The 72089-nt window shown below is 39.9% G+C and overlaps 2 protein-coding genes and 1 non-coding gene across 3 annotated transcripts; all 3 read left to right on the top strand.

Moving 5' to 3' along the window:
• Positions 1-26194: 26194 nt before the first annotated feature.
• On the top strand, positions 26195-27097 carry LOC113243576 (vomeronasal type-1 receptor 1-like). Its single transcript, XM_026482309.4, has one exon. The coding sequence runs from the start codon at positions 26195-26197 to the stop codon at positions 27095-27097; it is 903 nt and encodes a 300-aa protein (XP_026338094.3).
• A 9457-nt stretch (positions 27098-36554) lies between these two features.
• On the top strand, positions 36555-57263 carry LOC113243575 (zinc finger protein 780A-like). Its single transcript, XM_048223828.2, is given in 7 exon segments — positions 36555-36709; positions 37326-37392; positions 41696-41750; positions 42016-42142; positions 43401-43496; positions 53602-56306; positions 56308-57263. Coding segments are annotated over 5 exon segments (3060 nt in total). The 5' UTR covers positions 36555-36709; positions 37326-37392; positions 41696-41705; the 3' UTR covers positions 56395-57263.
• Positions 57264-66617: 9354 nt separating this feature from the next.
• LOC113243653 (U6 spliceosomal RNA) lies at positions 66618-66724 on the top strand. Its single transcript, XR_003312191.3, has one exon. It is a non-coding gene; the product is annotated as a U6 spliceosomal RNA (small nuclear RNA).
• The last annotated feature ends 5365 nt before the right edge of the window (positions 66725-72089 follow it).

Genomic DNA, 72089 nt, shown 5'->3' with positions numbered 1-72089 from the left:
TATCAGTCAGATACCCGCAAACGATCCACCCACAAATTCAGTGGCTTCAGCAAACATTTGGTGGCCCTGCATCAGGCCCCACAGTGACTGGGCTGTTCAGGCTATAAATAGTGGTGCCTGCCCTTTATATGGCCTGTTTATAAGTGGGAGAACCAAATAAACCCCTTATTGTTTAAACCATCTGATTCGGGTTATTCCTCTTGTTTGCACCCTAATTGATATTCTATAAAGAAGCCCTAACAACTCTAACAGGCAAGCACTATGATCATTTTCTACAAAAGGACGCTGGTGTTGAGAGATGGAAAGTCACTGTCTAGGGACACCAGGTAGCAGATACACAAGATTCTTTTCTTGCCCCAAATCATCTGCAGCTGGGAAAGGGTCAGAAACAAAAGAAAAGCGAAGCCTCCTAGACAAACACCTCCCTTCGCCTGGGCTCTGAGTTTGAGAGGGGTAAGCCCAAGCTTAAGGTCACTAGCAAGGAATGCTCACACTCAGGGCTGCCGCTTTCCAATCTGGGGCTCTGGTCTTGGGGAGAATCCCCCATGTGGGGTGTCTCTCCCCATCCTTCTACCAGGCTGGAATTACGCAGTTAGTGTTCCGCTGCCATGCTGGGGGGCCCAACGTACCTTGCTCAGCCCCAGGCTCCTCACGGGGACTGAGGTGGCAGTGGAGGAATGCCTGGTCTGGGTCTGGACCTCTCCGAACAACGTGTGTCTAGAGGCCACTTCCATCCTGTTTAACAGAGGAAACCATCATGCTGTAGGGCATGGACTTGCCCAAGATCATTGAGGTAATTTTTTGGAGCCAAGGTTGGAACCTATATCCTCCTGCTATCAAGTCCTTGGTTTTCTACACTCAATTGACTTTATTTATTTTATTTTTAAAAAAGATTTATTTATTGGGGCGCCTGGGTGGCTCAGTCGTTAAGCGTCTGCCTTCGGCTCAGGGCGTGATCCCGGCGTTCTGGGATCGAGCCCCACATCAGGCTCCTCCACTGGGAGCCTGCTTCTTCCTCTCTCACTCCCCCTGCTTGTGTTCCCTCTCTCACTGGCTGTCTCTCTCTATGTCAAATAAATAAATAAAATCTTTAAAAAAAAAAGATTTATTTATTTATTTTAGAGAGAGAGAGGGAGGGAGGGGGAGAGGCAGAGGGAGAGAGAATCTTCAAGAAGACTCCCTCCTGAGCACAGAGCCCAACTTGGGGCTCGAGCCCACGACCCTGATATCATGACCCATTCAGTTGACTTTATTTTTTTTTTAATTTTTATTTTTTTAAAGATTTTATTTATTTATTTGACAGAGATAGAGACAGCCAGCGAGAGAGGGAACACAAGCAGGGGGAGTGGGAGAGGAAGAAGCAGGCTCATAGTGGAGGAGCCTGACGTGGGGCTCGATCCCGTAACGCTGGGATCACACCCTGAGCCGAAGGCAGACGCCCAACCGCTGTGCCACCCAGGCGCCCCCATTCAGTTGACTTTAAAGACAGAGGACAAGTAGCCTTTTCTTTCTCTCATCTCCTAAAGGGCTGTGGGTGTGCATGGTACAAAAGAACAGAGAGAGAGAAGTGCTAATAATAGCAACATTTATATAGGACTTACTGAGTGCCAGGCACTGCTTTAAGCACCTTACCTTCTCTGCATTAACTAGTTCAACCCTAGTGAGGTGGTGGTTGTTATTACCCTCATCCCCATTTGACAGATGAGAAAACCGAGGCACAGAGAGATTATGTCATTTGCCTAGTGCCACCAAACTAGTGAGGGGTTGGGCTAGGATTTGAGTCCAAGATGTCTGATTTCAAATTCCATGAGTCAAACCCCGTTCTCAGGAAATACTAGTAACTTGGCAGTTTGTAGACCCTGACTTCCACAGTACTGTTTCTTATCTCCTCCATTAAACCAGAGATCGGCAACTTCTGCTGTCATCACCATGCTACCTCTGGAATGCTTGTGGCTGCTGTCCGTCATTGAAGTCCTACTATGTGTTGGTGCTTTCTGTATAGTCTTTCTATCTTTTTAAAGATTTTTTATTTTTAAGTAATCCCTACACCTGACTGGGGCTCAAACTCACAACCCCAAGATCAAGAGTCACACACTCCACCGACCAAGCCAGCCAGATGCCCCTAATCTTTCCATTTTTATAAACACTTGAAAAGAAGGCATTTTAGGGGTGCCTGGGTGGCTCAGTCAGTCGAGCGTCCAACTCTTGATTTCAGCTCAGGTCGTGATCTCAGGGTCGTGAGATGGAGCCCCAAGTCAGGCTCCATGCACAATGGGGAGTCTGTTAGAGGTTTTCTCTCTCTTTCTCTCCCTCTGCCCCTCCCACTCTCTCAAATAAATAAATTAATTAATTTAAAAAAAAAGAAAAGAAGGCATTTTATCCCCCATTTTATTTTATTTTATTTTTTTACAGATTTTATTTATTTGACAGAGACAGCCAGCAAGAGAGGGAACACAAGCAGGGGGAGTGGGAGAGGAAGAAGCAGGCTCCCAGCAGAGGAGCCTGGTGTGGGGCTCGATTCCAGAATGCTGGGATCATGCCCCGAGCCGAAGGCAGACGCTTAACTTAACGACTGCGCCAAACCCAGGCGCCCCTTATCCCCCATTTTAAGATGAACAGACTGTGGATCAAAGATGTAGTGTAATTTGCCCAGATCAAACATTTAATTAGGAAAGGGAGTTCTTTTCCATGGCTAGGTGGACTCTGGATGCAAATGAAATTTCAAATCAAGGAAAGGTAGACAGCAGAGTAGCAACACTTAAACTGATTGCTAACAACAAATGCTGCTGAGTGTGTGTAGAAGATGATGGGCTCATAAACAATGTTGGTGGGAATGTAAATCGATGTACTTTTTTGGAGAAAAATCTGAGAGTTGTCGGTGTAGTATAAAAACACACGTACCCCATGACTCAGCCATTCTGTGTATAGAAGTCAATACCACACTGGGGCGCCTGGGTGGCACAGCGGTTAGGCGCCTACCTTCGGCTCAGGGCGTGATCCCGGCGTTATGGGATCGAGCCCCACATCAGGCTCCTCCACTATGAGCCTGCTTCTTCCTCTCCCATTCCCCCTGCTTGTGTTCCCTCTCTCGCTGGCTGTCTCTATCTCTGTCAAATAAATAAATGAAATCTTTAAAAAAAAAAAAGGTCAATCCCACAAAATCATTTGAGTCTACAAAGACATAGGCCCAAGGATGTTCACTGCAGTCCGTTTTATAATAGCGAAAATACTGGAAACAGCTTAAGTACCTCTCAATATAGGTCTGGCTAAGTAACTGTACTTCCAAAAAAAAAAAAAGGAGTACCATGCAACCGTTAAAAAGAACATGGTAGAATTGAACACGCTGATCTGGGAAGAAGCCCAGAGCATATTGTGATGCCAAAAATAAACATTTAGTTAAATTTTCTTAGCATGATTACATATTTGATAAAAATGCATGCATATGGTTTTCTCTCTACATATATACACATACACGTACAGAGATTGCTCATGGAAAAAAATTTGGAGAAACAAGTACTAAAGAGCTAACAGGTCTTATTTCTTGGAGTTGGGATAGGAAAACTTTCCTGTTTATGTAAATTTCAACAAGTGATGGGACTGTGGGTGATTTATGCTTTCTTGATTCTGTTTCTGTTTTTGATATTAAAAAATACAGAAACTCTCTGACACACATATCCCAGATATATGGGCTCACACTCTGGGGGCCTGTGGTAGAATACAGCCTGCAGATGTATTAACTTGGCCCACATTGTAATATTTTTCCTAATCAAATAATGATTGATATAGTTATCAATATTTTACGTAGTGGGACATTTCACATAAAAGTTCAGATATCTGGGTGCTTTTGGAAAACAAGCAGGAGCTCTGACAATACTAGGCTTGCCTCCATGGCACAGTGAGCTGGAGCTGAGTGATGGGCAGGTACCCTCCAGGTAATAAAAAATTCCAGCCTTCTTATTGTCTTCTCTATCCAAGATTCAATGTGAGTTGCTATTTATCATTATACCTGCATTATAATTATTTTTCTTAAAAAAAATTGACATGGGTAATCGTTCTTTCTGATGGCTGAGTAATATTCCATTGTATATACGGACCATGTCTTCTCAATCCAGTCATCTGTTGAAGGGTATCTCAGCTCCTTCCACGATTTAGCTATTGTGGACAATGCTGCTATGAACATTGGGGTGCATATGGCCCTTCTCTTCAGTACGTCTGTATCTTTGGGGTAAATACCCAGTAGCGCAATTGCTGGATCATAGGGTAGCTCTATTTTTAACTTTTTAAGGGACCTCCACACTGTTTTCCAAAGTGGCTGTACCAACTTGCATTCCCACCAACAGTGTAAGAGGGATCCCCTTTCTCCACATCCTCTCCAACATTTGTTGTTTCTTGTCTTGTCAATTTTTGCCATTCCAACATTTGCAGCAACATGGACGGGACTGGAGGAGATTATGCTAAGTGAAATAAGTCAAGCAGAGAAAGACAATTATCATATGGTTTCACTCATTTATGGAACATAAGAAATAGCAGGAACTTCGGTAGGAGAAAGAAGGGAAGAATGAAGCGGGGGTAAACAGATGGACTCTGGGAAACAAACTGAGGGCTTCAGAGGGGAGGGGGTGGTGGGGAATTGGGATAGGCCGGTGATGGGTATTAAGGAGGGCACATATTGCATGGAGCACTGGGTGTTATATGCAAATAATGAATCATGGAACACTACATCAAAAACTAAGGATGCACTGTATGGTGATATTTTTATCATATTTTATCATAATAAAAAATTATTACTAAAAAAAATTGACATGGGGCGCCTGGGTGGCTCAGTCAGTTAAGCGTCCAACTCTTGGTTTCGGCTCAGGTCATGATCTCGCCATCGTGGGATCAAGCCCCACGTCAGGCTTTATGCTCAGTGTGAAGTCTGCTTCAGATTCTCTCTCCCTCTCTCTCCCATTCTCTCTCTTTCTCTCTCTCTCAAATATTTAAACATTTTTTTAAAAATTGACATATAATTCACTTGCTATAAAATTCACCATTTTAAAGTGTGCAGTTCAGTGGTTTTTAGAATGTTCACAGAACTGGGCAACCACCACCACTATATGGTTCTAGAACACTTGCACCACCTCTGAAAGAAATCCCAGATTCATTTGCAGTCACTTCCCATTGCCTTCTCTCCCAGCCCCTGGCACCACTCATCTACTTTCTGTCTCTATTGATTTGCCTGTTCTGGACATTTCGTACAAGTGGAATCATTTGTGTCTGGCTTCTCTCACGTAGCATAATGTGTTCAAGGTTCATCGACGTGGCAGTGTTTATCAGTACTTCATTCCTTCCTACCACTGAATAATATCCCATTGTATGGATACGGTACAATTTGTTTATCAATTATCCCTTGATGGACATTTGAGTTGCTGCCGCCTTTTGGTTATTGTGAATAATATAAATGCTCTTATGAACGTTTGTGTGGGAATTTTTGCACAAACGTGTGTTTTCAGTTCTCTTGGATATATACTGAGGAGTTGAATTGCTGGGTCATATGGTCACTCTACGTTTGACTTTTTGAGTAACTAACAAACTTTCCAAAGTGGTTGTGCCACTTTACATTCCAGCAATGTATATCGGTTCCAGTTTCTCTACATCCTTGCCAACACCTGCTATTTTTTGTTGACCATAGCCTCCCGAGTGGGTGTGAGGTGGGTATATCACTGTGGTTTTGATTTGCATTTCCCTGAAGGCTAATGATATTGAGCAGCTTACATGTGCTCATGGCCCACTTCCATACTGGAGAAATGTCTAATTGAATCCTCTGCTGGTTTTAAATTGGGTTATCTTTTTGTCATTAGTCTGTGAGGGCTCTGTATTGGGGATACTAGACCCTCATCAGATATGTGATTTGCAAATATCTTTCCTATTCTGTGGGTTATCTCTTCAGTATCTTGATTGTGTCCTTTGAAGCACAGAAGTTTTTAAAGACTTTATGTATTTATTTTAGAGAGAGAGAGAGCGTGAGAGTGGGGGGAAGAGCAGAAGGTCAGGGAGAGGGAGGGGGAAAGAAGCTCAAGCAGACTCCATGCTGAACACAGAGCCTGACGGTGGGCTCGACCCCATGACCCTGAGATCATGACCTGAGGCAAAGGCAGATGCTTAACTGACTGAGCCACCCAGGCGCCCCTAAAACATAAAAGTTTTTAAACTTTGATGAAGTCCAACGAGTCTGTTTCTCTTTGGTTGCTTATGATTTAGGTGAAACTTTTGCCTAACCCAGGCTCATGAAGATTGTGCCTGTGTTTTATTTTAAGTTTAATAGTTTGGCCCTTACATTTAGGTCTATGATCCATTTTGAGTTAGTATTTATATGGTGTGAGATAGGGATCCATTTTCATTCTTTTTTGTATGGAGACCCAGTTGTCCCAGAACTTTTTTTTTTTTTTTAAGATTTGTATTTATTCACTTGAAAGACACAGAGAGAGATAGCATGGGGGGGGGAGAGGCAGAGAGAGAGAGAAACAAACTCCCTGCTGATCAGGGAGCCTGATGCAGGGCTCGATCCCAGGACCCTGGGATCATGACCTGAGCCGAAGGCAGATGCCCAATCGACTGAGCCACCCAGGCACTTCCCCCCACCAGAACTATTTGTTGAAAAAGATTTATCCTTTCCTCATTGAGTTGTTTTGCATCCTTGTCAAAAATAAACTGACCATAGATGTATGGGTTTATTTCTGGACTCTAATTCTATTGCATTTATCTGTGTCTATCCTTATGCCAAAATCACCCAGTCTTAGTTATTATAGCTTCATAGTCAAGTGGAATTATAAAGTGTAAGCTCCCCAGTATTGTTCTTCTTTTTCAAGGTTATTTTAGCTATTCTGGATCCCTTGCATTCCTTATGAATTTTTGGATAAGCCAGAATTTGGGTAGTATCGATAGATTTGGGTTGTATTGCCATTAAACAATAATAAGAGTCCTGATTCATGAACATGGGATGCCTATCCATTTATTTAATTCCCTTCAATGATGTTTTGTAGTTTTCAGTATAAAAGTCGTACACTTGTTAAATCTACACCTATCTATTTGTATCTTTTCGATACTATTATAAGTGGGATTGTTTTCTTAATTTCCTTTTTGGATTGTTCGTTGCAAGTGTATAGAAATAAACTGATTTTTGCATATTGATCTTGTATCCTATACCTTTGCTGCACTGAGTTATTAGTTCTAATAGGTTTTTGTGGATTCCTTAAGATTTTCCTTTTTTAAAAAAATATTTTATTTATTTATTTGACAGAGAGAGAGACAGCCAGCGAGAGAGGAATACAAGTGGGGGTGGGGGTGGGAGAGGAAGAAGCAGGCTCCCAGAGGAGGAGCCTAATGTGGGGCTCAATCCCAGAACACTGGGATCATACCCTTAGCCAAAGGCAGACATTTAACGACTGAGCCACCCAGGCACCCCTCTTAAGATTTTCCATATATAAGATCATGTTATCTGCAAATAGAAAGTTTTACTTCTTTCTTTTCAATCTGATGCCTTTTATTTCTCTTTATTACCTAATTTCACTTGCTTGAACCTCCACTACAGTGTTGACTAGAAGTGGTGAGATAAAATATTTTTATTTTGGTCCTTGTCCTGATCTTAGTGAGAGAGCTTTTTAGTCTTTTACTGTCAAGTATGATATTATTGTGGTTTTTAAAAAAATCTTTTTCTGTATCTATTGAGATGATCATGTGGTTTTAATTTCCTTGTTTCTTTTCATATGTATTTTTTAATATTTTCCTAGCATTTGCCTCAGGCCATACTTTCTTATTTCTTTGCATGTTTCATAATATTTTTTTTTTGTTGGAAACTGGACATTTTGGCTTTTATAATGGGCAACTCTGGAAATCATATGCTCCCCTCTTCCCAAGGTTTGTTTTTGTTGCTGTTTGTTCTAGTGATTATTTTAGTGATTTTCTAACTTTTCCAAACTAATTCTGCAAATTCTTTCTTGTGTGTGGATACTGAAATCTCTGCTCAGTTATCTTATGGATCAGTTAGTGATTGGACAGAGATTTCTTGAGATACCTGGAGACAGTTTCCCAGTTTTTGCTGAGGGACCTGTGTGTACGTTGAGACATGCTTTCAACACTTAGCCTGGCAGTTTAAAACTCTGCCTTTGCCCTCACTTTCTGCTTGTGCAGAGCCTCAAGGTCAGCACAGTGTGCAAACATGGACTTTCTCAGGTCTTTCCCTGGCATGCACACAACCTTGGGCATATTCATAGCCCTATGCATGTGTACAGCTTTCTAGATTCTCAGCCTATATCATAGATTTTCAAAGCCCTTATAGACATCTCATTCTCCAGCTCATTCTTTTAAGCCTTTTGGTTAGTATATTGTTTGTCTGTACTGTTATCCCCCACTTCAGGCAGCCATGGGGTTGAACAACTGCCTGTACCTTTTCTGACAGATGCTACCATCTGTGAGAAGGCTTTTTATACTGGGAAAAGCTCTAAGGTCAAATACAGACAGACTTGCAAATGGGGTCTTCCAAAGATCCACAGGTCAAATAATGACAACTCTTTGTGAATGTGGCTTTGAGAGAGCTCCGCCCTGTTGTACTCCATCTGGTGACTGCAAGGCTGCTGATTTTCATCTTGAATGAGGGCTGTTATCTTTCAAGGCTACTGTGGGGCTGGAGGGCAGGAGAACTGGACAAGGGTAAATTAAAATGTCTCAAATCTCACTGTTCTTATTGAGGTTCTGCCATTTTTCTTGAATGAATGCGCCTCACATTGCTGCAAGCCCTGATTAATTTCCAGAATCCTGAAAAAATTATATTCTGGACTCTTTTTTGGCAAGTTTTCTCATTCATGTTATGGAGGAGAAAAAAATTTTGGTGGTCCTTACTCCACCATTCATGCTGATGCCACATAATTTTTCTTATGACATAGAAATACTCCTGTGCACCTTGTTCCTATCCAATGTGATGAAAGTAGGTTGAGAGCATTGCATGCTTCCAGAAAAAACACTGTGGTAGTCACCTGGACTGTTTGTAACTGGTTTCTCCTCCTTTGCACTCTGTTAAGCATAGCCATACAACATGCATTAGTAGATGAAATATGAGAAGTGACATTTAATTTGTTCCTTCTCTTTCCCATTGCTGTAGTGATCATGGAAACACATTTTGAGCTTAATCTCTATCAGACCAGCTCCTTTAATGACTGGAATGAGTATAGCCTTTCTGTTGATCCATACTGGACATGTAGTATGAGCAATAAATGTACTTGTATTATGTTAAAGCATCATGATTTGGGGGGCCTTCTGTTACTGCAGCATACCTGAGGCTATCCTGAGTAGTATAAATGATGAGAGCATACTTTTTTGTGAAGAGTATTTCTATGTTCTGTGTGCCTGGTGAGCCCATGTTAAAAGAATACAAAATAAGATATGATTATGAAATAAACCATAGTAAAAAATGATGGCCAGCAAAATACTTTAAATTCAATATGTTAAACAAGGAAGCTATAGAACCTAAATGAAATTAACTCTATGAAATCATTTCAGAGGAGATAAAACAAGGTCTGAACAAATGGAAAGCCAAACACGGGGCATTAGAAATAGAGCCCAGAAAAGATGTGATTTTTATTACATGTAAAGGTAGTATTTGAGTTTGGCAGGAGGAGAATGGTTTATTTAAAAACTGGTGTTGGCATAACTGGAAGAAAATGAAGTATGATCCCCCTATCATGCCAAAAAGAAAACAAATTCCAAATGGATAAAATACTTAAGGATAAAAAATCTACAAAAATCTTAGAAGAAAATCGAACAGACTTTATTTATTTTTTTTTTAAAGATTTTATTTATTTATTTGACAGAGATAGAGACAGCCAGCGAGAGAGGGAACACAAGCAGGGGGAGTGGGAGAGGAAGAAGCAGGCTCATAGCGGAGGAGCCTGATGTGGGGCTCGATCCCGTAATGCCGGGATCACGCCCTGAGCTGAAGGCAGACGCTTAACCGCTGTGCCACCCAGGAGCCCCTCGAACAGACTTTATGTACAATTTGGTAATGGGCAGGATCCTTTAATGAAGATAAGGAATCTCAAGTCCATGTAATAAAATATTAATATGTTTAGCAATATAAAAATCATGTGGCAGGGGAGCCTAGGTGGTTCAATTAGGTGTCTGGCTCTTGATTTTGGCTCTGGTCATGATCTTGGGGTTGTGAGATCCAGCTCCGCCTCAGGCTCCATGCTAGGCATCTCTCCCTCAGCCCCTCCCTTCAACTTGCTCTTGCTCTCTCTTTCTCTCTCTCTCTAAAAAAAAGAAAAAAACAGGGGCGCCTGGGTGGCTCAGTCGTTAAGCGTCTGCCTTCGGCCCAGGGCGTGATCCTGGCATTCTGGGATTGAGCCCCACGTCAGGCTCCTCCGCTGGGAGCCTGCTTCTTCCTCTCCCACTTCCCCTGCTTGTGTTCCCTCTCTCGCTGGCTGTCTCTCTCTCTCTGTCAAATGAATAAATAAAATCTTTTAAAAAAAATAAAAAAATAAAAATAAATTTAAAAAATCATATGGCAAATGATGTCATAAACAAGGCAATGGGCAAAATTATAGCACACAAGGCAGATGAAAGATAGTGAGGCAAATAAAAGAATGATAATCAAATAGAAGATTAGGCAAAGGATATAAACAGACAAATTAAAGAATTGAAAATCCAAGAAGCCAATAAACATGAAAAGATGTTTTGCCTTTAGTATCCAGGGAAATGGAACTTAAAGCAACAATGAGACATCATTGTATGACCACTCACTAGCAAAAGCAAAAATGACAAAGCGAATGCTGATGGGAATGCTGGGGAAAAGATCCTTTTACATCTTGCTGGTGGCAATGTGATCCGTTACAGAAATTTTGGAAATCAATCTGGCATTATATATTGAAATAAAAAATACACATACCCGGGGCACCTGGCTGGCTCAGTCAAAGCATGTGACTTTTGATCTTGGGTTCGTGAGTTCAAAACTCATGTTGGGTGTAGAGATTACTTAAAAATAAAATCTTAAAGAGAAATATGCCGAGGCCCAGGGGTGGCACAGTCGGTTGAGCGTCCAGCTCTTGATTTTGGCTCAGGTCATGATCTCAGGGTCATAAGATCAAGCCCCCCATTGGGCACCATGCTCCGTGTGGAGTCGGCTTGGGATCGTCTCTCTTCCTTTCCGCCTCCCCCCACTCGTGCTCTCTCTCTCAAATAAATAAATAGATAAATAAATAAATAAATAAAAATTTAAAAATACTCATACACTTCAATCCGGAAATATTCTTCAAGTCTACTCTATGGAAATAAAAGTATCACTACATAATGATGTACATGTGAGGTTTTCCTTATATTGGAGTTGGTAAAAGGAGGAAACTTACATCAATCATAATTCCCACTAGGGAGTGGTTGGATAAATTGTGGTACATAAAGTTTAGATAGATAAAAGAATGAGTTAAAGACAAGCCAAACTTGAGATATAACCACTAGGTAGAGTTGTGAAGATATCAACATCAAGAGATGGATATATGTGGCACATAAAACAAGGACAAAATGTGTGTGGGGGTGTGTGTGTGTGGCAGGTGTGTATAGAGATATCGAAGCACATGGTGGTAGAAAAATCCCAGCATAAGATATAAAGAAGAGGACCTAGAATTATGCCTCTTATTTACACTTGTCACAGGTTACCACAAGTCTCTGAGGTGGAGTTAGGTCTGATATTAGAAGCTATGGGGGCATCTGGGTGGCTCAGCCGGTTAAGAATCTGACTCTTGGTTTCAGCTCAGGTCGTGATCTCAGGGTTTTGAGATGGAACTCCACACTGGGTTCTGTGCTAAGGTAGGGAGTGAGCTCGAGATTTTCTCTCCCTCTTCCTTTGCCCCTCCCCCCACACTCTCAAAGAAATTAATTTTTAAAAAATAAACTATGTAGAGTCTTCATATTTACTTATAAATAGGTACAGTAAATTAGTGTTCTCATAAAAATAAAGACTTATGACCAATATATCAGAAAATGTTGCATGATGAAAAAAATATATAGCTAAGTAAAAAGGAGTGAAATGTTAAGCTTTTCTGTTTTTTAAATAAATTTTTTAATAGAAGCATAACATACAGAAGAATGCAGTCTTGATAAATGCACAGCTTGATGAGTTTCTAAAGTGAGCACACCTAGGTAACCATCACCCAGGCAAGGAACAGAATAGTAACAGGATCGTATGAGTCCTCTCAGTGAATCACTGAACCTGGCGGTGGTGATCTTAGGGACCTCTGATACAGCTGGTGTCAGAATTGGGATTTGCTGGACCCCCTGACTCACTGAAATTTGGCAGGAGTGGTTTTGGGAAAAGGAAATGAAGATGAAGGGGTACGTGTAATGAACCTTTGGTTCCTGGGTGACTGTGGAGGCATCCATGGTATGAAACAGTGCTGAGCTATAGTCTCTTAGGAGAGGTAGAAATTAGTGATGGAATATGAAAATAATACAGTTAACCCTGGAACAATGGGGGTTTGAACTGCTTGGGTCCACTTCCATGCAAATTTTTTCTATAAATACAGTACAGTGCTGTAAATGTAGTTTTTCTTCCTTATGATTTTCTTAATACCACTTTCTTTTCTCTCACTTTATTGCATATATTATATAATTTAGTATATAATACATAAAACATATAAAATATGTGTTAATGGACTTTATGCTGTCAGTAAGGCTTCTAGTCAACAGTAGGCTATTAGTAGTTAAATTTGGGGGGAGTCAATAGTTATACACAAATTTCAACTGCAGGGGGGTGGTGGGGGTCAGTGCCCCTAACCCCTGCATTCTTCAAGGGTCAACTGTCGATCACCTCCAGGATATCCAGCTGCTTTCGGCATTACTGGCTTAAAATGAGGGGGAGAAAAACGCAGCCTGAGGATGCTTCTAGTTTTTGTTTTCTTCTCCAGGAGGAGGGGAAAGGACCCCTAAATCCCCTCTCTCCTTCCCCACTTGCATTCCAGCCAGGATTTCCCCCTGAAAGTATATTAACCTTGTAAATGCTGAATTTACTGCTAGAGGTTTAAGTAAATTTTCAATGGGGATGAAGGCGGGGGGGGGGGTATATTTTAACTGCTTTGTATCTTGTTACTCTTGCATATGGATGTATGGTAAAAATATAAAATGTTAAATACTTGGAGTGCCTGGGTGGTGAAGTCAGCTAAGTGTTGGACTCTTGATTTTGGCTAGGGTCCTGATCTCAGGGTCATGAGATGGAGCCCTGCGTGGGGCTTTGCCCTGAGCACAGAGTCTGCTTAGGATTCTTTCTCCCTCTGCCCCTCCCCTCCACAGACAAACCAATCAATCAATCAATCTTTAAAAAATGTTAAATGCTTTTAATTTCCTAAGTGCTGGAGGGATCGTTCTTATAGAAAAAGCTGCAAAGAAAAAGTGTTAGCAGGCCACGATTTCCTAGCTTTTTGCCCCTGGTGGGTGGATTAGAATGAAATTTTCTGAGTATTGGAAACAGAACCAATTTCCATAGCTGATGATTTTTTTACTATGATTTTTGTCTGTCGGAGCCTCAGAAAAAAGGAGACAGCATAAAAATAGAGGCATTCTCCAGTTGGAGATATACTCTTGCAGTTGTAAGGTGCTGATGAGCTCTTGAACCCCTATATCTGACAGTCCTTAGAGGCTGGAGATTTTCTAGCCAGAGGTACACAGTTTGAGTGGATCAATCCGGACTCTAAGTGTGGAAAGATGAAAAGGGCCTTTACTTGTCCCTTGAGCTTAGAACATGGCTGTCTGGCCCTACAGCTGAAAAAAAAAATTTGCTGGCTTTTTAAAGATCCTGGATGAACAGATCTAATTGCCCAGTCCTGACTCTAAGTAAGAACCTAATCTGAGCTGTGATGAACTGCAGGTATAGGGCTCAATAAAGAGAACTCAAACTCTGGTCCTGTCACAGGTGTAGGGCATCCCTCGGTAGGGGCCAGACCTGTGTGACAATGTTGTGCAGGCTGGCTGGACCATCTGGGTCACTTACAGGTGCCCACAGGAAAGGGTTTATTCTCTGATCAGACTATTTAAAATTGAGCTCCTAGTCAGCTCTGCATTTCTAATGCAGACCAGCTGCCCTCCTAACTTGTGATTCCTGTCCTAATGTTGCGGGTTGGAGGATCCAGGACATCACCAGAACTGTGAACACTTCCACCCACTCCTGACAGATCGGACTTTTGACCGCTCTCATGGGGGATGTCTCATTTCTCTCGACTTGTGTTCACCTTTTTGGATTAGTTTCAGTTTGCAGCCATGGAGTGATAGCCTGACTCTACCTCCCTCACCTTTCTCCTGGTACATGTGCCTTCAGAAAGCAGCGCGGTTATTCAACACTGCTATCCCAGAAAGGGATTAATCATTTCTAGACTACGAACTGGATAAGGAATCAGGATGAAAGGGGTAAGAGATTATGTAAGCTACTTTGAAATATTTGAAAATTCAGGATTCCATCCTGACCAATTTCTGAACATAATGCGTCTCAAGAAGGAAGCCACTTGAATTTCTTTGTGAATTCTAGCGGTAGACTTTTCCCCCCAGGGTAAACTCTGAGTTTTCAGTCTGTTTCTGAGTCTAGATTGGTTAATAACCCAAGGGAGAAAGTCATTATGGATGCCCAGTGGCAATTTGCCACCCCTCTAGAGAACTTCCAGATCCCGCCCCCCCCAGCTATCCTCAAGGACCTTCCCCCAAGGGTACTTTGCTCCTATGTACCTGGATACCATGGGAAATTCAGCCCTTGTTTTCTGGGGGTTGGGATCTAGTTATTTAGCCTCCTGCTTGGCCCAGTTTTGTAATTCACCAAATGTCATAAGTAGGATATCAATTTTTTGAAGCTCCTCAACTCTCCAGTTGACCCCTTCCACCCTCCCACAACTTCCAAAAGCTCTGCAAGTTTCTCTGTGGCTCAGCCTAGATACACCATCTTTGGACCATACCCTGAGTTTGCAAATGACTCAGATAGACCTGAGGATCCTCAACATTTGTCCGAAGGATTCTTCCTTCTCTGGGATTTTATCTCCATAATCTTCATTGCTTCCACAGCCCTCCAATTCCCTTGAAATATGGTTGTAGTAATTGATCTGGCTTTTCTAGCTGTTCTGAGCAGAAGTACTGGTTTGCTCCAAACAGCTCCATCCTACCTGGACATGAAAGTCTTTTTCTGTTTTTCTGTTTAACTCAACTTCATTGCAGTGTAATCCACAGACAGGAAAATGCACCATTATAAGCACATTGACTGTTATAAGGTCAATGAGTTTTGCCAGATGTGTACATCCGTGTAACCACCACTACGGTCAAGATAGAAAACATTTCCACCATCCCAAAATGTTCCGTCATGTTCCTTTGTGGTCAATTACACCTCCTTCCCCAGCTACAGGCAACTAGGCAACCACTGACCTGCTTTCCATCACTCTAGATTAGTTTTGACTTTTCTAGAATTTCATATAAATGGAATCATACAATATGTAGTCTCTTGCACCTGACTGATTTGTTCAGCAAAATGTTTTTTTGAGATTTCTTGTAACTGTATCAGTTGTCCATTCTTGAGCATTCCATTCTTGAGTTGTCCATTCTTGAATTCCATTCAATCATATCATTGTTCATTGCTGAACAGTTCTACGAATATACCATAATTTGCTTATCTAGTCACTGAGTTGTTTCTGACTTTGGCTGCTATGAACATCATGCATAAGTCTTTGTGTGGACGTATTTTTCATTTCTCTTGGATAAATATGTAGAACTGAAGTTGTGGAGTCATATGGTAAGTATATTTTGAGTGTATGAAAGTGCTGAACTGTCCTCCAAAGTGGGCATCAACATTTCACATCTGCCAGGAAAACAGAAGAGGTCCAGTGTTTCCTGATCTTTAGTCTTTCTGATTTTAACAATTTGAGTGCTTGTATAGTGGTATCTTACTGTGGTTTTGTGTTTCCCTGATGTCTGATGATGTTGAACATTCTTTAAAATATTTATTTATTTATTTATTTATTTATTTATTTTTTAAGAGAGAGAGAGAGAGAGCACGAGCAGGGGAGGGGCAGAGAGAGGAGCAGACTCCCTGCTAAGCAGGGAGCCCAATGCAGGACTCTATCCCAGGACCCTGGGATCATGACCTGAGCTGAAGGCAGATGCCCAATCAACTGAGCCACCCAGGTGGCCCATGTTGAACATTTTTTCAAGTGCTCATTGACCATTTATATATCTTCGTTGGGAAGTGACTGATCTTGCTTGTTTTGAAATGAAGTTGTTTTTATTCTTCTTACAGATTTCAAGAGTTGTTTATATATTCTGGATCCAAGTTAGATATAGTGCTATAAATATTTCCTTCTAGCCCATGGTTTGCCTTTTTATGTTCTTAACTGTAAATTTTGAAGATCAAAAGCTTTTAATTTTGAAGAAGTCCAATTTTTTCTTTTATGGTTTTACTTTTTGTGTTCTATTTAAGAATTCTGCACCTACTTCAGGGAAACAAATATTTTCTTCTGGTGCATTATAGTTTTAACTTTTATATGTAGTTCTATAATCAAATTTGAGTTAATATTTGTGTATGATGTAAGGTATGGGTCCAGGTTCTCTCTCTCTCTCTTTTGCATATGGCTGTTGAATTGTTCTATAAGTCTTGATATGAATTTTTAGAATGAATTTCTTATGTAAAGCTAATGGTTGGGTCCTGCCTTTTTATTTTTTCAATTTTATTTATTTAAGTAATCTCTGTACCCCGTGTGGGTCTCAGACTTGTGACCCTGAGATCAAGAGTTGCATGCCTCTCTGACTGAGCCAGCAAGGCGCCTAGGCTACTATTCTCTGCCTTTTAGTTGAAGTATTTGTACCATTTATAAATAATGTGATTATTCATATCATTGAGTTTAAATCTACCTTTTTTGATATCTTCTCTCTAATTTCACTCTCTGTTGCTTATTTTTTCTCCTTTTTGCTTTTTGGGTTAATTGAGGGGTTTTTTGTTTGTTTGTTTTTAGTATTGTTATCTTTCTTATTGGCTTATTAGCTGTATATCTTATTGTATTGTTGTTGCTATAGGATTTACAGTAGACAATTTATCAGTCTACTATCAAGTAATATTGGACCACTTCACATGTAATATAGTAACAACAATGTATTTCCACTCATCCACTCATTCTTTATGCAATTGACATAGATTTTATTTCTACCTATGTTATAAACCTTATAACATAGTATTATAATTTTTATTTTTAAAATATTATTTTAGGGACACCTGAGTGGCTCAGTTGGTTAAGCGTCTGCCTTCAGCTCAGGTCATGATCCCAGGGCTCTGGCATTGAGCCCTGAGTCGGGCTCCCTCCTCAGCTGGGAGCCTGCTTCTCCCTCTCACTCTCCCTTTGTGCCCTCTCTCTCTCTCTCTCTCAAATAAATAAATAAAATTAAAAAAAAATAAAATAATATTTTAAGAAATCAACAATGAAAAAAAAAAAAACCCTTTTACATTTACCTATGTATTTTCCATTGCAGCACACATTATTTATTTGTGTAAATCTAGATTTCCATCTGGTATCATTTTTCTTCCACTTGAAGAACTTCCTTTAACTTTTCTTCCAGTGAAGTTCTGTTGGTGATAAATTCTCTGTTTTTGTTCATTAGAGAAAGTCTTTCTTTTTATTTTTTTGAAAAATATTTTAAATTCCCTTGAGAGAGAGATTTTATTTGGGTGTAAAATTCTATGTTGACAGTTCCCCCCCCTTCTGCTCTGTAAAAATATAATTCAATTCTCTTAGGGTCTGTGTAATTTCTGATAAGAAATCATTGTTTCTAAGCTGGGGGCATCACAATGCCGGATTTTGAGCTGTACTACAAAGCTGTGATCACAAAGACAGCATGGTACTGGCACAAAAACAGACACATAGACCAATGGAACAGAATAGAGAGCCCAGAAATGGACCCTCGGCTCTTTGGGCAACTAATATTTGATAAAGCAGGAAAAAACATCCGGTGGGAAAAAGACAGTCTCTTCAATAAATGGTGCTGGGAAAATTGGACAGCTACATGCAAAAGAATGAAACTTGACCACTATCTCACACCATACACAAAAATAAACTCCAAATGGATGAAAGACCTCGATGTGAGACAGGAATCCATCAAAATTCTAGAGGAGAACATAGGCAGCAACCTCTACGACATCGGCCAAAGCAAACTTTTTCATGATACATCCCCAAAGGCAAGAGAAACAAAAGATAAAATGAATTTATGGGACTTCATCAAGATTAAAAGTTTCTGCACAGCCAAGGAAACAGTCAGAAAAACTAAGAGGCAGCCCACGGAATGGGAGAATATATTTGCAAATGACACTACAGATAAAGGACTGGTATCCAAGATCTACAAAGAACTTCTCAAACTCAATACACGAGAAACAAATAAACAAATCAAAAAATGGGCAGAAGATATGAACAGACACTTTTCCAATGAAGACATACAAATGGCTAACAGACACATGAAAAAATGTTCAAAATCATTAGCCATCAAGGAAATTCAAATCAAAACCACACTGAGATACCACCTTACGCCAGTTAGAATGGCAAAAATAGACAAGGCAAGAGACAACAATTGTTGGAGAGGATGTGGAGAAAGGGGATCCCTCCTACCTTGTTGGTGGGAATGCAAGTTGGTACAGCCACTCTGGAAAACAGTGTGGAGGTCCCTTAAAAAGTTAAAAATTGAGCTACCCTATGATCCAGCCATTGCACTACTGGGTGTTTACCCTAAAGATACAGATGTAGTAAAGAGAAGGGCCATATGCACCCCAATGTTCATAGCAGCAATGTCCACAATAGCTAAATCGTGGAAGGAGCCGAGATGCCCTTCAACAGATGACTGGATTAAGAAGTTGTGGTCCATATATACAATGGAATATTACTCAGCTATCAGAAAGAACGAGTTCTCAACATTTGCTACAACATGGACGGCACTGGAGGAGATAATGCTAAGTGAAATAAGTCAAGCAGAGAAAGACAACTATCATATGATTTCTCTCATCTATGGAACATAAGAACTAGGATGATTGGTAGGGGAAGAATGGGATAAAGAAAGGGGGGTAATCAGAAGGGGGAATGAAACATGAGAGACTATGGACTATGAGAAACAAACTGAGGGCCTCAGAGGGGAGGGGGGTGGGGGAATGGGATAGACCGGTGATGGGTAGTAAGGAGGGCACGTATTGCATGGTGCACTGGGTGTTATACACAACTAATGAATCATCGAGCCTTACATCGGAAACCGGGGATGTACTGTATGGTGACTAACATAATATAATAAAAAATCATTAAAAAAAAAAAGAAATCATTGTTTCTTATTTTTGTTCCTCTTCTTTTTTTTTTAACGATTTTAATTATTTATTTGAGAGAGAGAGTGTGAGTGGGGGGGGGGGGCAGAGGGAAGAGAGAAGCAGACTCCCCAGTGTGCAGGAAGCCCAATGTTGGGCTCCATCCCAGGACCCCAAGATCATGACCTGAGCCAAGGCAGACACTTAACTGACTGTGCCACCCAGTCATCCCTGTTCTTCTTTTTCTAACGTGTATTTTTCTTTGGCTGCTTTTAAGACTATGTTTAACTAGTTTTCAGGACTTCAGTTTTTATGAAGTGTTTCTTGGATCTGTGAGCTTATAGTTTTCACCAAACTTAGGAATTTATTATACATTATTCCTTCCAAAATATGTATTCCCCCCCTTTTAAAAAGATTTTTTTTATTTATTTATTTGTTTATTTGAAAGAGAGAGAGAGAGAACATGAGCTGGGAACAGGGGCAAAGGGAGAGGGACAAGCAGACTCCCTGCTGAGGAGGGAGCACAATGCAGGGCTCGATCCCAGGACCCCAAGATCATGACCTGAGCCAAAGGCAGACACTTAACTGACTGAGTCACCCAGGTGCCCCATATTTCCTCCTTTTCTCTGAGGATTTTTATTATGTGTATATTAGCCTACTTAATATTATCTCACACACAAATGAAGCTCTATTACCTTTTAAAAATTAACTCTTTTGCTTCATTTTGGGTAGTTTTTACTGAAAATTCTTCTAGTTTACTGACCTCTTCTGTGTGTAATCCATTGTTAATCCCATCTAGTGACTAAACAAACAAACAAAATATACAAACGGATCTGTTTTATTGGCTTTTTTCCTCCTGTTTAGGGTCATATGTTTTCTGGTTTATTGGCATACCTAATAATTTTTAATTGAATGATGAACATTGTCAATTTTACTTCTTCTGATATACAGTTAATTTACTTGTGGTTCAGTTTGATTCTCTCAAAGCTTACATTCAAGCTTTGTTAGCTGGGTTTAGAATAACCATCTTTAGAGAGATATTTAGTCCAACCAGTAAGGCATGGCCCCTCTGGTGCCTCAACTGAATGCCCAAAGTGATTAGTGAGGACTCTCCTTTCTAGCTGGTCATAACTTGAACACCTTCCAGCTTTGAATGAGCTCTGGGAATGTTTAGTTCATAGTTACCTGTCTTTTATATGTACAACCTTACGGAGTTTTACCCTATGCGTGTACAACTTAGTATTCAGTGAAGACTCAGGGGCGCCCCATGCAGATTTCTGGGACTCTTTTTCTATATAGCTCCCTGTTCTCTCTTATTGCCTCTCTAGCCTATTATGTACATATTCTTAGTTTTCTTTTTTTAAAGAAGATTTTATTTATTTGAGAGAGAGAGAGCACAATCAAGAGTGAGAGAGAGTGAAAGAGAGCATGAGCAGGCAGAGGAGGGGAAGGGACAAGCAGACTCCCTGACAAGCAGGGAGCCCAAGGTGGGGCTCGATCCCAGGGTCCTGGGATCATGACCTGAGCTGAAGGCAGATGCTTAACCAACTGAGCCACCCAGGCACCCCACATATTCTTAGTTTTCTGTCATGTCAATTCATCCCAACATTTCTTTTTTTTCTCCCTGTAGTGTAATTTATTGGTCAGTCTTTTGTTAATCCTAGTGTCCTTAATTCTTTTCTTATTTCATCACCCTGACCTGGAAAAACCTCAGCATTGATTGAATCTAGTGTCCATTCCCCCCCCTGTGGCTACGCTATGGCAGTTTTGTGCAGCTGAATATACAACTTGGTAGATTGGTGTCAGCATAAATATTTCACTGGAAATAACCTGAATTGCTCCTATGATTCTGCCTAGCAGATCCCTTCTATTTCATCTTTCAACTCTTTCTACCATTATCTGCCACTGGGCTTTCAAATATTCTTAATTATCCTCAGATCTTTATGCTTCCTCCTCTCTTTTAAGATATGCTTGTCTCCTAGAGAGGTTTAAGTTATCTGTTGAGAAATCCCTTGTATTTCCTCCCACAATTCAGAATGATCCTCACTTTACACCCATTCTTTTTTTAAAGTTTTATTTATTTAATCTCTACACCCCACTGGGGCTGAAACTTGTGACACCGAGATCAAGACTTATAGGCCCCTCTGACTGAGCCAGCCAGGTGCACTTAGACCCATTTTTTTTCCCTAAGCTTATGTTAAGTGGGTAATGTATTCCTTTTTAAGGCTAAGATTAATTTTTTGCTAATGCATGGATCCTGTGTTTCTCCTCCTCTGCCTTTTTCTTTTTACCTAGTAATGGACTTTGATCTAATTAATATTAAATATATCTTTACTGTAATCCAACAAATTGGATTTACCCATCAGTATTTAAACTCTCTCTCTTCCCCCAGGAAGTTCTGGTTACTATTTTACGGTTACATTTATTGGTAGAGTGATCTGTACTCTCCACCATTTCTTCACTCCGATACACCGAGTGCATAATAAATTGACCTTCCATCACACAGCCCCATCTCATTTATTTTATCTTTTATAATGGGTCTCTGTCACTACCTGCTGCCTTGTTTATTTATTTATTTTTTAAATTTTCATGTAGTTATTTTAAATAATCTCTACACCCAATGTGGGGCTCAAACTCACAATCCTAAGATCAAGGATCACATACTCTTCTGACTGAGCCAGCCAGGTGCCCCTCTTCTGTCTTGTTTAGATATCCCCCACACTCCTTCCTTGGAAGGCCTCTTGTTTTCTCTACCAAATCTATGAGAGGTGGAAGTCATTCAGGCCTATGGGATCTACAAATTATCTTCTAGGAAGTATACCCCTCAGAGATTTTCAGAAGATAGGGAGTGCAGAGTCACGTGTATTCTCCAAGCCCTCACTGTTTGGACCTCACAATTATTTGACCTCATCCCTGTAGGGAATGCAGGAAAATGTTTTCTTCCAGTTCCCTCTGACAGCATCTTGGGATATTCTCTTGAAACACTCATAATTAATTTGGATAATTAGTATGCTGAGCAAAAAGTGTTTAGAGATTTTTCTTGGAGGCCCTGTCATTGATGCTAGAAATAACATAATAATCACAGCAGTGAAGAGATGAGGTCAGTAAAACCAAGCCTATAACTGAGGTTTCAGCTTTTCCCTCCCACGGCAAATCTGATAAACATTGGGTCTACCATCTTCTAACAAAGGTTTGCTCAGGTGAGTGGAGTTTTATTTGAGATTTAGAAATTGTCTGGGAGAGAAAAGGGGTGAATATTCAGAGATGGGAATCTACACAATGTCTGGACAATAATGCCTTTTCATGAGAACACACAAGAATTCATGGTAGAGCCTGCCTTACTGGGAAGGGATGTTCTCTAATCATTTGGAGATTCTCTTCCTCTTGCCCACTTGCCTACGGTGTCTCCTTGATTCTTTCCCTGCATTAGTTCTGTCCCAATTTTTACTCTGTTCTTTAATTAAACCTTAGTCTGAGATTCCTTAAGTGTGGGAGCAAGATGAATTAAATGTATAATAGAGAAAATTATAGGTCTGATGCATAGACTGTCTTAAATAAATATTAATGTCTTCTGTTTCCGTTGGACCTTGTCTGGATGAGACTGAATTTGGGAAATTTACTTATATGGGAGACTGCAATGTGTGCACTGATGAAAAATTTTAAGACATTGTCTGCATCTTAATTAGATTGGTACACTAAGAAATTATATTTTATTGTAGATTCTGATCTTCTAATCAAAATAATATATCTTGGAATACATACCAGATCCAATTAAAGAAGAAGGCATCCTTACGAGTGAATATCTCACAGCTGGGTTCTCATTTCCAATAGCATACTTGGGTTCAAAACCAGAATTCTGAGATGTGGTATTGGTCTTACAATTAGACATCTGATGTGGATCCTGCCTTCTGCTCTGTGTTCCAGGGACATAAAAATCCTGAAAGCAAATATGGTGGATCATGGTTATGGCTAGCACAGGGTCAGTGCTCACAGGGGCTTAAAGATTTGGTGAAATCTCACTGAATCTCGGGGTGCATGGACTTTAGGGAGCCATCTTCACTTTTTTTTTTTTTTTTTTTTTTTTTTTGCTCAAGCACAGAGCCCATACAGAATTCATCATCAGTCACAGTACTCTCTTGGTCAGCTGCACCTCCGCTTCTATTTCCATTTGCATGTGTGTCTGGTTCCTGCTCTTTCTAATGATTTTTTTTTTTTTGCCCTGGAATTTATTTGTCTGTTAAGATTTGATTTGACAACCCAACTTTATATTTTCCAAATCATTCACCAATTATTCTGGTTCCTCATACCAGATGGCTATTTTCTAATTTGTTGAATTTTCTATTTATAATTTTTTCTGGACACTTCATCCTGACCCATTGATATGTTTTACTGTTCTTCAATTGTACCCACACTTTAATTGCTGTAATAAGTTCTAGGAAATCAGGTAGGCAATCCATTGTTATTATTATTTTTAAAAAATGAATCAGTTTCTGTATGTTTGAAAATTTGGGTAATAAAGCATTGGGGAAAATGACTTGATTTTCTTGTACAATTATAGCTAAATTTTGAGACAAATTGCCCCGTTCCCCCCAAAAATTATCTTGCTATTTTGACTGACATTGGATTGAATCTACACATTTGAGGAAGTTTCAGATCTTGACGTGTTATATCTTCCCATCCAAGAACATGGAATGAGTTCCACTCATTTAAGATTTTTTTGTGCTATTTGCTTTTTTTTACTTTTATATTTCCAGCACATTACTGATCTAGTTTGGTTCCAAGATTTGAAATCTGTTCATGTATAATATATTTTAAAATTTTTCATATTTATGTAACATTTGAACAAATTACTATGTTATTACTTCTAAAATATTTCAGTATGTTCTTCAAAAATTACACATAAAAATGATCTAATTTTCGGGGCGCCTGGGTGGCACAGCAGTTAAGCGTCTGCCTTCGGCTCAGGGCGTGATCCTGGCATTCTGGGATCGAGCCCCACATCAGGCTCCTCCGCTATGAGCCTGCTTCTTCCTCTCCCACTCCCCCTGCTTGTGTTCCCTCTCTCGCTGGCTGTCTCTGTCTCTGTCAAATAAATAAATAAAATCTTAAAAAAAAAAAAAGATCTAATTTTCAAAGAGGAATAACTTTTTCCTGCCATTTTATTGACTGAGCCAGAAAAATAATGAATAATCGAGGCACCTGGGTGGCTCAGTCGGTTAAGTATCTGCCTTCCACTCAGGTCATGATCCCAGGGTCCTGGGATCAAACCCACCACCTCCGGCTCCCTGATCAGCAGGAAGTCTGCTTCTCCCTCTGCCCACCTGCTTGTGCTATCTCCCAAATAAATAAATTTTTTAAAAATCTTAAAAGGGACGCCTGGGTGGCTCAGTTGGTTAAGCGTCTGCCTTCTGCTCAGGTCATGATCCCAGGGTCCTGGGATCAAGTCCCACATCGGGCTCCCTGCTCAACAGGGAGCCTGCTTGTCCCTCTGCCTGCTTCTCCCCCTACTTGTGCTCTCGTTTGCTCTCTCTCTGTCAAATAAATAAATAAAATCTGAAAAAAGAAAAATAATGAATAATCGTGTGCCTGAGATCATATTAGTCTTTTATCCCCCATGAAATGAGATTGTTTCTAATATTCATTGTCATACTAATCATGGGTAGTCTTGGAATATATCTTTGTTAATGTTGTATTATTATTAAGATATATACTGCTCAATTCAGTTTAGGTCCTTGCTTCAAGAGTTGTATTAAAAAATTACATTGGTTTATAGAAATATAACATTTGACAAAGTGTATTTGATAGGATCCAGTGCAACATAAGATACTTGGATACCTATCTTTCAGATAGGTTAAGCTTTTACATAAACAAAACCAAACAAATGCTCAAATCAAGCAAGAACACGCAGTTTCAAATAACACACAAATAACACTATTTTTTAAAAAGATTTTATTTATTTATTTGACAGAGAGATGGAGAGCACAAGTGCGGGAGCTGCAGGCAGAGGGAGAGGGGGAAGCAGGGAGCCCAATGCGGGACTTAATCTCAGGACCCTGGGATCATGACCTGAGCTGAAGGCAGACACTTAACCAACTGAGCCACCCGGGTGCCCCTTTATGCACTATTTTATTTTTTAATTTTTTTTATTTTTATTTTTTAAAGATTTTATTTATTTATGTGACAGAGAGACAGCCAGTGAGAGAGGGAACACAGCAGGGGAGAGGGAGAGGAAGAAGCAGGCTCCCAGCGGAGGAGCCTGATGTGGGACTTGATCCCGGAACGCCAGGATCACTCCCTGAGCCAAAGGCAGACGCTTAACGACTGCGCTACCCAGGCGCCCCTATGCACTATTTTAAACTATTAAGTAGAGAATATGCATTCCGTGTTAAGAAATCTGTCAATGTAAAGGAATATTGAAATAACTTTTGGCATAAAAATAAATAATTGAAATAACTTTTGGCATAAAAACAAATAATTATTTGTTTATTCATGTAATAGATATTAATTGACTCCTGCTAGTAACAGATTGTTCTAGACGCCAGATATGGACTGAAAACAGGTAGACGAGACCCCTGTTTTCATGGCTCTCATAGTTCTGTAGGAGGAAGAGGTCTTCCTTTGATAGAAATAATGTAATCCAATAAGATAATTTCAATTGTTATAAGTACCACAGGAGATTTAGTAGGTGATGAGGAGAAAAAAAGAAAACTTTAGAAATGGGATTTTTATGCATGACAAGGGGATAGGGTTCCCAGAAAGGAGTTTTTAAAGAAATTATGGTGAGAACTGTAGTTCACTTGACTTGAAGACATTCATGTGTTCCTTCTGTTTCTCCCCAGGTTCTATGGACCTGAGAAAAATCATACCTCAGTCACCTAGGCAATGATTTCTGCTAACTTTGCAATAGGTATGGTCATCCTTGCTCAGACTGGAATAGGGACTATGGGTAATGTTTTACTCCTTTGTCATAATGTCTGCTCTCTTTTTAGGAGACATAGATTGAGACCATTAGGGCAAATAATCAACCATCTTGCTTTAGCCAATACTTTGATCCTTCTTTGTGGAGGAATCCCTTTAACAATGGTAGCCTTTGGGTTGAAATATTTCCTACATGATGTCACATGTAAACTTGTCTTTTATTTTCACAGAGTGGCCTGGGGAAATTCTCTTAGCACCACCTGTCTTTTGGGTGGTTTCCAGGCCTTGAGTATTAATCCTACAAACTGTAGATGGGCAGAACTCAAATTCAAATCCCCAAAGCATATTAATTCTCCATGTATCCTGAGTTGGATGTTTCATTTGCTAATAAACATCATTGTTCCCATGAGAGTGAGTGGACCAAAGAGTAGCAGAAATATCAGTGTGAAATCAAATCTTGGGTATTGCCCTCATTGGTTTATTAACACAATTACAGAATCATTATGTTTAGTTATTTTCACCTCTGTTGATGTTATTTGTTTGGGACTCATGATATGGGCCAGTGGATACATGATATTTTTCCTTTATAGGCACCAACAGCGAGTCCAATACATTCACAGCACTAGGCAATCCTCCCAAATGTCCCCAAAGATCAGAGCCACAAAAACTATCCTGATACTTGTGAGCACTTTTGTTTTATTTTATTCTCTCTCTTCTGTTTTTGAAACGTATGCTTATTATTTTGACAACCCACAGTTGCGGCTTATGAAAACCAGTGTATTTCTAGCATCTTGTTTTCCAACCCTCAGTCCCTTTTTGCTCTTAAAAAATGATCCTCATATTTCTGGCCCCTGCTGTTCCTGCTGAGGAAGTTGTAGAATTTTCCCAACTTCTGACAGCCTTGTACAATGTTCATTCACCCATCGATCTCCTTCTGTGAAGTAGATGAAGTATATTCTCCGTATCACTGATGTGTTAGACACAGTGGTGAACAGCAAGGGTATCTGCTCCAATAAAGTCTGTGGGGAATCCAGACATCAAACAAATAAGTGTATATAATTGCAGTCACACAGATTGGTGCAATGAGGAACTCAGGATAGTAAGTGTAAGGACTGTGGAAAGTTTTCCTTTGTATCTAAAGTTTATGCTACTCCCTGAACATTTTGGAGGAAGTTTGCCAGCCATAGTGGGTGTTTTAGGTAAATGGAAAAGCACGTTTGAACACCATTTCCAGGAAGGAACACAGAACATACAAAGAACCGAAAGAAACGCCGTGTAACTTTTGTGCCAAGAACGAGGGACTTCGGCATGGGCCGAAGGGTGGGATGACAATTTGCTAGGTTTTACAGATTAGGTTAAGAATTTGTACCATGGGGGCACCTGGGTGGCACAGCGGTTAAGCGTCTGCCTTCAGCTCAGGGCGTGATCCCAGCGTTCTGGGATCGAGCCCCACATCGGGCTCCTCCGCTGGGAGCCTGCTTCTTCCTCTCCCACTTCCCCTGCTTGTGTTCCCTCTCTTGCTGGCTGTCTCTATCTCTGTCAAATAAATAAATAAAATCTTAAAAAAAAAAAAAAGAATTTGTACCATGAATCTCAACAGCAGTTTCAGACAATTTAAGGATTTTGTCAAGGAGAAAGGAGGCATTTTTTTTAATGTCCAATTTGCATAACAATTATGAGCATGGTTTATTGAATTAAGCAAGAGTGAACTTGGGAAGAAGATACAGGAGACTTCTGAAGTCAACAAGGTGAGAGAGGATGATGCTTCTGATAAAGATGATGAAAATCAACATGAGGAGGAGGAGCACATGGACTTGAGAAAAACTTCCTTAGGAAGAAGTATGCACTGAACTTAGCGATCATTTTACAAATGGTTATTTAAGGCTGGTGGGGACAGTGCCTCACCATTCTCTTAAGACTTGGGCAACTGGATGGATTGTGGTGGTGTTCCTTGATCTTCAGAAATTGGGAAGCTGTCCTTGGGATGTAGAAATACTGCACATTTTTTTTTAGCACGTGGAGTGCATGCACAGTGGAGTGTGCATCATGAATGCATCTGGTGAAGTATCATACACATGTATCTATGAGTGGGGGACAGATGGAAGATTTGCTTTGGAAATACACATTTGGCTGTCAACAGCATATATGGGTAATAGGGACTTAGGTAGGGTTGAAATAAGAGAAAAGGCATTTTGAGAGTGGAGAGAATATGCCTGAGAACTTAGTAACAAGTTAGCTTCATTTCAAGATCTGATAGAGTCACAACTAATGAATCATTGAACACTATATACAAAACCGATGATGTACGATACAGTGGCTAACTGAACATAATAAAAAATAAATAAAGATCAGATAGAGGAGGAAGATCTACACTTCATTCATTTATTCATTCATTTTAACAAGAATATTCAATGCTCCCTTACTATATGCCAGTCACTGTTATAGGTGATGTTATATATAGTAATATATAATAATACATATGATAGGAAAAAATAATGGTCCTTATGGAGTTTACATTTCTACTGGGAGTGGCAGAAAATGTTAAATAGATAACACTATAGTATTTCAGCTGCTGCTAAGTGCTCAATTGAAAAGTAATCAGTAGGAAGGGGACAAGGAATGCCCTGGATGGTTCAGTTTTGTTTTGTTTTTTTGAAGATTTTATTTATTTATTTATTTATTTATTTATTTATTTATTTGTTTATTTATTTTAGGGAGAGAGATAGAGAGAGAGTGCATGCACATGAGTGGTGGGAGGGGGGCAGAGAGGGAGCGGGAGAGGTAAACAGAATCTTAAGCAGACTTCCCCTGAGTGTGCAGCCCATGAGACATGGGGCTTGATCTCATGACCCTGAGATGATAACCTGAGCAGAAACCAGGAGTTGGGCGCTCAACTGACTGAGCCACCCAGGTGCCCCCTGGGTGATTGTTTTAAATGATCTGGTCAGGAGATCCCTTCCTGAGAGTGTGATATTTGAACAGAGTCCTGAAGGACTTGAGGGAGAAAGTAAAGCATACAGTGTTTGGCAAGAATATAGAGGGTGGAGGGGATAGGTAGAGGAGAGACTGAGGAAGGACAGTTATTGGTATGTTGAGGGAATAGTAAGGTGACCAGAGGGGCTGCCAGGAGACTTGGGAATAAGCAATAGGAAGAGTTAAAAGTGCCAGCTTATATGAAGTCTTGTAGGTAGTGTAATTATATTGACTTTTTTAGGGAGCCGTTAGATGTTTTTGAACAGAGGAATGACATGATCCTATTTATTTTTCTGAAAGAATGATGGTGGTGGTTTTATACTGTATCAATTCCAAGAACTCCCTTCCCAAACGGTTTCAGGATAGGGTTGGCGGAGGCGATGTTTGTGCCATATTTAGAAGTTGGAAGAGAAGCGGTAGCCATATGCTCTGAAGGGCAGTGGGGGCCCCAGGTGCTGCCACAGCTCCCCACGGTGCTGCTCATCTGCTGACTCACCAGCAGGCACGACGCTCCAGCTCCTGCCAGGAAACCTTGTTCAGCTCCTCCTAGCACTGCGCCAGGTGTGTGTGTGCAGCCCATGACTCTGTGCCCCCTTCTGCAGGTCACCCACGTTGTAGGAGGTGGAGGTCGTGAGACACCGACACAGGTCCCACTTTGTCTTCACTCTCTCCTATTTCACACCCAGCTTTTATATCCTGACTCTGTGGCCTGCCAACCTACGGTGACCTCAGGCCCACCACTGGACCTTCATGGCATCCCATAGACTTCTTTACCAGCTCCCACAATGGTGAGAGTTCTAATTCTTATTTTAAAATACCCTCATATTCCATACCCCTCCCAGTGGTTCTACTTCTCTGATTGAATCCTAACTGATACAGTGATCTTCCTCCTGGGTTCTTGCTCAGGAGATCAAAGGACACTAGAAGGCAAACTGTGATAATCCAGGTGTGGTGTAATGGAAGTGGTGAGCATTGTTCAAATTTGCATATATTTTTACGTATTTGCCTTTCTCCTTTTCTGAGGCAATTACAATCCCCAGGCAAACATGAGTCTCTCTCTCTCTCTTTTTAAGATTTTATTCATTTATTTGAGAGAGAGTGAGAGAGATCACAGAGGGAGAGGGAGAAGCAGACTCACCGCTGAGCAGGGAGCCCGATGCGGGGCTTGATCCCAGGACCTTGAGATCATGACCTGAGCTGAAGGCAGATGCTAAACCGACTGAACCACCCAGGCGCCCCAAACATGAGTCTTTATTGTCTTGTTATTTCTGTGCCAGCTTCCAATACAGATGAGATTTATAAAAATTCCAGGCTCTTGTTTACTCCACGTGATGTCTTTTTGCCCCCATAAATTTTATGGCAGTATAGCATTCATAAGGAAAGAGACCCAAATCATAAGTGTGTGGACTGACATTCTCACAATGTGTGTGCTCTGATTAAACCAAAATCCAGATTAAGAACATACCAGTACCAATATCCTAGGATTGATTTTTATGCCATAGTGAAGTCACTAATCCCAAAGGTAACCCCATCCAGATTTCTAACACTGTACATTAGTGTCATTCTATTTGAGCTCTGTATAGATGGAGTGAAGCAGTATGTACATTACACCTGCCTTCTGTGGCTCAACATTATGATTCTGAAACTCACATCTGTTATTGTGTGTAGTTGAAGTTTTTAAGATTTTTAAATTTTTAAGTAATCTCTACACCGAATGTAGGGCTCGAACTCACAGCTCCAAGATCAAGAGTCAAGTGCTCTACTGACTGAGCCAGCCAGAGGCCCCTGGAGTTGAAATTCTTTTATTCTCATATCTGCATATTCTTCCATTGTGTAAATACAAGGCAATTTAATCCTTCTAGCGTACATGTTCTTTTGGCTTGTTTCCAGACTTGGCTATTAGAATAGTGCTGTTATAAATTTGTTTGTACATGTCTTTTGAGACATTTATACAAGAATCTCTTCTGAGAATATAGTGAAAACCGCTGGATCATTTGGTAGGCATATTTTAGCTTCTGTAGACAATACCAAACAGTTTTCCAAAGAGTTTGTAACAATGAATTGATATTTCCACCAGCAGTGTATGATAATTCCGTTGCTCCAAATATTCCCCCAACATTTGGCATTGTCTATTTCTCCCCCATTTTAGCCATACTGATGAGTGTGTAGTGATATCACACTGTGTTTTTAATTTTCATTCCCCTGTGACTACTGAAGTTAAGAATCTTTATGTATGTTTTTTGTCCATTTGGCTGTCTTCTCTTGTGAATTATCTTTCAAAATGTTGCCTTGGGTGCCTGGCTGGCTCTGTCAATGGAGTATGTGACTCTTGCTTTTCAGTGTAGAAGTCTTACACATCATTTATTAGATGTTTCTCTAGATAATTGATGTTTTTGATGCAATTTTAAATGGCGTAACTTAAAAAAAAAAGATTTTGTTTTTAAGCAATCTCTGTACCCAATGTGGGGCTCAAACTTACAACCCCGCGAACAGCCAAGCACCTCTAAATGGCATCACTTTTAAAGTTTCTTTGTTGAAAAAAGAAAAAAGTTTCTTTGTTGGTAGTATTTAGAAAGTACATAGAAATAAAATTAGTGTTGTATTTTGAATTTGAATTCAGCAACATTGCTAAATTATGGTATATTGCTTTAGATTCCATTTTATTATCTATGTGCACCATGATGTCATCTGTGATAATAACAGGTTTATTTATTTTCATCCAATCTATATGCCGTTTATTCATTTGTCTTCCCTTAAATTCATTGGATAGAACCTCCAACAAAGTGGTGAGAATGGGCATACTTGCTTAATTCTTATCTTAGGGGGAAAAGCTTTCAATTTTCACCATTAATTATAATAATTCATCGTTATGATTAGCTGAAGAAATTTTAAATGTTATTGTAAGAATAAGGAGGTTTTCTTCTGTTCTCAGTTTGCTAAGAATTTTGCATTTCTTGAATAAACCCTATTTAGTTGTGATATATATTTTATTTTTAATTGATTTATTAGTATTTTGATAAAGAGTTTTGCATCTATGTTTATGAGATGCATTTTGAAATGTCCTTATCAGGCTTGGTATCAAAATTACTGGACTTTTACAATGAGTTGCAGAGTGTTTCCTTCTTTCTGTTCTCTAGATGAGTTTGTGTAAGATTAATATTATTTCTTTCTTAAATGTTTAGAATTCCCTGGTGAAGCAATCCACACATGGAGTTTTCTTGTGGAAAAAATTTAGAGTAGTGGCCCAATTTCTTTAATGGAGCTAAGAGAATTCAGACTTTCTATTTCTTCTGTGTCATTCATAGGTTTTATTTTTCAAGAAAATTGGTCATTAAACTAAGTTGTCAAATACTGAAATTTTATTTATTGCATTCTCATTATCTTTAAAATGTCTGTAGAAGGATGCCTGGGTGGTTCAGTCGGTTAAGCATCTGCCTTTGGATCAGGTCATGATCCCAGGGTCCTGGGATCGAGTCCCATTTTGGACTCCCTGCTCAGCGGGGAGTCTGCTTCTCCCACTCCCTCTGCCCCTCCTCCCCGCTCATGCTTTCTCTGTCACTCTCACATACTCTCTCTCTAATAAATAAATAAAATATTTTTAAAAAAGAAACTGTGATCATTTTTTCCATTTCTTGATGCATACTTGACAACAGCAGAATCCCTGCATTTCCTCCTTAATATGAAGAGTGAGTACTGTTATTATAGGAAAAGTTCTTGGAAAGTCCTTGGAAATTAATCTGACTGTTGCAATAGCAATTTGCGAGTGATATATCTATATATCTATATATATGACATTGCAAGGAGAGTGACATCATCAAAGAATAAAAGATGCAAATATGGTGACTCCTATCACATCTCCACTTACTTCACTTGTTTAGCTTGTGTCGAAATGGATGGAGTTTGGATAATGACTGTAGTTTATCATTAAATCAATCAGGATTCCTAATTTCTGTGTGTTAGATGATGGCAGGTTAAACTCATAGTAAATGCCAGTAGTACAGAGGTCTCAGTTATGTCCCCCAAATGAAAGTCATTGCTGCAGTTAGCAATTCTTTCTACTTAGAAGCACAGTGTTGGGGCATCTGGGTGGCTCAGTCAGTTGAGTGTCTGACTTTTGATTTCGGCTTATGCCATGATCTCAGGGTCATGGGATTCAGCCCCACCTCAGGCTCTGCACTGGACAGGGAGTCTGCTTGGGATTCCCTCTATCCCTCTCCCTCTACCCACTTCCACCCCACCCAGTTCGCTTGCTCGCTCTCTCTTAAAAAAAAAAAAAGCACAGTGTTTATTTGGTTTTGGTTTCTGCACATTTTAAACGGTACATACGCACCATTTGAATGTGCTGCTCTGACCCATTGTCTGAACGACTTACAAAATAGGCAGTATTGATTGGGTCCCAAAGCTAGAGAAGATTTGGCAAGTCTTTTTAAAAAAATTTTTCAAAGATTTTACTTTTAAGTAATCCCTACACTGAATGTGGGGCTCAGACTCACAACTCTGAGATCAAGAGTAGCATACTCCACTGACTGAGCCAGCCAGGCACCCCTCTTTTATTATTGATGTACTTCATTCTCTTAGTTTCTGAACTACCATATTCTTTTCTGCCCCACATTCTTTGCTGCCCACTTCTTTTGGGCTAGATCTCTTAACTTTGTAGTACACCAGGGGTTGTTCCTAGTTCTCCTCCTCTTCTCTACCTTCATATTCTTTTTTTTTTTAAGATTTATTTATTTATTTATTTATTTATTTGAGAGGAAGAGAGAGAGAGAGCGCAAGACTGCAAGAGCAGAGGGAGGGAGAAGCAGACTCCCAGCTGAGCAGGGAGCCCAACATGGGACTCGATCCCGGGACCCTGGAATTATGACCTGAGTCTAAGGCAGATGGTTAACTGACTGAGCCACCCAGGTGCCCCCATATTCTTTTTTTTTTTAAGATTTATTTATTTATTTGACTGGGAGAGAGAATGCAATCGGGCATTCTCGGGAAGGGCAAAGGGAGAGACTCTCAGGCAGACTCCTTGCTGAGTGCAGAGCCCACTGCGGGGCTTGACCTCACAACCCATGAGATCACAACCTGAGCAGAAACCAAGAATTGGACACCCAGCAGACTGAGCCACCCAAATGTTCCTACCTTCATATTATTTTTATGTATACACATCTGGTTATTTGGTTTAAAAAAAAACATCAAAATAGACCCATCCAACTCACTCCCATCTATATGTAAATAACTTTTAATAATGCCTGCAATAATCTTTCTCTTTAGCTTAACACTTATATTCATTGGATATTTGCTGGGATTTCTAACATGAATGTGTCTAAAAATGGACATTTTTTTTTCTACTGGCCTCACCCATTTTCTGTTTCTCCTGTATCTCAGGAAATGACACCAGGCTGCCATAATTTTCTTTAATAAATCCTTAGAAATCAGTCTGATTACCTCTTGTGTTGGTGATTGCTGACATAAGGGATTGCTTAAAGGATTGCTGTTGAGAATTTGATAAAGGGATAACATACAAATACGTGGGCAGCTTAACGCAAAACAATAAAGCATGGAACAGTTTTCTGAGGCTGGCAAGCCTGGGGGAACCATTATAGCACCTAAGTTTGGAAAAGCAAGGTAAGGAGTAGTTACTGGACACAGAGAAGTAAGGCTTACCAAGCAAAACATGTGATGAGACCTATGGTGTGTGTGTGCGTGGGGATGTCGAAGCCAACCTTGACTGATTAGGGATGGAGGGAGCTAGGGAAATATGTAGTCCAATTTCACTCTCTTCCTGCTCGCCAGTCTTATACTGGTGTAGTCCATTGATACAGCCCATAATGAATAGCTTTGGAGGCACAGAGCAATGTAGAAGTGGGCAAAGAGCAGATGTGGAGGGACACAGGGAAAAGATACATTTCAATGACCCTTTCTTTCACAATCCAGCTTATTCACAAGTGCCTTTGGCTCTATTTATGAAATATGACCACTCTATATCAATCTCTCTCTATACATTGCTTCTGCATTAGTATAACCCATTATTTTTGCCCTGAATTACTGTGTTATCTTCCTAATTTGTGCCACCTTTCAATTCTTTAACCTCAAAGAACCCAAGTTTTATATTGTAAATTATATGCAATGAAAACCTTCCTGCTTAGAATTCAGCTTCCAAATCTCATGGAACTAGAAAAGGACCATCACATCAAGCCTAAACAATTAGAAAGAAAGAGATGATAAAGGGCAGAAATAAGTGAAATAGAAACAAATAGAGAGTACAATAGAGAAAAACTACATCAAAAATCTTGCTATTTATGCAATTGGTTAGTCCAAGACAAAAAGAGAGGAAACACAAATGAACAATATCAGGAATGAGAAATGAGGCATTAATATAGATCATACAGACATCAAAAATGTAAGATGTTATGAAAAATGTTAAGATGGTAAATTGGACAATCTGGTGAAATAGACAAATTCATCGAAAAAACTTTGCAAATTTATTTAGCAGAAGAAAGAGAAAATCTATTTTAAATTTTATCATAAAGAAAACTCTATGCCTAAACACGATGGAAGAAATTGCATCAATCTTGCAAAAATTCCTCCAGAAAACATAAAAAGGGAACACTTCCTGACTTTTTTTGTGATCCCAGAATAAACTTGATTCCAAAATCTCATGAGGCTCAAGATTGCTTATGTGAAGTCGTTTGTGCTTCCATCTGAATATTAGGATTTTTTTTCTATTTCTGTGAAAAATGCCACTGGAATATGATAGGGATTGCATCGAATTTGTTGATTACTTTGGGTAGTATGGACATTTTAACAATATTCTTCCAATCCATGAACACGAGATATCCTTCCATTTATTTTTGTCTTTTTCAGTTTCTTTCATCAAGTATAATTCATGCACATCCTTGGTTAAATTTGTTCCTAAATTTGTATTATTTTTGATGCTACTGTGAATGAGACTGTTTTCTTAACTCGTTTTTCAGACAGTTTGTTGTTAGCGTACAGAAACACAATTGAGTTTTGTACCTTGATTTTGTATCCTGCAACTTTACTAAATCCGTTTATTCCACCTTCTTTGGTGGAGTCTTTAGGGTTTCCTATATATAAGACTCCGCCTTCTCTAAGAGTTATGTTCATTTGCATTTTTCTCCATAAAGAGAAAAGTAAGTTACACTGAAGCTCTAAGAGGAAGCAATGTTCTTTCAGAAGCATCCTCAAGTTATCAGCCGCCTGCACCTGCGCACTCCTGGGCTGGAACTCCCACAAATCAGTGGTCTGAGCTCCGTTAGGGGCGGGCCCAAGTTGCATGCCGGGAACAATCTGAGCTGCAGAACGCTAGGCTTCTGAGGCATTTCCCTTTTGGGACTGCATTTCCCAGTGGCCACCACGCCGAAGTAGCAGCTACTTCCGGCACTCAAGGGTCGTTGTCCTGGTGGGGTGAAGCCCTCAGGTCGAGAAAGGAGTCGTTGGCTGCCAGAGGCCTCTGCTGAGCAGGACGCCAGCCGGAGGGACCCGCCAGTATGGGTGGGCAGAGAGAGGCGCTCAGGACAGGGCGCTGACGGGCACCCGAAGGAGCTTTCCTCGAGCGCGCGCGCCCAGCGAGGAGGGGGATTGTGCGACCGCGAGGGGCAGACGTGGAGTGTGGGGGTGTGTGCGTGAGGGCGCGCTGGTGCCTCGGTGCTGCGGTGACGGGGAGAGGGGGCGTGTGGACACTGAGCGTGCTTTGCTGTGGCTCTGTGTGCGTGTGTGTGTCACCGGGACCAGTGGCCCGCCGCTTCCTCACTCTTCTCCCCTCCCAGCCACGTGGCTGCAGCATACCGATGTCCCCAGTAGGGAGGTCAGATACTGAGCCTAGAATGAGAGTTTCCCTCGGAAATCCCAGGCCTGGACATGGGGCGGGAATTTTAGTGCTGCAGGTGCCTGTCTGGGTCCCCCACGGGGGCAGCTGCATGTTCAAAACCACCGCATTCTCAGAGTAATGTCCTCAGGAACCAGCTTCGAACTCGGGGACCGAGTCCTCCTTTTATTCCCATCCCATTTTGTGCGAAGTAAGGGAGGTGTGGCCCTGGAGGGTGCTTTCAGATTTAGTCCGCGCTCCAAGAAAAGCCTGGGGTCTCATGCTCGCCTTCTTCTTCCCCAGTCGTACCATTATCCAGAAGGACCCCGAGAAGGATGAGAATATTATTGCTGCATGTCTAAAGTCAAGGGTGAGTTCGTGCTTTGTTTTGCTTAAGAAATGCGTTTTTGGTTTTAGAATATAGACGTTCCAGTAAGTTTTCAGGAAATGTAGGGAGACGTGCAAATTGGTACCCCACCATTTGGTCCCCCATTGCCCCTCACCTCTTCACTTAATATTCACTTGGTAAATAATCTGGTAAATACCAAAAGCAGCCTGGTAAATTGTTGACATCTTGAGCACTCCCTTTTTCTGAGATGACACAGAAGTAAACCTCCAGCGATTAATGTTAAAGCTTTATTTTAGACTCTGATTTGGTAAGAAGAAAATTAGTGTTTAGGTGGAATCATACACTGGATATCTTTTGCTCTTTAAGGGCCTGCTTTCAAAGCAAGGGAGGAAGGGAGATGGTTAGCTGATTTCAGTCAGTCTGAGGCTTTCAAAAATGGAAAAGTGATAGCAACACAAGTTGGTATCAGTAAGAGACAGGATTTTTCCAGGGAATTCCATCAATTGAAATTTGTATTATTGGCCACATCTGTTTGAAGTTGGCAGCTTGAGTTGTATGTTGGGCTTCCTTTTGTGTGAACTGTCAGAAGCAGTATAATGTGGTTGAGAGTAGGGGCTGTGGATCCAGAGTATCTGGGTTGGAATATTGGCTCTCTCTTTCTGGCTGCCTCAGGTTTGTAATGAACATCAGATGAGTTAATATGTATAAAGCCCCTTAGAGCAGTGCCAGGCATACAGTAAGTGCTTGATATGTGTTAGCTGTTGTTTATGTGTGTTTTAGCTCATTCCTCTCCATTTCTGTACAACAGGGGCATTAGGAATATGTGATCCATGGTGATTGCTGCCTGCATATTGTGAAAACAAGTGAGGTGCTCAAGTGATCTAGAATAAAAATTCTTGGAGTGCTAGGGTGGCTCAGTTGGTTAAGCATCTGACTCCTGATTTTGGCTCAGGCCATGGTCTCAGGGTTGTGGGATCAAGTCCTGTGTGGGGCTCCATGCTGGGTGTTGAACCTGCTTAAGATTCTCTTGCTCTCCCTCTGCCCCTCCCTTCCCCTCTCTCTCCCTCCAAAAAAAAAAAAAAAAGGAATAAAAGTGCTTAACCTGAATTGCTATGATTCCATTTATGGTCTCACTGGACCACAGATCCCTTGAAATAGTAAACCAAAGTGTTATGGTGGATTTTGTGGGGAAAGTATATAATTTCATGAGATTATTCAAAGTGTGCATGACCTAAAAGGCTTGGATTCATCGGTGTAGATCAGTAGTTCTTAACGGGTGTGTGTGTATGTGTGAGTGAGATTTTGCCCTCCAGGGGACATTTGGTAATATTTAGAGGCAACTTTGGTTGCCACAGTGGGGGCAGTGATACTTGGATCTAATAAGAAGAGGACAAAGATACTACTAAACATTCTACAATGCACAGGATAGCCCTCCCCACCCATCTCCCCACAACAAAAAATTATCTGGCTCAATATGGTATTAATGCTGAGGATAAGAAACCCTGGTCTGGCATCAAAAGACTGTGATACTTGGAGTGATAATTAAAAAGGTCTTGTACAAACTGAGTAGTTAAGCAAATCACACTAGACTTGTGATGGAGTATTATGCACTTAAGAAAATTATGTTCATAAATAATCATGAAAAGAGAAAACATTTGCTCTCGTGTTAAGCAGTATTCGTGTTAGGAACAGTAATACCTAAGAAGATGTATATGAATCCCATTTACTAAGTGAGGGCATTCTATGAGAATTCTCTCCAAAATGATGTTTTCATCAGTTTCTTAATGAAGAAGAGAATCAGGCCTGGTACTGTGTATATCCCATGCATTTTCTTAGTCTGCAGGTGCCACTTACCTGCATTATGTTCTTTTGGAGAAGAATCTTGATCATGAAAATTTCTAGTTATATTGGTGAGATACAGCTAAAGGATGTTAGAACTGGTTGCTGTTACTTGTTATAGTCACATTGTTTTCTTTGTTGACTCTCATGACAAGCTCAGTTCTTTAATGATTGGAAGTACCCACTTCCTGATAGCTGTTTTTATTTTTTTGGTTTAATTTGGAAATAGCTTTTTTGTGGGGTTTTGTTGGGAGGTTTTTTGTTCTGTTTTGTTTTTTATTTAGAGAGAGCACTTGAGCAGAGGGAGGGAAGGACAGAGAGAGAGAGAGAGAAAATCTTAAGCAGTCTCCCCCTCAGCATGGAGCCTGATGCGGGGCTCAGTCTCACAACCCTGACATCATGACCTGAGCCGAAATCAAGAGTCAGACACTTAATCGACTGAGCTACCCAGGCGCCCCTTTATTGTGTATTTTTGATTATGGAATAGTGCGAAACGATTCTTTTTAAGGCACTTAAGAAGGAAGTTAAAATTATAGTACCACCCTCTAGAGGTTATTATTGATGCTTTGGTTTATATTTTTCCAATTATTTTTTCTGTGTGAATACGAGAGTTTTGTTTCTGTAGAATAGAATCAGAATCAGTTCAAAAAACAAATCTAATCAAGTCATCATTTTCATTCCTTTCTGGGTCTGTGAAAGAGAGCATTGTACCATTGCCTCTCCCTCTGAGGCTTCTGTGCTGGAAGGCTCCTTTTCTCCTTGTCTTTATGAGAACCCTCTCTGCTAATGGGGTTCTTTAAGAATTGCATTCTCCAGGCTAAGCTCTGCATATTTTTGGTTAGCATTCTACGAAAGAGCAGGCCTTACACTGTATTTTATTGTATGACTTACACAAGAAAAAGGGAAACAGTGGAGTTAAGTCTTTAACAAATGTAATCTTCTTTATCCTCAGTAATAAGAATGACACAGTTAATAAGCAGTTAATATGCTTAATATTAAGCAGTTAATATTAAGCAGTTAATATGTGTCATTACGCATTTCCGTTGAATTTTCTTAGTATTCTTTTAGGCTTCTTATTTCTCCAGCACAGAAGGTGAACACTGAACAAGCATAAGTGTATAGTAGAGGATGACAGAGCCCATCAGAAGAAGTCATCTAGCGTACTTCGAGATAGGAAAGACACATCTTTTGGTCTATAGGGTCACCACGCATTGACCAAATTATAAGCCCATGGGATTTCTGTAGAGTTAAAGAAACTCTGTTGGAAAATTTGTACCTTACTTAGAAATTCTAAATCTGTTAAATGCAAAGTGACTAATAGCAGAAGATGATACAGTAGCTGTTTAGGGAATATCGTGGCCGAAATGATAGGTTTAAAGACATAGTAAGCCTTTCAAATGTGTACAAGACATTTTTTCTAGAAATTATTATAACCTGCTCAGATAAATGTAGACGTCTTAAGTGTTGGTTCAAGAATTGGGAAATAAAGGAAACAAACCCCTTAAGTAAAAACAAGAGTTTATTAGAATATCCTGAGTTTTTCCAAGTTTGTAGGGAAGCTGTCTAAGTAAAAGATTGTCATTCATCTGATTTGGAGAACAGCTTCCTCATAGGAAAAAATATATATAAACATAAATATACATATATGTATGTGTTTATGAATATAACTGTGTATACATTCCAAGTTAACGCCTTGCCATAGTTACAATTATGAAGCACTCTTAAGCAAAAAGTAGAGATTGGGGGCCACAATACAGTGACAAGAACTGTTAACATGACATAATTTTCTAGAATTTTTTCTGTCATTGTCTGTTAGTCTTTATATATACACACATGTATTTTATAGATGTAACCATATTCTGCATCCTATTTCATAACCTGAATTTTCTGCTGACTATGTATCTTGAACATGTAATGACTGCTTATGTATTTCATTACGTGGGTGCCCTGTTGTATTTAACCAGTTGGCTTTGGACTTAGAAAGCCAGACACTGCCTGAGCAAGTCCATCTACATCCTTCCCAGTTTTCATCCTTGCCCCACTTCCCCCAATCCTATTTTCACAAATAGGTTCCAGTGTGGATGATGTGACCCCCTTCTCAGCCCTGAAAGGTGGGACGGGGGGGAGGAGGATCTGCACGGAGCAGGATGAGGGGCCCAGTCTAGGCCTAGTCACGTGTTCCAAGAATGGAGGATCCCTCAGTGCTGAGATATTTTGGAGGACGGGTTCCCCAGGCCTTGGAGGAGAGCTTAATTTTGTCTAGACTCCTCATGTTTGATGCCAATTTGTACGGGGGGTGGGAGGAAGAGGCAGAGGGACGGAGGAAAAGGGAGATTGTGTGAAATAGAGAGGGATAGGAGAGGAATTTTAGGGAGTAGCTGGAACATAGAAGTGGAAGAAAAAATTGCTGTATTAATTTGAGTCCCTTAGAGAGCACTAAAGGCACAGCTTGGCTTAAGCCCTTCTTTTTTTTTTTTCTCTCTAGGAGGGGAGGCATGAAGAAGATGGACCAATTTTGTCATTCTAAAAACATGGCCTATGTAAGTTGTTATTTCTTCTCCTGAAATATAATGACTTCACGTTTTGTTATTTTTTTAGCCACTTCCCACCATGCGGGGATCAGTAGGTTATCCCAGAGCACATAGCAGGTCTGTTGTGCAACAGCAAGATTCTTCAAGAACTGGCAGGCACCCTGCGAAGCGCCATATTGCCCCTGCCCTGCATGGCGGTTCTTCGCCGCTCTCTGTTCACCTTACAGTAATTTCCTGCAGTTTCACGGTAATGCATGTGTGTGTGTGGTTTCAGGGATCTCTGTCATTCGGGGACGTGGCCATCAGCTTCTCCCAAGAGGAGTGGGAGTGCCTGGACCCTGCCCAGAGGGCCTTGTACAGGGACGTGATGTTGGAGACCTACAGCAACCTGGTCTCAGTGGGTAAGTCTATCTCCCCCAATAGTAGTTCATTTTACAGATTAATTAAGATTACAATAAAGGGACGACTGGGTGGCTCAGTTGGTGAAGCATCTGCCTTCGGCTCAGGTCATGATCTCAGGGTCCTGGGATCCAGCCCTGCGTTGGGCTCCCTGCTTGGTGGGGAGTCTGCTGCTCCCTACCTCCCACCCTGCTCGTGCTCTTGCTTGCTCTCTCTCTCTCAAATAAATAAATAAATAAATTTCTTTAATATTACAATAAAATTAGTATTGAACAATTATAATTAATGATTTAAATTTTAAAATTTAATTTCATAATTTAACTTAAAATAATTTTAAACAATTAATAATTTAATAAATTATTAATATCTCTTCTCTGGAATATCAGCTTTCTTCACTGTGAGTTTCAGGGCCATCTTTTATTTATTTATTTATTTATTTATTTATTTATTTTTAAGATTTTATTTATTTATTCGACAGAGATAGAGACAGCCAGCGAGAGAGGGAACACAAGCAGGGGGAGTGGGAGAGGAAAAAGCAGGCTCATAGTGGAGGAGCCTGATGTGGGGCTCGATCCCAGAACGCTGGGATCACGCCCTGAGCCTAAGGCAGACGCTTAACCGCTGTGCCACCCAGGCACCCCCAGGGCCATCTTTTAAATAGCTGAGTTCCTTCTTGTTCCCAAAGGAAATCGTTTGGAATTTGTCAGATTGAAAACGGGCGTGTCCATTTTTACAAATTTAGGGACGCCTGGGTGGATCAATTGGTTAAGCGTCTGACTCTTTTTTTTTTTTTTAAAGATTTTTATTTATTTATTTGACAGAGAGAGAGACAGCCAGCGAGAGAGGGAACACAAGCAGGGGGAGTGGGAGAGGGAGAAGCAGGCTCATAGCAGAGGAGTCTGATGTGGGACTCGATCCCAGAACGCCGGGATCACGCCCTGAGCCGAAGGCAGATGCTTAATGACTGCGCCACCCAGGTGCCCCTAAGCGTCTCCCTCTTGATTTCAGCCCAGGTCATGATCTCAGGGTCATGAGATCAAGCACCGCGTCAGACTCCACACTGGGTGTGGAGGAGTGCTTGAGATTTTCTTTCTCCCTCTCCCCCTATCCCCTCTAAAAAAATATTACTACAAATTTAACCAGATCTCAACCAAAGTTTTTCAGTTTGTTTTGCTTTGTGGGGTTTTTTTTTTTGTATATTAAAAAATTTTTTTTCTACACCATGTATCATGTCATTTCTTTTTTCGTGTTTTTAAGCAGGAAGTTCCATTTCCAAGCCAGATGTGATTGCATTATTGGAGCAGGAGAAAGAGCCCTGGGTGGTTTTGAGGAGAGAAACAAGCAGATGGTACTCAGGTGAGTAGGGGAGAAGCTGGCAGAGAGGATCAGGAGGGGTCAGAGAGGGGTCATACCCCTGAGATGTGGTTTGGAAAAATGCCTTCAAAGACCCAAGGCCTGTTGGATAAAAATGCCTGAGATCTGAGAAGGAAATAAAGATCACACAGTGTGGACTTTCTAAGGAACTCCATCTTTCCCTAATCATCTCCAATTTTTGTTCTTTTATTTCTTCTCCTTTTAGTGGAGTGAGTGCCCTCTTTCCCAGTGTAACCTTTTTTTTTTTTTCTTCGAGATTTTATTTATTTATTAGAGAGAGCACGCTTGTGAGCAGAGGGAGAGGGAGAGCGAGAACCCCAAGTAGACTTCCATGCAGAGCGCATAGCCCACCACGGGGCTCGATCCCGCAGCCCCGAGAGAGACCATAACCTGAGCTGAAATCACGAGTCAGACGCTTAACTGACTGAGCCACCCAGGCACTCCCACCATAGAGTAATCTTTTAACATATATTTTTCATCCAGCTGCTTTCCAGTTCTGCTTTTGCATTTAAATTTCTATATGTGTTTCCAGTGTCAAAAAATATATTCATATATTCAGCAATATTTATCAAGAGTCCACTCCAAGCAAAGCACTGTGCTTGGCACTGTCCGTACAGGGAGATGAACATGACCGACAGGGTCACTGCTCTCATGGCCTTTACCTGCAGTTGGCAAGACATGGATCAATCAAGTCAGCAGAGTAAATCAGTACTGTCGGGAATCATGCTGTGCAGACAAGTGTACAGGAGCAATGCGGTGGAAGACAGGCTTGGGTGGTTAAGGAGTGTTTCTTGAAGTGGGTGTGCTTGCACAGAGTCGTGAAGAAAGCGTTCGGGCCGCAAATCTGGGCAAGAGCATTCTAGTCTGAGCTGGTCGCACAGAGGCCCTGAGCAGGAAGTGGTCTGTGTGTGCCTGGGAGCAGTAAGAAGGTTGGAGCAGAAGAGGTGAAGGCATGGTGGAAAGGGAGGTCTGGGAGTTAGGCCAGGACCAGATCCTACAAGGTTCTGATTGTCATTGTGAAGAACGTAGAATGCTTTCCAAGAGCCACTTAGAGCCATGTTCTGATCTATGTTGAAAGTTTTCCTCATTTCTTCGTTTTTAAACAAAGTATGACAAGAATACAGAAAACCACGTAACACAAAGAATTGCTTGATTAAGCATCTTAAGGTGCCCACACTTGTAACCACCAGGTCATGGGTTAGGGTTTTGCCAGCTGTCCCAGAAGGCTGTCGTGTGTCTCTTTGTACTCACAGACCTTCCCCTCCCTGCAGAAAAGGTTTTCTCCAGAGCTTTATTGTCTGAGTGAACACCTCCAGTCTGATTTTGTTTTACCTATCTTTTTTTTTTTTTTTTTAAGATTTTATTGATTTATTTGACAGAGAGAGACACAGCCAGCGAGAGAGGGAACACAAGCAGGGGGAGTGGGAGAGGGAGAAGCAGGCTCCCAGCGGAGGAGCCTGACGTGGGGCTTGATCCCAGAACGCCGGGATCACGCCCTGAGCCGCAGGCAGACGCTTAATGACTGAGCCACCCAGGCGCCCCTTACCTATCATTTTAAAAAGTCTTTTAAGTCTCTTTTAGGTTAAATGTTCCTCTTGATTTTTTTGTTAACAGGTTTTTCTTGATTAAATTAGATCATTTGTCCTGTAGTTTCACACCGTCTGGATTTTGCTGACGGCATCTTGCTGGAAATGGAGACACATGTTCCTCTGTCTCCTATTTCCTGTAAGGATAGTTGGGTCTCAGAGCTTAATCAAACTTTTGGGAAACTTTTTTTTTTTCCTAGGTGATGGTGATAATCTTCAGTCCTTTGGTGTGTGATGTCTGGATTTCTTATTTTAGTGATATCAGCAGCCAGTGACAGGCAGTTACTATGTCCTTTAATTCATTTGAAGTTGTAAATTGGTGGATATTCTAATTCTATCATTTATTCTTTATTAGCTGGAATGCACCTGTAAAAAGAAACTTCACCTTATTTACCACTTGGTTACTCAGTTATACAGATAATATAGAAAATTGAAGATAAATATTCTTTTCCTTTGTTTACTAATTTTCTAAGTAATTAGTTGGTTTCTTACATCCTTTCAAAGGTGACCCATTTGGGGGGCACCTTGGTGGCTCAGTTGGGTAAGTGGCTGACTCTTCGTTTTGGCTCGGGTCATGATCTCAGGGTCCTGTGATCAAGCCCTGCGTTGGGCTCCCTGCTCAAGGGGGAGCCTGCTTCTCCCTCTGCACCTGCCCCCTGCTTGTTCTCGTTCTCTCTCTCTCTCTCTCTCAAATAAGTGAGTAAAATCTTTAAAAAACAAAAAAGAAAACTAGATTCACCAGTTGTGAACATTTGGCCGCCTTTGCTATGTGTATTTATGGATCTAAATGTTTGGAACCTTTTTTGCTGAACCACGTGTAGGTCTAAGTCAGATGTTGTGACACATGTTAGCTAAACATTTCACTTTGCATCTTCTAAGAGTAGGAAAGGTCCTAATAACCTTTCATTATGCCTAATTAGCTTCATTAACTGAATTAACCGAAACAACATACGATTGTCACACCTAAGAAAAACCCCATATTTCAGGAGTGTCATCTACAGTACAGCTCACAGTTAAATTTCTTTCATTTCTCTTTAAAATTTTTATTTTGGTTTTTTTTATTTATTTATTTTTTTGTGGGAGTGTGTTTTAGTTTAAGATCTAGTCAAAGCTCATGAATTGATTTATGGATAGGTTTCTTTTTAAAACATTTTTATTTATTTTTACTATTTTTTTTTTGGTTAGGTTTCTTTAGTCCCTTTTTATCTAAGGAGCTTGTTTGCCTTAAAATTTATTTTAATTTTATTTAATTTTATTTTTTTTATTTTTTTATTTTTTACTTTGACTTCTCTCTCTCTCTCTCTTTTTTGAGTCTAAGTCCAGGCTAGTTTACTTAAACCATGACATTCTGAATTTTTGTGATTTAAAAATTTTGCTCATGATTTGGTTCTGAAAGCTCTACAATAGATTCTAGTAGCATCGTGTGAAGAATCACATAACGTCATGTCTCCGTATAGATTACTGTGATTTTGACCAACAAAGTAGGGCTTTCCATTTCCAAAATATGAATAATCTCTGATATTGAGTTTTAGCATGATTTTATTATGGCCAGGCAATATATTGCTGTATCATTATATATCATGATATATATAATATATGATGTGATCATATATATATCATATACAATATTAATTATTTCACTCCTTTGATGTATGTTGAGAGTGCTTTATTTTATAGCCCAGCATATGGTCAGTTTTTATAAATGTTCCGTATGAATGAAAAAGGAACTTGTGGGGCGCCTGGGTGGCTCAGTTAAGCGTCTGCCTTTGGCTCAGGTCATGATCCCAGGATCTGGGGATCGAGCCCCATGTTGGGCTTTCTGCTTGGTGGGGAACCTGCTTCTCCCTCTCCCCCTGACTCATACTCTCTCTCACGCTCTCTTTCTCAAATAAATAAAGTCCAGTGTATCTATAAATCGCATCTTCTTTACCCATTTATCTGTGGATGGACACTTGGGTTGCTTCCATGTTTTGGCTATTGTAAATAGCACTACGTACAGTAAACGTAGGGGAGCACATATCTTTTCAAATTAGTGCTTTCATGTTCTTTGGGTAAATACCCAGTAGTGGAATTGCTGGATCCTGTGGTAATTGTATTTTAATTTTTTGAGGAACCTCCATACTGTTTTCCACGGTAGCTGCACCAGTTTGTGCACAAGGGTCCCTTTCTCTTCACATCCTCACCAAATTTTGTTATTTCTTATGTTTTTGATTTTGGCCCTAATAACAGGTGTAAGATGATACCTCATTGTGGTTTTGATTTACATTGCATTTTCCTGATAATGAGTAATGTTGAGCTCATCTTTTCATCTGTCTATTGGCCCTCTGTATGTCTTCTTGGGAATAATGTCTATTCAGGTCCTCTGCACACTTTTTAATTGCACTATTTGTCTTTTTGGTGTTGAGTCATATAAGTTCTTTATGTATTTTGGATATTAGCCCCATGCCAGATATATCATTTGCAAATATGTTTCAAGGAATTTATTTCTTTTAGGTTTTCCATTTGCTGGCATATAATTTTTCATAGTATTCTTTTATAATCCTTTATACTTCTGTAGTGTTGGGTATTACGTCTCCTCCTTTATTTCTGATTTTTATTATTGGACCCCTGTCTCTTTTTTTCCTGGACGAGTCTGGCAAAAGTCTTATCAGTTTGGTTTCAAAGAACCAGCTCCTGGCTTAATTGATCTGTCCTATTGTTTTTTTAGTCTCCATTTCATTTATTTCTGTTTTAATCTTTATTATTTCCTTCTTTCTACTTGCTTTGGGTTTTGTTGGTTCTTCTTTTTCTAGCTCCTTTAGGTTTAAGGTTAGGTTGTTTATTTGAGATTTTTCTTATTTCTTGAGGTAGGCCTGTATTGCTATAATCTTGCCTCTTAGAACAGCTTTTGCTGCATCCCAAAGATTTTGGCCCGTTGTGTTTCATTTTCATTTCTCCCTGTGTATTTTTTATTTCCTCTTTGATTTCTGGGTTGACCCATTCATTGTTTAGTAGCATTTATTTAGCCTCTGTGTATTTATGTTCTTCCCAGATTTTTTCTTGCACTTGATTTCCAGTCTCATACCATTGCAGTCAGAAAAGATGCATGATATGATTTCAGTTTTTTTGTATTGAGACTTATTGTGTGGCCTAACATGTGATCTGTCTGTAGAGTGTTCCGTGTGCACTTGAAAAGAAAATGTATTCTGCTGTTTTTGGATGGAATGTTCCGAATATATCTGTTAGGTCCGTCTGGTCCAATGTGTCATTCAAAGCCACTGTTTCCTTGTTGATTTCCTGCCTGAATGATCTATCCATTGATATAAATAGGGTGTTAAAGTCCCCTACTATTATTGTACTACTGTCAGTTTCTCCTTTAAGTCTGTTAATAGTGGCTTTATGTATTTAGATGCTCCCATGTTGGGTGCATAAATATTTACAATTGTTATATCCTGTTGTTGAATTCTTCCCTTTATCATTATATAATGTCATTCTTTGTTTCTTGTTATAATCTTTATGTTAAAGTGTACTTTGTCCAATGTAAGTGTTGCTACCACAACTTTCTTTTCGCTTCTGTTTGCATGGTAGATGTTTTTCCATCCCTTCACTTTCAGTCTGCACGTGTCTTTATGCCTGATGTGAGTTTCTTGTAGGCAGCATATAGATGGGTCTTGCTTTTTTATCCATTCAGTCATTATAGTCTTCTGATGGGAGCATTTAGGCCATTTACATTTAAAGTAATTATTGATAGATATGTACCTATTGCCATCTTGTTACTTGTTTTATGGTTGTTTTTGTAGTTCGTGTTCCTTTCTTCTCTTACTTCTTCCCTTGTGGTTTGATGGCTTTCTTTAGTGTTATGCTTGAATTTCTTTCTCTTTATTTTATTTTTTTTGTGTGTATCTATTACAGGTTTTTGATTTGTGGTTACTGTTAGGTTCATATATAACATCTTATATATCTAGCAGTTTATATTAAGGTCATGGTTGCTAAGATTTGAATCCATTCTAAAAAACTAAATTTTTACTCCCCCATTCCACTTTATGTATATGATATCATACTTTACATCATTTTATTTTGTGAATCCCTTAGCTGATTTTTTATAGGTAAAATTGATTTTTACTTTTGTGCTTTAACCTCCATACTGGTTTTATAAGTGATTAATCTACTACTTTTATTATATGTTTGCAGTTTTCTGTCATAATTTTCTTACTCCTGATTATGGCCTTTTCTTTCCATTCAAAGAATTCCCTTTAACGTTTCCTATAAGGCTGGTTTAAGTGGTGATGAACTCCTTTAACCTCTGTTTGTATGAGAGACAATCTCTCCTATTCTGAATGATAACCTTGCTGGGTAGAGTATTCTTGGTTGCAAGTTTTCCTTCCAGTACTTTGAACGTATCATGCCGCTCCATTCTGGCCTGTCATGTTTCTGCTGAAAAATCAACAGAATAGCCCTATGGAGTGTCTCTTGTATGTAACTTTTCTTTCCTCTTGCTGTTTTTAAAATTCTCTACTATTACTTTTTGCCATTTTAATTACCATGTCTTGGTGTGGACCCTGTTGGGTTAATTTTATTGGGGGCTCTCTGTGCTTCCTGGAGCTAGATGTCTGTTTCCTTCTCCAGATAGGGAAGTTTTCAGCTATTTTTCCTTCTTCTTCTCCTTCTTCTTCTTCTTCTTCTTCTTCTTCTTCTTCTTCTTCTTCTTTTTTAAGATTTTATTTATTTATTTGACAGACAGAGAACACAAGTAGGCAGAGTGGCAGACAGAGGGAGAAGGAGAAGCAGGCTCCCCGCTGAGCAGAGAGCCTGATGCAGGGCTTAAGTCCAGGACCCTGTTATCATGACCTGAGTCAGAGGAGATGCTTAACCAACTGAGCCACCCAGGCGTCCCTCAGCTATTATTTCTTCAAATAAATGTTCTGCCCCCTTTTCTCTCTCTTCTCCTTTTGGGATCCCTATAATTCAAACATTATTATACTTGATGTTACTGGGTTTTCTGAATCTATTCTCATTTTTTATTATTCTTTTTATTTTTGCTGTTCAACATGATTGCTTTTCATTACCCTACTTTCAAGGTCGCTGATCCATTCTTCTGCTTCCTCTAATCTGCTCTTGATTCCCTCTGTTGTATTTTTTATTTGTCGTTGAGTTCTTCATCTCTGATTGGTTCTTTTAAATATTTACTGTTTGTTTTCAAAGGTCTCACTAAGATCATCCACTCTTTTCTCAAGTCCAGTGAGTATCTTTATGACTATTACTTTGAATCCTTTATCAGGTACATTGCTTATCTCTGTTTCATTTAGCCCTTTTGCTGTGATTTTGTCCTGCACTTTCATCTGGGACATTTTCCTCTGTCTCCTCGTTTTGTATAACTCTGTGTTTGTTTCTGTGTATTAGGAAAGCAGTTACAGGGGCGCCTGGGTGGCACAGTCATTAAGCGTCTGCCTTCGGCTCAGGGCGTGATCCGGCGTTCTGGGATTGAGCCCCACATCAGGCTCCTCTGCTATGAGCCTGCTTCTTCCTCTCCCACTCCCCCTGCTTGTGTTCCCTCTCTCGCTGGCTGTCTCTCTCTCTGTCAAATAAATAAATAAAAATCTTTAAAAAAAAAAAAAAAAAGGAAAGCAGTTACAGCTCTTAATATTGAAAGTAGTGACCTGACGAAGGTCCTGTGGTGCCCTGGGGTGAAGTGTCTGTTGTTCACCAGAACCAGACGCTTCCGGGGTGTCTCCTGTGTGGGTTGCCTGTGCTCTGCTGATGTGGCAGAGCCTCTTTTGCCTTCAGTTCATTGACTGCAATGGCTCACTTTGCCTGTTCTGGGCAAGGTTTGGTCTCTGTGCTGTTAAGGGATCTGTTGGGGGCCACTGGGGACTTGCATTTCGGTGGGGTCAGCAGTCAGACTAGATGCCTGCTCTCAGCTTGTCTGCTGGGGCTGTAGTTGCACCAACTTGTGAGGCACTCTCCCTGCCTTGTCCCCTGAGAGGAGGCTAGTCCCCTTGTTCACTGGTAGGCAGGGCTGGCAGTCAAACTGCCTATTCCTAGGCCATCTGCCAGGGCTGAAGTCGCACTGATCAGCAGGGTACTCTCTGTACTGCTAGCTATAAGGTTTGGTTGCTGAAGCTGTGGGCACACTGGTGTACGTGATTATCCTTCCCCACTCCACAAAGCAAGAGTCCCTTTGGAGTGGCACTGGTCCCGACTGGGGCTGCTTGCAGGGTGTGTTGGGGCTAGAGCCCCTTCGGAGTGGGGTGGGTTGGATGGGGCAGATTCTCAGGAGAATGAAGGTGGGGCATGCAGTGCTGGCAAGGTAGGTGGTGTGTGTTTGCACTGGTTCCCTAATGCTTCCAGCTATCTAGGCAGTGGTTGGGAGTGGGCAGGGAATGGTTTCCACCAGGTCTTTTGTTCTTGGGGAAGTTTCCTGAAGATCCCTGTCCCTCCAGCACACATTTTGAGATTAGTAAATAAATATTCTTCACATATACCCAAGGCGCTTTTCAAACTGCTGCTTTTATGCTGTATCTCAGCAAGTTGTTTGTTTTGCTGGCTCTTTAAGGATAGGGACTCAAGTTTCCTATCACCCTCTGGCTCTCCCAGAACTAAGTCTGCTGATTTTTAAAGCACTCAGAGTTAAGCTGCACTGAGTGTTAAAACTTGTGAAGCGAAGCCCCACTGGTTCCCAAAACCAAATGTAATGGGACTCATCTTCCCAGTGTGCATCCCCCATACTTGGGGTGCCTGGTGTGGAATCTGATCCTCCTGCTTCTTTGGGTTTGTGGTGTCCCTCCTGTTTGTGGTTATTCTTACTGGGGGTTTGGTTGCCAACTGCATCTCCACCCCTTCTGCCCTTTTTGATGTGGTCTCCTCTCTGCGATTACCTGTGGAAAGTCTGTTCTGCCATCCTTAGGTCATTCTCATACTTACACTGATGTGGCTGTTATCTTGGTGTGTCTGTGGGAGCCCAGGATCCTTCTGCCCCACCATCTTTGCAGAACTCTTTCTACATACTCTATATTTTTGTTGCGACTTTCTGTTTTTCCATTTGTTTCAAGAGTATTTATGACTCCTTATTGGAACATTTGCATAATTATGGTTTTAAAGGCTTTGTTAGGTAATTCAAACATCTGTCATCTCAGTGTTGGCATCTGTTGATTTTCTTTAACATTGTGATACAGGTTCAAGCTTCAAGTTTCTACTTGTTTTCTGTGGTTTTTCCCATTATGACATATACATGACCAGTTGGGCTCTGATGTACATTTGTTCCCATTTGAAATAAGTAATATGAGAATGGTTCTGTTTATCAATTTTAATAGTTTTGAATCAATGGTTACTATGATAAGCCTTCCCCAGTGGCTCATTCTTGCATTATATACCTTTATTCTCAGCCTTACTTCTTTTATGAGTACTTTTCCGATTACTTAACACCTATTGTGTGCTATGGGCTTATTATTCAGTGGTGAATGCTGTCAGGATCGTGTCTGCTCCTTAGGCATATTTAGGAATAAGAAAATACACAGAATGAGAAATGAGCTAATGAATGAATGAACGTATAATTAAAACAGAATTGTGAAGGCAAGGAATGAGACTCTTTAATAGAGGATAAAGGAGAGGGATATAATTAGATGGGCCCAGCAGGTATAGCTGTTCTGAGGACAACATTTCTTTTGAAACTTAAAAATGAGAGTGTTGTCTCCTACGAGCAGCTCAGACCACAGCATTCTTGGGTGATGAAATAATCTGACCAAAGCATGAAGATATTGAAGAAAGGTTATATCATGTTTGAGGTGCTAAAAGAAGACAGTGTGGTAGAGATAGGGTCCAAAGGATGACAGTGGCTTCATAGGTGGTCTCGTTATCCATAGTAAGGGTTTTGGATTTTATTATAAGAGTAAAGACAAATCATTCAAAACAGTTTTAAGTATGGATCTTTGAACTTTGATCTGCATCAGAATTATCTGATAGAGATGTTAAAAATACAGCATCTTGGGGCGCCTGGGTGGCGCAGTCGTTAAGCGTCTGCCTTGGCTCAGGGCATGATCCCGGTGCTCTGGGATTGAGCCCCACATCAGGCTCCTCCACTGGGAGCCTGCTTCTTCCTCTCCCACTCCCCCTGCTTGTGTTCCCTCTCTCGCTGGCTGTCTCTCTCTGTCAAATAAATAAAAAAAATCTTTTTAAAAAAAATACAGCATCTTAGGACTTATTCCTAAAAATTCTGTTTCTGTGCACTGAGTTGCTTGAATATCAGTATTTATAAAAGCTTACCAAAGGATTTTGACTAACACCTAAATTTCACAAAGTTAATCTCTTCCCCTATTATGAGCATCACCATCTAACATAAATTTTCTTTATTTTTGGAGCTCTTCTTATCCTTTTTCAAATTATCTATAAGTGTATTATATCTATTTCAGTATATATTCAATTTTTTTCTATATGTATATATATTTTTAGAGTTATATATTCTTTAATGGATTTTGTATTGTGTGTACAGGAAGATTAAATGTGTTTGCTTTCTCCTTTTCTTTCAGATTTGGAGTCAAGTTATGGAGCTGAGAAATTATCTCCAGAAAATTATATTCATGAAATAAATTTGCCTAAACAGAGTATAAAGCAAATAAGTAAAACTCTTGGCCTCGAGGCCTCCAATTTTAGAAATGACTCAAAATGCAGAAATAGATTTAGGGGACAACAGGGACATCAAGAGGGGTATATTGGGCAAAAGATAATAAGCTATGAAAAAATGCATACTTCTAGTCATCGTACTTCTCTTATTTACACTACAGATAAGCCATATGAATGTAAGGAATGTGGGAAGTACTTTAGTCGTGGTTCAAATCTTATTCAGCATCAGAGTATTCATACTGGAGAGAAGCCCTATGAATGTAAGGACTGTGGGAAGGCCTTTAGACTTCTTGTTCAACTTACTCGACATCAGAAACTTCATACTGGTGAGAAACCCTTTAAATGTAAGGAATGCGGGAAAGCTTTTAGTCTTCCCACCCAGCTTAATCGCCATGAGAATATTCATACAGGTGAGAGACCATTTGAGTGTAAGGAATGTGGGAAGTCCTTTAATCGTAGCTCAAACCTTGTTCAACATCAGAGTATCCATACGGGTGCAAAACCATATGGATGTAAAGAGTGTGGGAAAGGTTTTAATCGTGGTTCAAATCTTGTTCAACATCAGAAAATTCATTCTAGTGAGAAACCCTTTGAATGTAAGGAATGTGGGAAGGCCTTCAAATATCATTACCAACTTATTGAACATTGTCGAATTCATACTGGTGAGAAACCTTTTGAATGTAAAGAATGTGGGAAGGCCTTTAGTCTTCTGATAGAGCTTGCACGACATCAGAACATTCATACTGGAGAGAAACCATTTAAATGTAAGGAATGTGGCAAGGCCTTCAGTCGTGGCTCGAATCTTGTTCAACATCAGAGTATTCATACTGGTGAGAAGCCATATGGGTGTAAGGAATGTGGAAAGGCTTTTAGACTTCACCTACAACTTGCTCGACATCAGAAAACTCATACTGGTGAGAAACCCTTTGAATGTAAGGAATGTGGCACAGCCTTCCAATATCAGTACCAACTTTTTGAGCATCAGCGAATTCATACAGGTGTGAAACCCTATGAATGTAAGGAATGTGGGAAATTGTTTCGTCGTGGTTCAAACCTTATTCAGCATCGGAGTGTTCATACTGGAAAGAAACCTTTTGAATGTAAGGAATGTGGAAAGGCCTTTAGACTCCATATACAACTTACTCGACATCAGAAATTTCATACTGGTGAGAAGCCCTTTGAATGTAAGAAATGTGGAAAAGCCTTTAGTCTTCTCACTCAGCTTAATCGCCATGAGAATATTCATACAGGTGAGAAGCCATTTGGATGTAACGAATGTGGGAAGTCCTTTAATCGTGTCTCAAACCTTATTCAACATCAGAGTATTCATGCTGGCATGAAACCATATGAATGTAAAGAGTGTGGTAAAGTCTTTAATCGTGGTTCAAATCTTATTCAGCATCAGAAAATTCATTCTAGTGAGAAACCCTTTGAATGTAAGGAATGCGGGAAGGCCTTTAGGTATCATTACCGACTTACCGAACATCATAGAATGCATACTGGGGAGAAACCCTTTGAATGTAAAGAATGTGGGAAGGCCTTTACTCTTCTGACACAGCTTACTCGACATCAGAACATTCATACTGGTGAGAAACCATTTAAATGTAAGGAATGTGGCAAGGCCTTCAATCGTGGCTCAAATCTCGTTCAACATCAGAGTATTCACACTGGTGAGAAACCCTATGGATGTAAAGAATGTGGAAAGGCTTTTAGACTTCACCTACAGCTTACTCGACATCAGAAAACCCATACCGGTGAGAAACACTTTGAATGTAAGGAATGTGGGACAGCCTTCAGACATCAGGACCAACTTATTGAGCATCAGCGAATTCATACAGGTGTGAAACCCTATGAATGTAAGGAATGTGGAAAGAGCTTTAGCTGTGGTACAGACCTCAGAGTACATCAGAGAATTCACACTGGTGAGAAACCCTTTGAATGTAAGGAATGTGGGAAGGCCTTTCGACATCATTACCAATTTCTTGGACATTACAGAATTCATACTGGTGAGAACCCCTATGAATGTAAGGAATGTGGGAAATGCTTTACTTGTGGTAGCGAACTCAGAGTACATCAGAGGATTCATACTGGTGAGAAACCATATCAATGTAAGGAGTGTGGGAAGGCCTTTAGTCGTAGCTCAAACCTTATTCAACATGTTAAAATTCATACTGGTGAGAAGCCCTATGAATGTAAGGAATGTGGGAAAACTTTTAGACTTAGTTCAGTCTTTACTGCCCATCAGAGAATTCATACAGGGATGAAACCCTATGAATGTAAAGAATGTGGAAAGACCTTTAGTTGTAGCTCAAACCTTATTCAACATGAGAGGATTCATACTGGTGAGAAACCTTATGAATGTAAGGAATGTGGGAAGGCTTTTAGACTTAGGTCAGTTTTTATTGCCCATCAAAGAATTCATACAGGTCTGAAGCCCTATGAATGTAAAGAATGTGGGAAAGCCTTTACTGTGAATGGTCAGCTTACTCGACATCAGAAAACTCATAATCGTCAGAAGTCCTATGAATATAACAAATGTGGGAAAACCTTCACTGGATATGAACAACTTACTCAACATCAGAGAGTTCATAGTGGCAAGAAATCCTATGAATATAAAAAAATGTGGGAAGACTTTTCATCATGGACTGAGATTTGCTCAACAGCACAGTATTCCTACTGGTGAGAAACTTTGGGTCTGAGTAATATGGAAAGAATTATAGTTAAAGCAAACACCTTAGTGTTGAGAGGACGTTTTGGTGAGAAAGTCTTTGAATGTAAAGAAATGTCGGGTAGCCTTCATGTTCACAATTTACTAATCGTGAAGGATATTTTCCTAGGTATATTAATTTCATACACTTAGAAAAGCCTTCAAATTCAAACTGGAGGAAAACTGTTGTTGGAACAAATGTAAGCTAACAACGACCTGAGGCAGGTGCTTTGTCACCATTGCCATTTCACAACCTGTGTGACATTAGGTGCCTATCCACTTTGCATCATTTGTAAATGGCAACAATAGTGAGTACATACTAGTGCAATATGGGAATAAATGTGTTATAGTACACACAAAATTCTTACAAGAGTATTTGGCACATGCTTGTGCTCATAAAGAATAGCTTTTATGTTTCATTAGCATTGTTGATGACAGGAAAACTGTATTATTGTGAATAATTTAGAAAAATCTCACCCATTCCTTCATTATTAAATTTTAAATAAGTTGTATAAAATTTCGTGGAAAGTAAAGACTATGAGAGGATTTTCATTAAGAGTTCATTCCTTAAGTTACATCAAAAAGTTAATTTTGGGAAGAAATCCTATGGATTTAGGGAGTGAGGACATGTTGAAAAACCAGCTGTTGAAGAATCAGGGAGAGGTTTTTAAGTGATTTGTCTATAAACATGTCAACAGGCAGAAAATGTATAATTTATTTCTCTGTCCAGAAGTGAAGATAAATATTGGTGAAAGAAAAATAAAAGCTATCCATTTATAAATTTTTCAACTTTATCATGAAAATTGCACATATGAAAAAGTTGGAAGAATAAACATGAGTATACCCCTACGTAGATTCAAAGTTGTTAACAATTTGACATTTATTTTTCTGTATATTTTTTGTTGCACCATTGAGAATATGTTTTAGACATCATGATACTTTCCCCTTTATTACATCAGTATGTATCTCTCAAACATAAAGAAAATCTCATATAGCCATAGTACCATAATTACCCTTAAGGAAATTCTCTGTAATTCCACAATATCTATCTTATTTTCTTTATTGACCTCTAAGATGCCATTTACTGGGGTTCATCTTCTAAGTATAATGCATTCCAGATTCCATACTGTATTTGGTTGTTAGAGCTCTTTATTCTTTTTTAGTTTACAACAGTGACTCAAATTTTCTTGGATATCAGAATCATCTGTGGATCTTAGTAAAAATACAAATGTCCAGGACCACTGGACCTCTGTGTTTTTTCTTAGCTCTCCGGGGGATTTTGGTATGCACTATGGAGAGCCACAGATCTAGAACATTTCTCCTTTTTCAAAAATTCTTTTTTTTTTTTAAGATTTTATTTATTTATTTGACAGAGAGAGAGACAGCCAGCAAGAGAGGGAACACAAGCAGAGGATGAAGCAGGCTCTCAGCAGAGGAGCCTGATGTGGGGCTCAATCCCAGAGCGCTGGGATCACGCCCTGAGCCGAAGGCAGACGCTTAACAACTGAGCCACCGAGGCACCCAATCCTTTTTCAAAAATTCTTAAATAATGTTGACTTTTTGAGAAGTCCAGAAAAATTGTCTGCCATTTGTTTAGATTTTTTGTTTCTGTAGTGTCATTTAGCTGCCTTGTTTGTATTTTCTGTACAAAGGAGATTGGGGGAGGTGGCACCTGGGTAGCTCAGTCGGTTAATCATCTGCCTTTGGCTCAGGTCATGATCTCAGGGTCCTGGGAACGAGCCCCACATCAGGCTCCTTGATCAGCAGGGAGCCTGCTTCTCCCTCTCCCTCTGCCTGCTGCTCCCCCTGCTGTGCTCTCTCTGTGTCAAATAAATAAATAAAATCTTAAAACACACACACACACACACACACACACAAAGGAAATTGGGTCTAGAGGCTTCATTGGGTTCAGATCACATGTTTTAAGGGGAGAATACTTTGTAGGTTATGTATGTATATCATATTACAACAGGTTAGAAAGCATTTAAGGACAGGTCATTGCTTTGTTAGTAAAACTAAGTTTGATCATTTGGATAAGGTGATACCAGATCTCCATTGTAAAGCTCTGTAGAGAGACTGTCACCTCTTTGAAAATTTATAATCATGTATTTAAATCTTGAATCAAAAAGAAAATTAAAAAATAGACTATTCAGGAATGAATTGCGTTAAAATGCAAACATGATTGAACTTGTGTAATGTGGCTGAAGCTAAACTCTGTACAAAATAATTATCCATCAGTGGATACAAGAAACCAAAATTGTTTTGACCAGAACCTTCTTTTGTTGTTCAGCATTTTGTCCCCAGCACCTTTATTGTGTCTGGCATGGGAGAAATTGATAAACCGTAGGGGGGAAAATTGAGCCTTCTGGTCAAGAAGCTTTAAAACCAAACAGAATAAACCTTAAGCTAATATAAGGGATCAGGACAGTAAGAACGAGGATTAATTTGTAATTTCTTTGATGCTGAGTGATGTTGAGCATTTTTTCATGTGTCTGTTGGCCATTTGTATGTCTTCTTTGGAGAATTGTCTGTTCATGTCTTCTGCCCATTTCTTGACTGGATTTTTTGCTTTTTGGGTGTTGAGTTTGACTTCTTTTTTGTTTATTGTTAATATTTTATTTATTTATTTATTTATTTATTTATTTATTTATTTATTTGACAGAGAGATTGAGTGCCAAGCACAAGCAGGGGGAGAGGCAGAGGGAGAAGCAGGCTGCCCACTGAGCAGGGAGCCCAATGCTGGGCTCAATCCCAGGACCCTGGGATCATGAGTGAGCTGAAGGCAGGTGCTTAACCAGCTGAACCACCCAGGGACCCCTGAGTTTGATAACTTCTTTATAGATTTTGGATACTAGCCTTTTATCTGATTTTTTATCTGATTTTTTATGGCTGAATAATATTGCATGTAATATATAATATTCCATATAAATATTCCAGTATAAAATACACACCACATTTTCCTTATCCTTTCATCTGTTGATGGATGTGTCAATTACTTCCATTTCTTGGCTGTTGTAAATAATGGTGCAATGCACATGAGGGTGCTGATGCCTCTTTAAGATAGTGATTTCATTTTTTTATTTTTTGGATGTCTACGCAAAAGTGGGATTGCTGGATTATATGGTAGTGCTATTTTTAATTTTTTGAAGAATCTCCATACTGTTTTCCATACTAGCTGCACTAATTTATATTCCCACCAATTGTGTACAAGGGTACCCTTTTCTCTACATCCTTACCAGCTCTTATTTCTTGTCTTTTTTATTACAGCCATTCTAATATAGGTGTGAGGTGATATCTCACTGTGGTTTCAATATGCATTTTCCTGATAACTAGTGATATTGAGCACCTTTTCTTGCACCTATTGGCCATTTGAGTATCTGTGGGAAAACGTCTTCAGGTTTTTCACACATTTTTAAATTAGATTATCTGGGGTTTGTTGTTTGTTTGTTTTGCTATTGAGTTGTATGAGTTCCTAACAACCTCTTATCCAGTATGTGGCTTGCAGATGTTTTCTCCCTCCATAGGTTGCCTTTTCATTTTTTTTAATCTCATTTATTTAACTGTGCCGAAGTTTTTGGTTTGATATAGTCCCACTTATTAATTTTTTCTTTTGTTCCTTGTGCTCTATGTGTCATATGCAAAAAAATTCTTGCCGGAACTTTTTGCCTGTGTTTTCTTCTGGGAATTTTATGTTTTCATGTCTTACATTTATTTAAGTCTTTAATCCATTTTGCACTAATTGTTGTGAGTAGTATAAGAGAGGAGTATAGTTTCATTCTTTCACATGTGAATATCCAGCTTCCCCGCACCATTTATTGAAGAGACTGTCTTTGTGAAGTATTCTTGGCTGTCTTATCAAATATTAATTGACCATGAATGTATAGGTTTATTTCTGGGCTCTTAATTCTGTCCCATTGATCTATGTGTCTGGTTTTATGATGATACCATACTGCTTTGATTACTATAGTTTTGTAATATAGTTTGAAGTGGGGAAATGGTATGTCTCTGGCCTTGTTCTTTATCAGGATGACTTTGGCTCTTCCAGGCCTTTTGGTTTAAAGTCTATTTTGTCTGATATTAGTAGTCACACTTGCTCTCTTTTGGTACTTTTTGCATGGAATATTTTTTTCTGATACTTTCAACCTGTTTGTGTCTTTGGATCTTATATAGATGGATTATGTATTTTTATCCGTTCTACCAATTACTGTCTTTTGATTGGAAAAGTTTAATCCATTTACACTTAAAGTAACTACTGATAAGGAGGGTCTTACTTCTATCATTGTGTTATTTGCTTTCTATATGCTTTATGGATTTGTTGTTGTTGTTCCTCACTTCCTGCATTACTGTCTTTTGTGTTTAGGTTTTTTTTGTGTTTTTTTTGTGTTTGTTTGTGTTTGGCACAGGAATGTTTAAATTTTTTTTCTCATTTTCCTTTGTGTATATTTTCTTTGTAGTTACCATGGGGATTATATTTAACATCCTAATTTGAATTTATACCAGCTTAATTTCAATAAGATACAAAAACTGCACCTTTACAGCTCTGTGTCCATCTCTTTTGGTTGTTAATGTCACATAATTATGTCTTCATACATTTTGTGCCCCAAAACATGAGCTAATAATCTTTTAAATGCATTAGTCTCTAAAAGAGACTGATTTGTTTCTTAATATAGACAATAAGATTCAGAGTAAAAACCAAAGTTACAGTAATATTAGATGTCCAGCTATTCCCAGCCTATTGATAATGATGGATTTGGCTAAGAATGCCTGAGGCACAGGGCACCTGGGTGGCTCAGTCGGTTGGGTGTCCAACTCTTGATTTCGGCTCAGGTCATGATCTCAGGGTGAGATCTGAGATCGAGCCCTGCATCAGGCTCTGCACTAGGCATAGAGCCTGCTTAAGATTCTCTCTCTCCCTCTGCCCCTCCCTGCTCTCTCTCGCACGCTCTCTCTCTCTCAGGGGGAAAAAAAGGAGTGCCTGAGGCACTTGCTCAAGCCCATAGTCCTTGTAGCAAGCCCTCACAGACATTTCCCCCACTGGGACCAAAGTTGTGGCTGGACCAGCCCCAGTGGTTCTTATGATTTCAAGATATACCTCAGCAATGACCATCAGAGAACTTCGAAGAACAGGCATTATTACAGGTCCCAGAAGATACATGGCGCATCCAAGGGCCACACAGGTTGCAGGTATAGGGAGAGAGTGTGCAGACCTGGGGCTCTGCCTTTACTAGGAACTGAGGGTGGGGTGTCTGGGGTTTCACAGTTTCACTCCTTATTGGCTAATTAAAAGCCTGAGTGGGAATTAAGGTACTGGAAGGGAGAAGCAAGGTTACTCAAGTGGTCAATTATCTAGATTACCCAGGGCTTTTTGTTTTTGTTTTTTTTTTGTTTTTTAAAGATTTTATTTATTTATTTGACAGAGACAGAGACAGCCAGCGAGAGAGGGGACACAAGCAGGGGGAGTGGGAGAGGAAGAAGCAGGCCCATAGCGGAGGAGCCTGATGTGGGGCTCGATCCCGGAACGCCGGGATCACGCCCTGAGCCGAAGGCAGGCGCCCAACCGCTGTGCCACCCAGGTGTACCCAGGGCTTTTTGAAACAAGGAGCTTCATGAGTAAGGGTGGCCTAATTCCTTTTTTGGTTGTTTTGCTAGTAGTTGTGTCAAACAGCTGGCAATATGTCAATTCAAGATGGATGTCTTTTGAAATGGATGCCTCAGTGACCAAAAGATTAATGTCAGGTACTTACACTATCTATTAACAAAAAACTTAATGTCAGCACTAATTACTACGCTAGCTTTTACACGAATTGTTTTTTCTTTAAATGCATTAAGCTTTTAAATCACATTAAAAACAAAAAATACAATTACAAACCATTGTTTACTAGTTTGCTAATTGCTCAGGTATGCTTCGTTTCACCTTGCAAGACTCCCTTGAACATTTCTTGCAGGCTGGGTTTGTGAGCACCAACTCCTTTGACTTTTGTTGATCTGGGAATGTCTTAATTTCTCTTAATTTTGAAGGGCAGTTTTGCTGGATATAGGACTGTTCTCTGGCGTTTTGCATATATTGACCCACAGTCTTCTGGCCTCCAAAATTTCTGCTGAGAAATCTGATAGTCTTGTCGAGTATCCCTTGTATGTAATGATTCACTTCTCTCGTCACTTTCAAGACTGTCTTTTGAAAGTTTGTAATGTGTCTTGTGGATCTCTTTTTATGAATTATTTTTTAAATTGAAATATAGTTGACACAAGTAGGGATCTCTTACTTCATTTTATATGGAGTTTGTTGTGTTTCTTGGATGTGTATGTTTATGTCTTTAATCAAATTTGGGGCGTTTTCAACATTATTTCTTCAAATAATCTCTTCAGATTTCTCCTGCCTTTCCCCCCCCCCCCCTTTTCTCCTTCTGGGACTCCCATGATGCATATTTGGTCCCTTGATGGTGTCCCAGAGGTCCTTTAGGCTGTTTGCTTTTCCTTAATATTTTTTCTTTCTGTTCCTCATACCCAATACTTTTCATTGTTCTATATTCAAGTTCCCTGAGGCTTTCTTCTGCTTGCTCAAGTCTGCCTTTGGATCACTCTAGTGAATTTTTCATCTCAGTACTTTTCGGCTCCAGAATTTCTTTTGTCTTTTTTAGATTTCCATCTCTTTATTGATATTTCCATTTTGTTCACACATTATTTTCTTGACTTTCTCCACATTTTCCTTTAGTTCTTTGAGCATCTTTAAGGCAGTTGTTTTAAAGTCTTTGTCTAGTATATCTGCCATTAGTTCTTTTTCAGGGACAGTTTCTGTTGATTAATTTGTATTTTCTTTGAATGCTTCACACTTTCCTATTTCTTTGTATGCCTTTTGATTTTGATATTGTTGTTTAAACTGACCATTGGACTCTAATAAATGTGGTAACTCTGGAAATCAGATTCTCTCCCTTCCCCAGGGTTTGCTGTTTTGTTTTGGAGGTTATTTGTTTATTTTTAGGTTTTGGTTTTTGGCTTTGGTATTGGTTTTTTATTGTAAGCCATCTGTATGCCAAGAATAAGTCTGAAGTTTATAGGTCTTAGATAAGAAAAGATCTAAGATCTTATGTTCCACTTCCAGATCATCTCTGTAGACCCATTCCCAAGTAAAAGAAGTAAAGCTGGAAAATAAAATTTAAAATCCCACAACAACTAAATATTTAAAGTCTGAAACATATCCTAAGGGCATACAGCAAGTGAAATATTTATCAAAAATTTTTTTACTGAAACTTGGAAAGAACAGTGAGAGTTTGGCATTTAAAATGTGACCTGTTGTCTCCTCCACTCTGCAGCTCCCCTTGATAGAAGCTTCACTGTAGGTAGGTGTGACCAAGAAGATGGAGCTCCCTCTCCCTCCAGCTCTCAGTCAAGGGTTACCATATCTCAAAGAAGGGGGAGGCTGCAAGTGTTTCTCATCCTTACCAACTCAGTTGAAGAGCCTAAATGAGGAGTTGAGTAGTTTGGGACTTCCTCCACCAGCCCCTACCCTACATAGATGGGATACTCTACTCAGGCAGAGTGAGCCCAGAATACTGGGACCCTGATTGTCCTCAGCTCACATTTAGGACCGATTCCACACCAACAGAGGCAGGATGAGAATAGAGGCTACCACCAAGCACAATGCCCAGAAGAGTGGTTCAGAGATTTTTGCCCAGAGGGTGTAGCAGTCTGTAAGAAAAGAACTCTAAAGTTCTCTCCAAAGGAACTGATTTTATTTGACAGTATGGGAAAATTCAAGGCTGAGGGCAATGTTAAAGCAAATAATTCCTCTTGATTAAAAATAATAACCAAAACCATAGGATAGCTATTTCATCATACACACCTGGGGAATGAGCTAGTTTCTATATATTTTATTTTATTTTATTTTATTTTATTTTTTTTTTTTAAAGATTTTATTTATTTATTCGACAGAGATAGAGACAGCCAGCGAGAGAGGGAACACAAGCAGGGGTAGTGGGAGAGGAAGAAGCAGGCTCATAGCGGAAGAGCCGGGATCACGCCCTGAGCCGAAGGCAGACGCTTAACTGCTGTGCCACCCAGGCGCCCCTAGTTTCTATATATTTTAAGGCCAGTGGTACAATTACATAAAGATTTTTCCATACAACTTTTTAAATCTCCTAGGAAGAAGTATGAAGCTATACTGTGTGATAATTACTTTTACTACTCTTTGTTTTATTTGATTTTGAATTTCTGTCCAAAATTACTTTGTTTCAACTTGAAGAATATTCTTCAGTATTTCTTTTAAGGTAAGCCAGGTAGGAATGAATTTTCTGTTTTTATTTCCTGGAAATATCTATTTTATCATCATATTTTTTGAGAGGGAGGAGTTAGGGAAGGGGCAGAAGGAGAGAGAGACGGGGAGAGAGCAGACTCCACACCCAGCATAGAGCCCAACACAGGGCTCGATCTCACAACCCCAAGATCATGACCTGAGCCAAAATCAAGAGTCAGACGCTTAACCAACTGAGCCACCCAGGTGCCCCTACCATCATTTTTGAAAGATAATTTTGCTGGTTATAAGATTGGTTGGTAGGGTTTTTCCTTTTGGGCAATTTGAATATGTTATCCCACTGCCTTATGTCCTCCATTGTTTCTGATGAGAAGCATGCTCTTAATCTTATTGGGGTACCTTTGTGAGTGATAACATTGATTTCCTCTTGCTGCTTTCAAGATATTCTCCTTGTCTTTGACTTTCAGCATTTTTACCATGATGTATCTGTGGGCGTCTGCTCGCATCCTCCTGGGAGTTTCTTGAGCTTCTGGTATGTATAGATTAATGCTTGTCAAAAAATTGGGGATGATTTGGGGTGCCCGAGTGGCCCAGTTAGTTAAGCGTCCAACTCTTGGTTTTGGTTCGGGTCATGATCTCAGGGTCCTGAGATCAAGCCCCCATGTTGGGCTGCATACTCAGTGCAGAGTCTGCTTGTCCCTCCTCTCTTTCCCTCTGTCTCATAAATAAAAAAATTTTTTTTAATTGGGGATGGTTTTAGCCATTATTTCTTTAAATATTTTCCTCCTCATTTCTTTTTTCTCTCCTGGTTTTCTCATTAAATATATGTTGTTGCATCTAAAGATGTCCCAAATTCAGCTGAGTCTCTGTCCATTTTACTTCATTCTATTTTCTCTGTTTTTCAGATTGTATAATATCTATCTATCTGCAAGTTTTCTGATTTTTCTGCCAATTCAAATCTACTGGTTAGCTCTTGTGATTTTTTTTTTTAATGTTAGTTATGGCATTCTTCAACTCCAGAATTACCATTTGGTTCTTTTTATTATTTCTGTCTCTGTATTGATATTCTCTACTTGATGAAACATTGTCTTTGTATCTTCCTTTGTTCTTGGCCCTTTTTCTTGCTGAAAACTGGACATACTAGGTACCATATTGTAGCAATTCTGAATACCAATCCTTCTTCCCACCCCCAAAACTTGCTTTTGTTGTTTTGTGCTTATTTGTTTTAGTGAAGGCTATTTTGTTTAGTGAAGACTATTTTAGTGAAGTCCATTTGCCTTTGCGGTGTGAAGCATTTAGTGTTGTGCTTGGGTGTGTTCTCAGTCACCTGGGATGACAGGAGTCTCTAACTGTCTTTTCCCCTGATCTCTCTGTGAAGCAATCTGCCTCATTTGGTATTATTTCCAGCTCATTAGGCTCCACTGATTTCCTGCTGATTGCTCTGCTGTTTCCAACAATTTCTTGGAGGCGTAAATTGCTCAGTAGTCTGATCCAATTTAATTCTGGAAGGGCTAGTTTTTAAGGTCAGTCTTTGAGATGTGTTTTGATCTCAGGATTTGTAGCATATATAGATATGTATAACAATAAAAGCACAGAAAGTGGGAGGATGGAATGGAACTATAAAGGAATAACATTTATATAAGTCAATAGAATTAAGTTGCTATAACTCTGAAGTCAATTCTACATTAAGATGTATATGGTATGCAGGGCACCTGGGTGGCTCAGTCAGTTAAGTGTATGCCTTCAGCTCAGGTCATGATCTCAGGGTCCTGGGATCAAGCCCTGAATCAGGCTTCCTGCTCAGCAGGGAGTCTGCTTCGCTCTCTGCCTCTGCTCCCCCCCCCCACCAACTTGTGCTTGCTCTCTTGCTCTCTTTATTTTTCAGATAAATAAAAATCTTTAAAAAAGATGTATATGGTATGCTTTAGAGAATCTCTTAAGAAAATAAATTTAAAAGTAGTGAATGGGTGCTTGCTTTGGCAGCACATATTCTAAAATTGGAAAAATACAGAGAAGATTAGCCTGGCCCCTGTGCAAGGATGACACACAAATTCATGAAGCATTCCGTATTTTTTTTAACTATAGAGGACAAACTGAGGGTTACTGGAGGGAAGGGGGGCTGGATTAAATGGGTGATGGGTTAATAGGGCACTTGTGATGAACATGAGGTATTGTATGTAAGTCATGAATCACTAAATTCTACACTCGAAACTAATATTACACTGTATGCTAACTGGAATTTAAATAAAAACTTGAACAAATATATAGTGACTGAGAAGAGAATAAAAATGTGTCACTATAAAAAAATCAAATACAAAGGAAGGCAATAATGGAGAAAATGAGGGACAATAAAGTTATAAGATATAGTAAACAACAAAATAGCAAAAGTAAGTCATTATCAGTAAATGCTTTAAATTTAAAGGGATCAAACTTCCCAACCAAAAGACATAGATTGGCAGAAGGGATATAAAACAAAACAGAATCCAACTATATGTTGTCTACAAGAGACTCACTTTAGATCTAGAGACACATAGGTTGAAAATGAAATGATTGGGAAAGATATTGCAAATAATTACCAAGATAGAGCAGGAATGGCTATGCTAATACACAAAATAGACTAAATTAAAAACTGTTTCAAGAGACAAAGAAGGACATTATATAATAAAACGATAATGAGGTCAATATACCAAGAAGATATATCAATTACAGACATAGGTATGGCAAACATCAGAGCTCTGAAATACATGAAGCAAATATTAACAGAATTGAAGGGAGAGACTTCAGTACCCTACTTTCAAGAATATATAGAACAACCAGACAGACGATCAATAACAAAATAGAGGACTTGACCAATACTGTAGACCAGTTAGGCCTGACAGATATACAGAACACTCCACCCAACAATAGAATACATTTTTGTCAAGTGCACATGGAATATTCTTCAGGATAGACCATATGCTAAGCCACAGAACAAGTATAAATAAAATCTAAAAGATTGAAACAAGAATTCAATAGCATAAGGAAAACCGGAAAATCAACACATATGTGGAAATTAATCAATACACTCTTAACTAATGAGTTAAAGAAGAAATCACAAGGGATATTAGAAAATACCTTGAGATAAAAGAAAACAAAAACACAGACAACAAACCAGGATGCAGCCCGACATCAGGGCTTGATCTCACAACCCTGAGATGAAACCAAGAGTTGGTGGCCCAACCCCTACTCCACCATCCAGGTGTCCCTGTCAGAACTTTTCAAAGTCCCCTGTCACTGTCTTATTTTCCAGTTCTCCCAGCCGATTTCACAGCCCTAGGCAGATGTGATGCTGACCTTCAAAGAGTGACACCTCTTGCTATTGTTTTCAAATGCCCTGAGGATAGACCTTTTCCAGAGTTTCAAATCAGGTGAGTCCCCTCTGATGGCTGCCAGACTTCACGGTTTCTGCAGTTTTTAGCGTTGGTTCAGAAGGAATGAGTGACCCAAGGTAGCACATACCACTGTTCTTTTTGAGGTTCAGTAGTGTTTCCTCAGTAAATGCCTTTTAGTTTGTCATATAAGTTCAGTTAATTTATAGTGTTCTAAAATGGTAACTTTTTTTGCTTTTTTTAAAAATCTGTGAAGGGAGAAGATTTACTGAGATCCTTACTGCACCATTCCAGAAGTCCCTTCTTGGCAGTTTCTTATAGGATTAAATGTACACCATATGACTTAGAAATTCCACTCCGAGGTATTTACCCTAGAGAAATGAAAACTTATGTTCACACCAAAACCTGTACAGTAATGTTCATAGAAGCTCTATTCATAATCCCCAAAACTTGGAAACAAGTGAAGGACAACTTACAGAATGGGAGAAAATATTTGCAAATCATATATCTGATAAAGAATTTGTATCTAGAATATAGAAAAAATGCTTATAATTCAAAAATCAAAATATAAATAACCCAATTTAAAAATTGGCAAAGATTCGGAATGACCATTACACCAAGGACAATATAAAAATGGTCAGCAAGCACATGAAAAGATGGTCAACATCATTAGCCAGCAGGGAAATGCAAATCAAAATCACACTGAGTCACCATTTCATACCCATTAGGGTGACTAGAATAAAAAAAAAAAGATAATAGATGTTGGTGAAGATATAGAGAAATTGGAATTCTTGTACACTGCTGGTGGGAGTGTAAAATGGTGCAGTTACTTGGGATAACAGGCTAGCAGTTCCTTAAATGATTAAACATAGTGTGCCCATATCATAACCTAGTAATTCCACTTCTGGGTATATACCCAAGAGAAATATAAACCATATCCACACAAAAACTTGTAAATGGTGGAGTACCTTTGATGGGTGAGGAGGGCCAACCTGTGCAACTCCACTCACACTGTAGGAAGATGGCTCAGAAACTTCTCCTGAAGAGGTGAGCACCCCTTACCTCCAGGGCTCTGCAGACCCCACAGTACAGTCCTAGCGGCCTGACAGGAACACCTGGTCCAGCCTGATCAATATACACCACAAGAGTCTCTACAGTGACCCTTAACATCCAGAGTGGACCTGACTTTCACGACTGAGTTGTCAATAGTGAGACACCAGTGCTTGTGGATTTCCATGCACAGTGGTGTGGCCCCTGCAGTTTTTTCTCTGGGGCCAAGGCTAGAGAAGATGGTGGCCAAAAAGCATGGAAAGGTGGTAATGACCAGGGTGGGTATTAATGACCACACATTATGAGTATGAGATGTCAGCTGTTCCCCAATGTGTTGGCCATCAAGAATGGGACATGGTGGGCAAGTTTGTAGCTATCGGGGACCAGCTGGAAGGCTTCCTGAAGAAGCCAATTGGCTGACAAACAGGGAAGAGTCCAGATTCCCTTTGCCTACCTGGATCCCCATGGTCCTAGGGAGGGACTCTGATGGAACTCACAGCCCTCTGTGCCATCCTTTTCCACTTCCTCCCTTTGTCTGACCCCCAACATGGGAACCTCAAATATTTTCAACTCAGTTGACTGCCCAGGGTGGCCACCAGAGGACTGATACTGCTGCTGGTCTGGGGACAGCCATCTTCTCACCTTTGTCTCTCCTTCTAGGGCTTCTTGCCTTTCTCCAAAGATGCGTGGAGAGAGCCCTGGGGCTAGCCACAGTGTTACTGTTCCAGCAGTAACAGCTTGGTTCTCATCTCCCTGGTCCCTTCTGATCTGAACCCAGGTATCTGGCTCATTTGCCTTCTGTATTTTTCTTTCCTGCTCCTTTTTTTTTTTTTTTTTTTTGGTAAAAAAAATTTAAGGGAAAAAACCCAAACAAGTGAGATAATATATAATTCTCTCATTTATTATAAGTTTGTAATAAAACTTTATGTGATTACTCCCTCCTGCTGTGAAGAACAGACCCTGGGATCTGTGCTAAAATTTCCCCATAGCTGCCTCCCACTCACCCACCCAAAGAGCCTCTTCCCTTCTTTACTCCTAGGCGCAAGGGCAGAGAATTGCATTGGACAGGGGGAGCCCTGCAGACCCATGACTCTGGAAGGCTGGAGACACTGCCTTCCCTCACCATTAGCTGGCCCTTTGGTTCTCTGAGCAGGAGGCTTACCTGTGAATGAGACAGACCAATCAAACTAGAGTTTGCATTGTAAAAAAAATAATAATAATAGTAAAATTTGTAAATGGATTTTTATAACAGCATTATCCACAATAGCCAAAATGTGAAAATAACTTAATGTCCATCAACAGGTGGATAAACAAAATGTGGCCATTGTGGGATGAATTTGTCTCCCCAAAATTCATATATTGAAGTCCTAGCACCTAGCACCTCAGAAGGTGATGGTATTTGGAGATTGGGTCTTGAAAGAGGTAATTAAGGTTTGGTGAGGTCATGAAGGTGGGCCCTGACACAATGACTAGTGTCTTTATAAAAAGAGATTTGGACACAGACTTGCCCATACAGAAGGAAGACCACGTGAAGATGCAGGGAGAAGAAACAATCCCGCTGACAATTCGTGCTGGACACTGAGCCTGTACGACTATGAGAAAGTACATTTCTGTTGTTGAAGCCACCACTCTGTGGTACTTTGTCCCAGCAGCCCTTGCAAACAAATACAGCAGCATAGCCACACAATGGGCTATCATGCAGCCATAAAAAGGAATGAAGTAGTGATATACACTATAACTGGGATGAACCTTGAAAAACATTCTGCCAAGTGAAAAAAAAATATAACCCAGTCACAAAAGACTGCACTTTATATGATGACGTTCAGATGAAATTCCACAATAGGGAACTCCAGAGATGAAAGTAGATTAGTGGTTGCTTGTGGCTTCAAGGATGGGGTGGGGGGTGGGGGGATGGGGAGTGGTCTTTTTACATTGAGTAGCGCTTATCTGTAAAATTGCTGTAAACATTCCTGAACAAGTTTCCTGTAGGTATATATTTCTTATTCTCTTGTACAAATACCCAGGGGTGAAATTACTAGATCATAGTGTAGATCTATGTTTAATTTTACAAGAAATGCCAAATTGCTTTTCATACTAGTTGTGCCAGCTTATACTCTCATAAGCAATACATGACAGTTCCAGTTTCTCCACAGCCTTGTTAACGTTTGACATTGTCTGTCTTTCACATTTTAACCATTCTAGTAGATATGTTGTACTTGATATTGTGATTGCTTTGTGTTTTTCTTGGTGATTTGAGGACTCATCATAATACCACTTTTACAAATGTATGATCTCCAATGTTTTTATACCCTGGCTAGAGGCCAATCAGTTGCCCTTCTTGAGCTGCTGGTTAAGCGCACACCCTAATTACCTCTCTCATTGGGCACTCACACTCCAGGGCACTATACACCTGCCCTAATTGCCCCAGGACCAGGTACCAGACAACCAGGGACAGCCCCTCTTCCCCAGAGCCTGCTGAAATTATTCAAAGTAGCCGTCCTAAGCCTGCTTACCTTGCCTCCTTCGTTCCTTCCCACAGAAACAGCAATATAGGTGCTTGCCCACAGTTCTCCTCTCTCCTGTGGCCTTCTGTATGACCCTGGCCCTTCCCCGGAGCAACAGCACATGGCATGCTGTATTCTCCCCTGGGAACTGTGAGTATAATAAATTGTAAAATTCTCCACTTTCTCTTGATCTGCATCACCATACCTTACCCAAAGTAATATGGTTAAAACAGTCATACTGTGGACTTGGTTTTGGGTTTGTTTGTTTGTTTGTTGGCCATTTGTCTATCTTTTGTGAAGTGTCTGTTCACATCTTTGCCCATTTTTTGTTTTTGATTTTCATCCTATTAAGTTGTAGTTCTTTAGATATGCTAAGAGAAAAGCCCTTTTTCGATATACGTATTATAAATATTTCATGTCAGTCATAACTTCATTTTCATCATCCTAATAGTATCTTTTGATGAGAAACTTTTAGTTTTATTTAAGTTCGATTTATCTTTTTTTTTTTTTTTAAGGT

This window comes from Ursus arctos, unplaced genomic scaffold (genome assembly GCF_023065955.2).
Source record: "Ursus arctos isolate Adak ecotype North America unplaced genomic scaffold, UrsArc2.0 scaffold_19, whole genome shotgun sequence".
Classification (NCBI taxonomy): Eukaryota; Metazoa; Chordata; class Mammalia; order Carnivora; family Ursidae; genus Ursus; species Ursus arctos.
The sequence above is the reverse complement of the archived record's forward strand: the minus strand, read 5'-3'. Positions and strand labels throughout refer to the sequence as shown.

What these genes read in the sequence shown, in the direction of transcription:
- LOC113243576 (XM_026482309.4), top strand. Translation starts at nt 26,195, where the DNA reads ATGATTTCTGCTAACTTTGCAATAGGTATGGTCATCCTTGCTCAGACT.